At 44.4% G+C, this 72,089-nt stretch overlaps 2 protein-coding genes across 2 annotated transcripts; both read left to right on the forward strand.

Annotated features, from left to right (window-relative positions):
* Nucleotides 1-38,651: 38,651 nt before the first annotated feature.
* On the forward strand, nucleotides 38,652-45,467 carry LOC101755026 (acyltransferase-like protein At1g54570, chloroplastic). The gene is made up of 13 exons (XM_004968680.4): nucleotides 38,652-39,164; nucleotides 39,417-39,468; nucleotides 40,510-40,565; nucleotides 40,850-41,008; nucleotides 41,112-41,216; nucleotides 42,078-42,184; nucleotides 43,069-43,190; nucleotides 43,294-43,402; nucleotides 43,516-43,649; nucleotides 43,729-44,098; nucleotides 44,316-44,429; nucleotides 44,671-44,756; nucleotides 44,867-45,467. Exons 1-13 carry the CDS (start codon nucleotides 38,774-38,776, stop codon nucleotides 45,165-45,167), a joined length of 2,106 nt encoding a protein of 701 aa, XP_004968737.1. The 5' UTR covers nucleotides 38,652-38,773; the 3' UTR covers nucleotides 45,168-45,467.
* A 6,911-nt stretch (nucleotides 45,468-52,378) lies between these two features.
* LOC101755434 (acyltransferase-like protein At1g54570, chloroplastic) lies at nucleotides 52,379-56,302 on the forward strand. Its single transcript, XM_004968681.1, has 13 exons — nucleotides 52,379-52,679; nucleotides 52,784-52,835; nucleotides 52,930-52,985; nucleotides 53,163-53,321; nucleotides 53,418-53,522; nucleotides 53,800-53,903; nucleotides 54,057-54,178; nucleotides 54,297-54,405; nucleotides 54,507-54,637; nucleotides 54,754-55,123; nucleotides 55,261-55,374; nucleotides 55,657-55,739; nucleotides 55,844-56,302. Exons 1-13 carry the CDS (start codon nucleotides 52,379-52,381, stop codon nucleotides 56,127-56,129), a joined length of 1,992 nt encoding a protein of 663 aa, XP_004968738.1. The 3' UTR covers nucleotides 56,130-56,302.
* Nucleotides 56,303-72,089: the final 15,787 nt, after the last annotated feature.

Here is a 72,089-nt window from a genome sequence, read left to right on the forward strand (position 1 = left end):
AGTCATTGACGGACGCTGCCGCGAGCGTGAGTAAAAAGTCGAGTACCAAGGAGAGGATTCCGATGGTTTCCCTGCTTTCTCAAGATGAGTAAGGAAGACAAATCTACTCGATAAATTCAAACCTCCGGGCATCACCAAGTACGATGGCAAGCAAGATCCAGTCCAATGGCTGCGATGCTACTCGCTAGCGGTCCAAGCAACAGGAGGAAATGATGACACCAAGGTCATCTACTTCCCCATCTTCATGGAGGAAGGGCCACTCACTTGGCTCGAGTCTCTTAGAAGGAACTCCATCGACACATGGAGTAAACTGAAGGTGACGTTCAGAAAGAACTTTGCAGGGGCAATGCAACATCTTTGCAACAGGATCGACTTGTCACAAGTCAAACAGAAACAAGGCGAAACCCTACGTAGTTACCTACGCCGTTTCTTTGACAAGAAAGCCACAATCGTGGACATCACAGAGCGCAACGCCATAGATTGCTTCCAGAACGGTCTCTATGATCGCCGGTTATTCCAAGATTTTGGCAGGAGATGCCCCGAAGATATCAAATCCCTTAAGATCATGATACAAGCATAGGCGGACGAGAAATACAAGGAGAACGAGATGTTGAGTCTAGTCGCAACAAGGGCTAGAACAACAACAATCAGAGTAATGACCAGCGCAACAACAAGGGCCACAACGATCGCCCCAACAATGACAACCGAAATAACTACTCGGGAGGTTAGAATTAAAAGACAAAGTCAAACAATACTATCGCGGTACTGTCCCAATCATCCAAGAAAGGCGGTAGGAACCAAGACAGGACTCTGTTCAGTGAGGTCCTGAAGAAGCAGTGCTTATGGTAGCCGTATCGTAAGCACTCTGCGATGGATTGCTATAGTTTTGCGCAGTGTCATGAAAGATTTGCTGGATCCTTCTGGAACCAATGACAAGGGCAAGGCCAAAGAAGACAAAGATGATGGTGACAACAGCAAATTCTAGAACCCGTCCAACACCATCAACGTCATCTTTGGCGGCACACCAGGTACTGCTACTAAGCGACCCAGAAACTAGCCCTCCGAGAGATCATGTCCATTGAACCAGCAACACCTACGTTCCACAAGTGGTCTGAGGTAACAATCACCTTTTCCAAGAAGGATCAGTGGACTAGCTTCTCAGACCCAGGATGCTATCCTCTTATCCTGGACCCAGTAGTCGCAGGCTCCAGACTCACCAAAGTACTCATCGACGATGGTAGCGGCCTCAATGTACTCTTCGCTAAGACATTGAGGAAGATGAGCCTTGACATTACTGATATGCTCACCCCGATGAACTCTCTGTTCTACGGGATTGTCCCAGGCAACACGGTTGTACTCCTTGGTCAGGTGGTTTTGCCAGTTACCTTCGGGACCAAAGAACACTACCGGTCAGAGTACATCCGGTTCGAGGTGGCAAATTTTGAAACATTCTATCACGTTATCCTTGGAAGACCCGCTTTGGCCAAATTCATAGCCATCCTGCATTACATGTACCTAGTACTCAAGATGTTGGGACCCAAGTGAGTACTCTCCCTGCCCAGAGACTTGAAAAGATCATACGATTGCGACATGGAAGCCGTGGAGCTAGCAGTGACTACTCAAGTGCCAAATTTGATGATGCAAGTCTTCGCCACCTCCAAGCAACTGTCCCCGTAAGAACTTGAGATCCCAGAAAAGAAGTCGGGGGCAACCAAGGTCAAGCCGGCAAGTGAAGTCGACATCAAAGCCATTGACCTTGAGACTGGTGAAAGTTCCAAGACAGCCCTGATTGGCTCAAGGCTAGATCCTAAATAGGAATCCACGCTCGTCAGCTTCCTCCAGGCCAACCGAGACATCTTCGTGTGTAAGCCATTTGATATGCAGAGGTGCCTAAGGAGTTGATCGAGCACTCGTTGAGTGTGGATCCCAAAGTTATGCCAAAAAGACAATAACTACGTCAATTTACCCAAGACAGAAGAGATGCAATCAAAATGGAGTTGTCCAAACTACTCGCGGCGGGCTTCATAAAAGAAGTATATCATCCAAAGTTGCTGGCTAATCCTATCTTGGTGCGAAAGAAAAACAATGAGTAGAGGATGTATGTCGACTACACGGACCTCAACAAGCACTGTCCAAAGGATCCCTTTGTGCTCTCTAGGATTCATCAAGTCATCGACTCGACAGCTGGATGTGCCCTACTCTGCTTCCTCAATTGCTACTTGGGGTATCACCAGATAGCTCTCAAGGAAGAAGCCTAGATCAAGACCGTGTTCATCACCCCATACAGATAGCTACACAGTAATGTCCTTCGGGTTGAAGAACACAGGCGCTACCTATCAACGGGCAATCCAGGAGTGCTTCAAGAAACAAGTAACCACAATGTACAAGCACACGTGGATGACGTGGTCGTAAAGACTAGAAATCCTGATGACCTGATTGTGGATTGGAAGAAACATTTGCAAGCTTGCAAGAATTCCGGTGGAAGCTAAACCTAACAAAGTGTGTTTTTGGTGTACCCTTCAAAAAACTACTCGGGTTCAAGATCAGTAACCAAGGAATTGAAGCTAACCCTGAGAAGATCTCCACCACCACCAACTTGCATGCCCCATCGTGCATCAAGGATGTCCAGAAATGGACTAGATGCATAGCGGTCCTCAAAAGATTCATCTCAAGGCTTGGAAAACGGGGACTACCCTTCTTCAAACTACTCAAGGAGCTACCCAATGTCCTCTGAGGGCTTCGCACTTAGCCGTGCAAGCCTACAGGGTACTCACCCTATTTCCTAGTCTACAGATTAGAAGCCATCCTCCTCGCCGACGTCATGTGGTAATCTTTGGTAGTCGGGCAGTACGAGGAGGGCGCAACAGAAGAAACAAGGTGTCTAGACTTGGACAGCCTCAAAGAAGCTTGCTGTGTAACACTCATCCATTCAACAAGGTACCTTGAAGGAATCCACCGCTATTATGATCATAATGTCAAAGAACGTTCATTCAACGCAGGCGATATGGTCCACAAGCGTATCTAAGACACCAAGGGATTGCACAAGCTAAATTTGCCATGGGAAGGTCCTTTCATCATCTCCAAGGTCACTGGACTTGGGTCGTATAGGCTCCAACACCTCTTTAGCGAAGACGTTGACAACTCATGGAACATCGAGCAACTTTGTCGATTCTACCCTTAGTTTACATAATCATATAAATTGGCCACCGACCCCAGTTGTATAATTACAATTTAATAAAGCAGATTTATTTTTCATCATAACACGACTACTTTTGCCTCATTATGACTTGCAAAAGCAAAGTTCGTAGAGCTATTCAGCTCCTCGGGTACTATCGCCCAACTCACAACTTGTAAACACAAGTCTGTACAAAGCTACTCAGTTTCAAAGGCAACATTGCCTGCATGCAGCTAGTAATAACAAGTCAGCAAAAGTATTTCGTGAGTTATTAACCTCATCGGACAAGTCTATCCTCTCTACGTCTTTTAGAGAAGAAGTCATCAGCAAGTTCAGAGTTATTTAGACTACCCGAGCTTTTCTTACCTAGACAAGGCTGTCTAGCCGCAGCTTGTAATAATAAGTCTCTAGTTCAAGGCTTTCAAGAGCACAACATCTGAACAACCCAGAGAGGTTGCAAAGATAGGCTCCAGTCATAGAAATCCTGAAGAGGCTACTTGTCCAAGAAGTATGACTACTTAGATGTCTTGAGTACTCGCACTCCGTAGAAAGGAGTCGCTGCTGGGGATAAATCCCAGTACCCGCAAGTAAGGAAGAAGACGGACTCCTACTAGGATTCCTTTGTAGTCCTACTATGACTCATAACATGAAATCCTACTAGGACTCCTACCTTATAACCGACTAGTAATCTCACCCCCTGGAGTATATAAAGGAGGGTAGGGGTCCCTAGATCGGTAGGCGAGGACCTCAAAGAATCACAATAGAGGACCAAATCCTCAACACCAAACAACACCCAAGTGCAGGGCACAATATACAACACCCCAAACAGGACGTAGGATATTACACAATCTAGTGGCCTGAACCTATCTAAATCATGTGTTCGAGTTCACCTTTGACTTCTTGATCTCGGCAAGCCCCACACACTAAACACTACCTCGTGCACCCCCCTCGGTAGGTTGCCGGGTCTAAACACCAATAGCTGGCGCGCCAGGTAGGGGTGATCATCGAGATCATCAGGCGAGCTTGGGGTACTCTATAAGATAAGAATGTTGTTCTCCCATCCAATCGATGATTCAGTGTGCAACTGTGTCAGAGTCCGATGCGAATTCGCCGGACGGGCTAATTCCGAGCTAGCATTTGTTCTCATCAAATTGGAATTCAAAACGGAGATGGATCGTCAAATTGGAATTCGAAACGGAGATGGATCGTCAAATTGGAATTCGAAATGGAGATGAAGCAATTCACCTGCCGCTAATCGTCTCCAAGCATCAAGATCAAGATGGATAGAATTGGACGGCATCAAAACAGAATCCTATAGGGAATCGATTTCCTTAGTCGAGTCCAAAGTAGAGACCATTTTGTTAATCGGAGACAGAAAAGCACGCCAAGCATCAAAATAAAGAAACAGCTATTGCTGTTCCCTCTAGCGCTGGAAATCAATGGTGTATTCAGCTATGCGGACACCAAAAAAGCTACCAGAAGGACTTCAGCTTGCGTGGCAATGCCAACAAATCTCCAATGATGCGATCGACTACTTCTGCAAGAGCAAGACATCTATGCTGACTCGTTAACGACTACTTCAACTATTCATCTCGACTAGAAAACTAGTCGAGGCCGGTCGCACACCATCGACAACTAGTCGGAATCAACTCCGACTGGTCGGCTTCATCAACAAATCGTCGAGGCTTCATCAACGACTGCCATGGCTTCATCGGCAATCGCCCATGAATCAAGCTAAGTCATTTTTTAATTATTTATATTATTTTAATTTTCTAGCTTGTTTTCCACATGATGGGTAACATGCCGACTACTTATTTGTGTATGCCTCTCGATGGGAATTACCCTTCAGAGCTACACTTCGCCGACTACTCTTGGGGCATGTTGACTGATAGCCATGGGCTTGGTAAACCAAATTACAGAGGCTATAGCCACGGGTTTTGTGCACTGAGTTTTGGAAGCTCCGCCACAGGCTTGGTACAACGACATAGGAGGCTCTACCATGAAGTTTGGTGCACTGAATGCTGGAGGCCCACAACGGCTATACCCTAGTGAGGCACAAATCCTATGTGCGGCAACACACGTTCTTCTCGCCAAAAGGCAGAAAAATTCTCAAAGACTACTTTAAGCACAATTGTGCTCTCTTTTTTATTGTCGCAATGCTGACTACTTATTTTCAATGTCTCCTCTTAGTGATCGCTAATCTCCTCGAGCTGAACATGCCCTAATTCATGAAAGTCTCAGATCTTTTGTCATGCCTAAATGCTAGGACGTGAGACAAAGATCTTCGTAGCAGTAGTGCCAGTACGCGTACAAGAGACTAAGATCTCACACATAGTGGCAATGGCTAAATAGGGACTGAGAGTTTAAACGTAATAGGCTAACTACTCAGGGAAAGTATGGCCGAAACAAGAGCATGACACACAACATTTACATTATATTCATCACTAAATAAATTTTAGTAGTTCCAAATTCTAGAAATATGCTACATAATATATGGATCTCTTTTTTTAGGTCAAGCTTTGGCGACAACTCTCCAGGACGCTCAGCGTACCTATAATGGCTCAGCTAGCTCCCATGCTCGGGGGCTAAGCGCCAATTACTACTCGGAATATCTCCAGTGGCTCAGCTAGCTTCCAAGCTCAGGGGCTAAGCGCCAAATAACAACTCGACGTGGCTCCTACGGCTCACCTGGTGCATATGCTCTGGGGCTGGACACCAAATGACTAGTCGAAAGATGACTTGTGTGAAGACAAAATACTCTCGAATTGATTATTTAATTATTCCAAGGCTCGAGGGCTGATTAGCTACACTCAGCAATTGTTTTTTTCAAGACAAAGGAAGAAGATTCAAGATTTAATTGACCATTAGCCTGATTCTTCGATTCAACTTAAGACAGCTTTGAGGAACTTTGGAGATTCAGCAAGATAAAGTACTCGAAGAGCACCAAAACTACTCGGCGAGGATCCGAAAAGTACTCGAAGGCTACTACACTCGACTATGAAGCACTCGGGGGCTTGTCGGGGATAAATCCTCAGTACCCGCAAGGAAGGAAGAAGACAGACTCCTACTAGGATTCCTCTCTAACCCTACTAGGACTCATACCATGTAATCCTACTAGGACTCCTACGTTATAACTGACTAGTAATCCCTCCCCCTGGAGTATATAAAGGAGGGCAGGGGTCCCTAGATAGGTAGGTGAAGACCTCAGAGAACGATAACAGAGGACCAAATCCTCAACTTCAAACAACACCCAAGTGTAGGGCGCAATATACAATACCCCAAACAGGATGTAAGGTATTGCACTACTCTGGCGGCCCGAACCTATATAAAGTTGTGTCTTGTGTCCTCATTTTTACCTTCGAGTTCCAGGTCTAATGATCCCCCACCAACCAATCTACTACCTCGGGATACCCCTTTGTAGGTTGCCGGGTATAAAACACCGATAGTCGCATCCTAAAAGTATTCTACACCATGTATCTGAAGAGGCTCATAAGAGTAGCCTTGTGCACAAACACTCATGACTACCGTACAAGCAGCTATTAGGGTAGTTCGTGAGATGCACTAAAGAAAACAAACAAGTCGCAATAAAATTTGCTACAAGACTTAAAATAATTTACATTTGATTCATATCATGTTTATATTACAATGATCTAATGTTTACTTTTTTACACAAAATTACTAAAGGTCTAATTGACTCGCTACTTCCTTGGCAATAGGGGCCACCTCTTGCAGGTACTAGAGCTAGGTCCGCCTGTGGGTAGAAGGACTTCACAATAGCTAGCAGTTGCTTCGAGACCAACTCTGCTATCTTTTGGACGTAGCCAGTAATCTTGGCAGGCACCTCCTTGAGTAGTTCCGACAGAGGGCGGGCACCACACCTTCAGCAGGGGGCTCCACCATATCGACAATGGGCTGAGCGGCTTCAGTTAGCTCCTTCAGAGTGAGCTTTGTGGCCTCTATCTTAGCCTCACGCTCTCGGAGGGTCTTCATGGCATTCACCAAGTTGACTTCTCTGTCTGCATGCATCTTCCGCTCCTTCTCCAGGCAGTGCTCCAAGTTCTCGTACAGAGTAGATAATTTATTGTACTGTTCCATCACCCTGTAGTAGGAATTCTGCCAATCAGTGGCTTGACCTTGGAGATCTTCTTTTATCTTCTCGAGGGAATTCAGTATCATCAAAGCACAATCAGTACTCGAAGATCAATGGGAGAAGACCAATTACCTTTCAGTTGATTCTTCAAAGTTTTATTGTGCTTCCGGAGGTGATCTTTCTCCTCCTCGAACTACTGGACCATGTTGCGACACTCGGCGGCTTGGCCTTCATATTTCATTAGCAGCTGGGAGGAGTATTCCCGCTCCTTGGCAAGTTCCCGCTCGAGTGCCTTAACTCGCATAATTCTGTCCCTGTAGCCCTGGAGCATCTCGGACTTCCGACGGGAGCGCTTGATTATATCCTACAAAACAAAGCACGTACCCATGTCAAGATACGAGTACCAATTTCAAGTTGTGGATAGAGTAGAAGGAAGCTTACCGCTGCATATTTGCCTACACGACGATACATCTCCATCATCGTGACCTCCCTCTCTATGGTGAGAAGCAGGTCGACGATGAGTTGGATGTCTTCCAGGTTCACCCCTTCAACTATCCATGGTTCCTCGTGCTCTTCTGTGATTTTTGCACCAAGCGGAACCAAGGCGCGGCTGGTCGACGAACCCACCTCAAAAGGCGGGATGGAGGCCAATACTTCCAGCGCTCCGATAGCTTGAGCCTCTACCTCTGGCTCGGGGGCCATAAGGGTAGCCACAACACTAGAAGTAGTTGCCACCGCAGCTTTAGTGCCTACCTTTGGCTTGGGGGCTATAAGAGTAGCCATGACACTAGAGGTAGTCGCCGCAATGGCCTCGGCCACTGGCAACTCGGGGGCTAGACCTAACGCATCATTCAGTGAAGAAATTACATCATGCATTAAAATAGCAACAAGGGATACTGCACTTGGATTCAGTGCCAGAGTAGTTTGAGTTTCTGGTGGCAGACTTGTGGGAGCCGGGATGAGGTCTTGGACCGAGTGGCTACTGCCACCGGTCGTAGGCTTCTAGCTTGGGCCTCCAATCTCCACGCTGGAGGATTTCGTGCAAAAGATAAGTGCTAGAAGACATACTACAAGGCCATAAACAAATTACAATTAGTACTCGAATGAAGTACAAGTACTTACTTTGAAGACCTCTTCACCTTCAAAGAGGGCTCGCCTGACAAGCGCATAGGCTTGATGGTCGGTGACTGCTTCTTTCACGTGGCTTGTTGGATCGAAGTCTAATCCTCACTAGCCTTGGTCGCTGTCTCCACCTCTTGGGTAGATTGCACGCTAACGGGGTTGGCCCTAGTGATGGGAGGTTCTTCATCATCCTCAATCTTGATGACCTCCTTGATCACTGGTAGCTGCTGCTGCACAACTTCACTAGCCGTCCTCTCCACCTCAGTTACCTCCCCAACTACCTGCAATCCACTAATGCCTTATTGAGTATATATGGTTGTAAGGGATTTACTTACAAGTACTCGATCCTCAGGATCTTGTCCTTCTTCGAAAGTTATTACTAGCGGAGGCACATCCTCGGCGGTGAGAGGCTTCTTCAGCACGTGCTTTATGGTGATGGTGCGCTTCTTCTACGATGGTGGTGCTAGTCCAGCGTCCAGATCATCCTCCGCCGCATATTTGGATGACCCGGAGGAAGACTCGGCTTTATCTGACGGCCAGGCCTTGAGCACAAAATCTTCAGTGGCTTCAGAGTCGGAGCTGCCGAATGATTTCTATTTTCTCTTTCTTTTCCTTTTTATTTGTTTCGAAAAAGATTTCGAAGGATGAGAATTCCTCTGACTCCTCCTCCTCGACTTCTTCCTGTACACTTGCAACTGTGTGTACGCACGGTGCGGCATCAGATGCATTTGATCTGGGAGGAGGAGGAGCGGAGCAGAACAAGTGTACATCTTCCCGCATAAGAAGATAACTCAGAACTCCAATAGATACAAAAATTAGTACTCAGGGGCTGCGGCCATGGGTACTTACACTGCTTGGCGAGTTGGTGACACAAAACTCCCACACAATCATCAGGATCTTGCTCGCATGCTTTAAAAGGTGCCTCAATCATGCCATGACTTCATCCACACTAAGATCTTCTGGAGATAGCCGAGATGAGTCATTGGGGCTTGAGTAGTCGTAGCCCCATGTGCATGGAGTTGCAGGGGTTGAATCTGTCTCTTCATGAAACTGAAGGCCACCCCAACTCCTAGCAGCCCTTGCTGCTTCAGCTTGGCGGTTCTATCCAAGAGCTCAAGTAGCTACAAATAGTCCTCATGCAAAGGCTCGTCCAACCATTTGTTATTCCAAGTTAGGCGGTGGCCTGTCAGCTTCGGGAGCTTGGGCTTGTGGTTGCCGATGTAGCACCACCTTTCTTTCCATCCGTAGTGGGAGTCAATTAACTCATAGTCCAAATATAGGCCTTTGACTTTCTCCCTCATCTGGATCCCCGCCCCTCCGACTACTTCTGTGTGCTCCCTCTTGGGCTGGGGCTTGATGTGGAAAACTTTTTCGGAACCATTGGAAATGCGGCTGGATCCTTAGAAAGGCTTCACACAGATGAACAAATATGATAGGGTGCAAGATACTATTGGGGTTGAGGTGCACCAGTTCTATCTTATAGTAGTTGAGGAGGCCACGAAAGAAATCAGAGGCTGGCAAAGCTAATCCCCGCTCAATGAAGTGGGAGAAGATTACCGTCTCGTCGACGTATGTCCCAAATGGCCAAGGGTTGCTGAATGCACTCCATTTGATCACATCCTTGTCCTGGAGAATATTGGCCGCCACAAGTGCCTTGATGTTTCCCTCCTTAAGCATGAACTTCTTCCAGGCACACGTGGGCAATGGCGGGGCCGTCTGGTCAGTCTTGCTATATTTGGGAGCCAGCAGCTGGATCTCCTTCTTCTTCTTTATCTTCTACTTCCCACATTCCATCACCTTGCTTGAAGTCACCTTCTTTCACATCCATGCTACCATGAGAGTCTTCTTGCGCATGCGCTTGAGGGTTAAGCGGTGGGGGATGGTGGCGCTCGAGCTCGAGGATCGGGCTGCGGTGGCGCTAGGGCTACAGTGCAAAAGTTGGAAAAGTAGATGTCACAGGTGAAACAGAAGGGAAGCTTTCCTCCATTATTTATAACCATAGCGCAGCTAAAACAATAGCGATATTACTAAGAGTATTCCCTTTTTTTAAACGCCCGAGGATTTCACACCTGGCTGACAATTTCCAATATTTTTGGAAAGAGATAAGGTTACTGTTGGTGAATGGTCACGTTGACAATAGGTTGACCCTTATACCCAAACTAGTCGTGTAACAGCTCAGGGGCTATGTGCCACGTGCTCATCGGCTAAAAGTTTTTTTCTTTGGGTTTTAAGGAAAAAGAGATGCAAAATTACAGATTAACCATCAGCCTGATTCTTTGATTCAACTTAAGGCTTGGGGGCTACTCCATATAGAGTGCTACTTTCATCACACTTCCATATAAAATTCAAGATTGAAGATTCAAGACCAAGTTCAATGAGGCTTGAGCACATTCTAGCCACATGGTAGTGCTCGAGTATATTTGAAGACACAACCCGATCAAGTACTCAAAAAGAACCGAAAACTAGTCGAAGAAGCCTACAGAAGTACTCGGGACTGCTGCATTTGACTAAAAAGTACTCAGAGGCTTGTCGTACATACATCTATGGGTCCACCGGAAGGTTTAGACAGTCCTAGATATAGGGCAGGACATCGAGACGTGTTAGGCATGGAGACTACGGTGTAGGATGGCGTGGTCTACATGGCAAGATAGGAACTAGTCGAGGATTAGGAAACTACTTGTAGCAAGACAGGACGCTACGTGGATGAGCTGCTGAGGAGCTGCTGGACGTCGACGTGATCGACTACGTATGACTATGCTGATCCACTTCGCTGCATCGACACGAATCTACATCTTCCGCACTAGTAGTGCATCAAGTGGTAATCCCGTGATCCTTATACGACAGTTTTCCAGGTTTACGCGGTAGAAAATTTTGTTTTGCACTAGTGTAGCCTACCTCGTATCCCAACACCTAGTCCTTGGCAAACCCAACACAAAATCCATAGACATATCTTCTCAAGGAGCACTAGGAACAAGTAGAGGCAAATACAAACCGTGTGGATTTAATCGTGACTTAGCCTTTTGGCATGTTGTGCAACGAGCAACAAACCTCTTCACATCTCTTCTCATCTTTGGCTAAAAGAATTGACCAGCAAGGACGTCCTCCATTTTCTTCGCTCCAAAATGCCCCATCAAGCCACCTCCATGCACTTCCTGTAGCAACAACAAATGAACGAAGCTAGCTGGAATGCATAGCTTGTTAGCTCTAAATACAAACCCATCACTAACGATGAATTTGTTCCATCCTTTCCCATCTTTGCAATGCAACAACACATCTTTCAAATCAGCATCATTAACATATTGGTCTTTAATTATTTCTAATGCAAAGATTTTGTAATCAAGTTGATTCAGCAAGGTATATCTCCTAGACAAAGCATCAGCAATAACATTCTCTTTCCCTTTCTTGTACTTAATAACATAAGGAAAAGATTCAATAAATTCAACCCACTTAGCATGTCTACGGTTCAGATGTCCTTGACTACAAATATGTTTCAAAGATTCATGATCAGAACGAATAACAAATCCTTTGGGCCACAAGTAATGTTGCCATGTTTCTAATGTGCGAACAAGAGCATACAACTCCTTATCATAAGTAGAATAATTTAGTACAGGCCCGCTCAATTTTTCACTAAAATATGCAACAAGTTTGCCTTCTTGTAACAAAACACCACCCAATCTAATTCCACTAGCATCACATTCAAGCTCAAAAGTCTTATTAAAATCAAGAAGTTGGAGGAGGGGTGACACTTATCTTTCAGCATGTTGAAGGAGTTTTCTTGTACTTTGCCCCAACTAAAAGGCACTCCCTTCTTTGTAAGCTCATTCAAAGGTGCAGCAATTGTGCTGAAGTCCTTCACAAAATGATGATAGAAACCAGCAAGTCCTAGGAAACTCTGCACTTGTGTGATAGTCTTTGGTATAGGCCATCCCTATATAGCTTTTACCTTGGCTTAATCAACCTCAATTCCCTGTGGAGTCACAACATAGCCAAGAAAAGATACTAGATCGGTGCAAAAGGTGCACTTCTCAAGGTTACCAAATAAATGTGCATCTCGTAAAGCATTAAAAATAGCACGTAAGTGATCAAGGTGTTCATCCATAGATTTTCTATAAATCAATATATCATCAAAATAGACCACAACAAATTTTCCAATGAAAGCACGCAGAACCTCGTTCATTAATCTCATGAAAGTACTAGGTGCATTAGTTAACCCAAAACGCATGACTAACCACTCATATAAACCAAATTTAGTTTTAAAAGTAGTTTTACATTCATCTCCTAATTTCATACGAATTTGGTAGTACCCACTACGCAAATCAACTTTAGAAAACACAACAACACCACTAAGCTCATCAAGCATATCATCCAAACGTGGAATAGGGTGTCGATATCGAATGGTGATATTATTGATAGTTCTACAATCAACGCACATACGCCATGTTCCATCTTTCTTAGGCACTAAAATAACCGGAATAGCACAAGGACTAAGAGACTCACGCACATAACCTTTCTCGAGTAGTTCTTGCACTTATCGCTGAATTTCTTTCGTTTCTTCCGGATTTGTCCTGTATAGCGCACAGTTTGGCAAAGATGCACCAGGAATAAGATCAATTTGGTGCTCAATCCCTCATATTGGTGGCAGCCCCGCTGGTATCTCACTTGGAAACACATTAGAATACTCCTGCAAAATGTTAGCAACAGCAAGGGGCAAAGAATGCTGCATGTCGTGAACCGAAATCAAAGCATCCTTGCATACCAAAGCATAGGCAACAGAAGTGGAAGCAACCAATTCATTAATATCAGATTTAGTAGCAAGCAAGCAATGTCCTTTCAATATTATCATCTTTCTTGCTACTAATAGAGTTGACATTTTTATCGCTCTTGGTTTTAGTTTTCTTAGCTTTAGCAACATCATCACGCACAATAGCTTGAAGAGACATAGGAAGCAAAACAATTTTCTTATCGTGGTGTATGAGAGAATAATAATTTGATCTACCATGATGCATACAATCCGTATCAAATTGCCATGGTCTACCTAGCAGAATATGACAAGCTTCCATAGGCACAACATCACATTCAACAACGTCATGATATGATCCAATAGAAAAAATAATTCGCACCAATCTCGTTACCTTAACCTTACCACTATTATTGAAATCATCGAATGTGATATGGATGTGGGTGTGGTTTGGGTGTGAGTGCAAGCTTCTCCACCATATCGCTGCTAGCCAAGTTGTTGTAGCTACCTCCATCAATTATCAAACAGCACGAACGCTCTTTAATGACACACTTTGTTTGGAACAGCGTATGTCGCTGATTTTGCTCTGCCTTCTCTTTGTGTGCTAAGCACACGCTACACAATGAGGCTCTTATAATGATCTGCATCCTCTGCACGAATCTGCTCTTCTGGTTGTTCCTCACTACCTGCATGGTCAGCAGTAAGCAAAGCAAGTGTATCTTCATCAAAATCACTAGCAGAGGAATACCCACCATCTTCTTTGACCACCAAAACATGCTTGCTAGGACAGTCATGCTGCACGTATCCAAAGCCCTTGTATCAATGGCACTGAACATCTCTTGTTCTACCCAAGGATGCAACCGAAGAGGTACTAGTGGCTGGTGTCTGAGCAGTCTTGGTTGCTGAATTTATTGGAGAAGCACGTTGCTTGTCACTGGACGGAGATGGTGGTACCGACTGACTTGGAGAGGGGGCGGGTGGAGGTACACATCCGGTCAAAGAGGTAGTCGTGCGCGACTGCCATGATGTAGATTTTCCTGCAGAAATATTAGTCTTGGTGCTAGCATGTCACCCCTGCACTTCCCTTTACAAGCAAGATGAAACAAATGGGTTACATTAGTATAATATTTATAAGCAAGGATGTCTTGAATTTCACGGTTTAAACCACCCAAAAATCTAGCCACAGCAGGTTCCTCACCCTCCTCTAAGTTACAATGCAGCATACCCATTTGTAAGCACCCATACCTCGGTAATTACTGTATAGTCATCGGCGATCATGAGCGTCTGGGTCATCTTGTTCAGTATCAGCATCCCAATTGTCCTCGACATGCTCATCCTTGTTGTTATCTCCATCATGCCCATTAGTGGTTTTGGCATGCATCTCATCAAAGCGCCTCAAAATAGTAGCAAGGCTTTTGTCAATACGAGCGACTGATGTCTCCAGCCCTGTCAGCTTGGTGTTGGTGGCAAGATGTGTGGCCTCCAACTGCCCAATCTTCTCATTCATCACCTACAGATCATCATCGAGCCCCTCGACATGCCCTTTCACTAGCTTTTCAAAATGTTGTATGATGCCCTTGGTGCGCGGAGAATGTGGCATATTCTGACTATCCTCTGATCCTGTCATGGTTAGATGACTACAGAGTGCGGGCAATGGAAGAAACGTCGTCCGGCATCACTAAAGAGCTCATAAACTTGAACCACCACCTTTTCACCATGCCGGCAAGTAGGCCAATAGTCACATGGTAGTGGATTATGGGTTCCATAATAATCCTTAGTGCTGACATCTAGATTTGTATGGGGAGGACATGCATTGATTTTGGTTGTTTGAATTAAAATTTGTATTTGAATTCATTTGTTTGATCCCTTTTAAACAATAGGAGAACCATTCTTTTTTTTCTTTCTCTTTTGTCCTTCTCCTTTTTGCCCGCTCCTTTTGGACCAGCCCGCAGTAGTTTCTCCTTCTCCTTTTTGCCCGCTCCTTTTGGCCCAGCCCGCAGTAGTAACAGGCCAGCGCCAGCACTAGCGTTGGGCCACCGGTCCAGCTCGCTCATCAGCCCAGCAGGCTAGCCCAGCAGCGCTTCCAGCGTTAGCCCTATCCCACACCCGCCTCACACAATAACAGGAAGAGGCTGCCTGTCATCCCTTCCACCGCGCTGCACCCTCACTGATAGGAACCCGCTAGGGTTGATTCCCAATCTTCCGATGAGAGGTGTGTGATAACTCAATTAGTTAATGGAGATGATGTTCATGGCCCGACTACAGCCTTCAAAGCTGCGCCTTAGCAACTGATACACCACCTCCAACAGCTGTCGCGATCTTGTGGAGCGCGTCACCCAACCACTAGGGCACTCATCCTGCAAGCAATCGAAGAAATAGAAAGAACAAGTATAACAAGTACTGAATTTACTACATGAAGATGAAGGTGTCAAACTCAATCTCAAATATGGTGGGGTTCCAAAGACAAGAAGACAGGTGGCTGATCCAGCGCGCGCGCTTACAAGCAAGTAGCGAGAGCTAAACTTGATCTAAACAAAACCCAACTATTCTTGGTGATGGCTAAAAGGTATATGAAGGTGGGAGCATTACCACCAGGGTATTGGGGTCGTGCTCCAACCCTAGGACGCGTCCCTAATAAACCTGACTTGATACACAACCCATTGGGCCAAATTAAAGTGACGCAACACCTTTGGACAGAAAACCTATCGGTAGTAATTCGGTCATTGCAGCTGCCTCAGAGTAGATATGGACTTGATTCTAGATCCATATGAAAATAGACTTCATAAAAAATCCGTGAAGTACTTGAACGCCCCAATCCGAGTCCGTATGCGACCGTGGTGGTCATCACAAGGTTGTACTGTCATGGAGTCCGAATCCAGTCTGCGAGAGTCCTTTTCCCTTTCGGTCTTCTCCTTGGTTCCTAACCAAAACAAGAGTGCACACTTATCCATGGTCTAAATAGGATGGATAGGAACTCAAGAGTGAACTTACTTGATGAGTAAGTTGACGAGCACGGGCACGAGTAATAGGACCAGAAACTTGTACTTGTGTAGGTGTGGATGTATCGTTGGTGTTGATGTCCTCATCACTCACCGGACTCGAACTCGAGTCCTAGCCGGACCGCGTTGCCCCCTCGTTGTGGTGCGCACACCAAGGCTGCCTCCTGGCCTATAAAACCCAAGCCGCTGTACCCCGAAGCCTCTCACCAAACCCTAGACTCCATGCCTTGAGCTCCTACGCCGCCGCTTGAGCTCGAACCCTAGCCGCAAGGCCGCCGCGCTTGATTTCTGCTGCCACCTTCCCATCGATGAGTTCATCGCCTGGAGCTTCACGTTGTGGAAAGCAAACTGCCTGTGAAGATCCCATGCACTCCTGTACCTTCTTTCGCGTGCAAGAGCTCACTGGAGTAGCCGCTGCGCCGTCGAGCCGCACCTCACCCTCACCGTGCAATCGAGATCTTTAACACCCCAGATGTGTTTGCAAGCTCCTTAGAACCCTCCAGGGTCTCACCGCGTTGCAATCCTCCACGGATTCGGCTTAATTTGGTTTTTCCCCAAAAACCACTCCTTTCTTGTGTTTGAAGGGGAAGTCTTAATCTTTTTTAGGAGATATTTTGGGAATAGCTTTGGTATGTTGTTGTAGAGCTATGGTTAAAATTTTATGAACTTTGGAGGTCATTTGATCGAATTTTGAAGTGTTGACCTAAAATTTTCGGGCTGTTTTTCTGAGCTGTCGGAAGTTCCGACATTGTATAGGAAGTTCCGACGCGATGGAAGTTCCAACACAAGACCGGAAGTTCCAATGAGTTAATTTTTGAAAACCCAAAAGTCCATGTCGGCAGTTTTTCAATATTTCTGATAGGTATCGGAAGTTTCGATATAGGGTTGGAAGTTCTGATCTCACTCTCGGAAGTTCTGATAAAAGGTCGAAAGTTCCGATACCTGGAAGGTGTTTTGAGCTTGATTTTTCATAAATCTTTTTTGTTTGCATCCGTGTTGTTTCTGAGCCTTCCTAGCATTGTTCCTAAGGTCAGTAGGTCCACTGTGACTACGTGATCTTGATAGTTGCTAGAACAAAGGTTTGTGGAATCAGTTGGGTCTATAGCTGAGGTTCTTTGAGAAAATTTGAGTCAGCTCCCATTCACCCCCCCTCTGGTCGCCTGTTTCAGTCCTCCAATTGGTATTAGAGCTGGTTAACATTTCTCCATACCCTAATCAGTTTCAAAACCAATTATGGTGACCTTTGAGAGTTCTTCCTCGACTGTTGCACCTTACTTTGATGGCTTCGATTATCAGTACTGGAAAACTCTCATGAGAGCCCATCTTAATAGTAAGGGAGCAGGGGTCTAGGAGATCACTCAGGATGTAGCATATACAATTCCCACTATTCGCTTGACTCAGGATGATAGGGATAAGTATCACGCCAACAAGGCGGTTGATATCTTGTTTGCGAGTTTGTGTCGTGCTGAGTTTGACCGTGTCGAGGATCTATCTTTGGCTCATGAGATTTGATCCCGACTTCGGAGTTTCCATGAGGGAAACAGTCAGGTTAAGGCAAGGCTCTTTGAGGCTTACTGGCGTGAGTATGAAAATTTTGTCCATTTGACCGGTGAGTCTGCTGATGCTTTGTTCTAGCGTTTTCTTGCTATTGTGAACAAGATGAAAGCAAACACTTCCAACTTGCCCTACACCGATCATGATAGAGCTTTGAAGCTCCTGCATGCTTTGGATCACAAGGTGTGGGGTACGAAGGTTGATTCTATCATTGAGTCCACAAACTATGAGGCTCTTACTACCGATGAGGTCTTTGCTAAGATGAAGTCGACAGAGGTTGACAAGAGGCTCTGAGCAAAACAAGGGAGCCCTACTGATTGGCATAGTATGGCTCTTGTGTCAGGCTCTGGATAGTCTACGTCTTTGGCTAACCCTTCTACCATGTCCTTTGCCTTGTCCTCTTTGGTGTTTGTTTCAGAGGAGCAGGTGGAGGTTCTTGATGACAAGGAGCTCGCCTTGATTACGAGGCAGTTCATGCGCTTCAACGACAACCGCAAGAACTGGCAAAGGAACAACAACAACTGCTTTGAGTGGGGCAAGCCAGCTCACTTCGCCACTGACTGCCCCGACAAGAACAAGTCCAAGAGTGGGTACAACTACAACAAGTACAAGTACAAGGATGGCAAGAAGAAGAAGAAGAAGAAGAAGTACACCGATCGTGAGAAGAAGGAGTACCGCAAGAAGGCCAAAGCACGCGCCTTCATCGCCTCTCTCAGGGATGTCGACTCCAACACCAACGACCACACCGACTCAAGCTCAAGTGAGGAAGATAACCGCAAGGCGAAGAAGAAGGATGCCAAGAACTTCAACAACCTCTATTTCTAATCCGGCAAGAACCGTGACAAGTACTGCATCATGGCCCTCAACACTGAGAACAAAAAGGATGGCAAGGAAAGCGACTCCAACACAGAAATACAGGTAAAGCCTACTCCTGAACAACCTGCCTTAGAAGTAGAGGAACTTAATGATTGCTTGCTAAATCAAGATAATTTGCTTAAAAAGGCTGCTCGTGAACGAATTGAGCTTAAGGCTAAGTTGGAGAGTGCTTTGTTTGAAATAGATATGCTAAAATCTACTTGTATTGTTTCTGATGTTGTTGAGTATGATGAATGTGCTATTCACAAGGCTAGTATAGCTTCTTTGCAATCTAAGCATACATTGATTGTAGATGAACTTGATTTGACTAGGGCTGCTTTTGATAAAGTTAAGACTAAACCTATTTTACTTGGTGCTTGCAAATCTTGCCCTGCTTTACAGATTCAACTTGATGATGCATGTGCTAAGATTAAGGCTTTTGAGAAATCTGATTTAATTACTAAATCTAAAGTTCTAGAATGTACAAAATATCCTGAACTTAAACATTCTTTGCAAAATACTAAGGACAAAAATTACTACTTGCGCACAATTCTCAGTTGGGTGTACAGTAGGGAACCTCAGTTGGGTATTATGATTAAGGAGTTTAAAAGAGTTGATGGTTTTGGGATTGGCAATGTGATGAAGTAGTGCAGATTTGATGGGTTGTATGAGAAGGTTGCTCAGTGTAGTGGTGAGAGAGAAAAACAAGCAACTTCCACCCCTTGTGAGCCGCCCAAGCCGAGTCGAGAGCAACCTAACCCAGAATTGTGAGGGAAACCCTATAGAGTGTGCTAAAGATGGAGTGTTCATTGAGATACCACCAAAAGTTCCAAAGAAAGCCATATAGATGGAAAAACCCAGTCACCTCAAAAACAAGCTTGACACACTTCTTGATATGGCTTTGAAGCAACCTCCACCAAAATCCCAAGCCAAACCACAACCAAGAATGAACACTCAACCCAAAGCTAACCAACAGCTAAAAATTAATCCTCAACCCAAAGCTAACCCACAGCCAAAACAACCTGTTTCGGTTCCATTGTGAGTATTGTAAAAGGGAGGGTCACCTTGAGGAGTTTTGTTTTCAAAAGAAGAAAGCTTTGAGGCGTGAGCGTGCATGGGGCAACAAGGACATGTACCACCCCTCTCATGTTGTACATGCGCCTAGAACAGCTCCTCCACCTTGTCATGTGGATAGTGTGCATTCAGCTCCTTCTCACAGGTTTGCCAGGCATGCTCCTCGTCATGATCAATATGACTTAGGACAACATGGCCATGGCCTCTCAGAGGCACAACGGGCCACGTTTTCCCCCTTGTGGTGGCTGTAGTTTTCCAGTGAGATGAGAGATGGTTGATTTTGCTAACCCCATTCTTGAGCAAATTGTTCGATACTGGTATTCTACTTGCTTCACAAACCCTAGTGTTGAAACATTTGCTCATCCTTGGTCTCCTTTTCGTTGAGCAAGTTGGAGGCCTAGAGAACATGTAGCTTATTGATTCTAGTTGCTCTCAACACATGACCGGTGATCACAGATGGTTCTCCAGCCTCACCCCGATCATGACCAGGGAGTACATCATTTTTGGGGACAATAGCAAAGGTAAGGTATTGTCCGAGGGTGCCATCAAGGTGAGTGAAAATTTCATGCTCAAGCGAGTTGTTCTTGTTGACTCTCTTGGGTTCAATTTACTCTCAGTTTCACAACTCCTTGATGATGGTTTTGAGGTTGGCTCAAGCATGGGGCTTCACAGATTTTAGACTCTCGAGGTGATCTTGTGTGTATGATCATTCCAAAGGGTCAAGTGTTTTGAGTCGATTTCTCCAAGTCATTTGGTCTCTCTCAGTGTTTAGTGGCTGGCTCATCTTCTTAGCTTTGGAAATGGCATAGAATATTGGGTCATTTGAGCTTTGATTTGCTTTCCCGGTTGAGTGCTCTTGATCTTATTTGAGGTTTGACCAAGCTAAAATTTGAGAAAGATCTTGTTTGTGCTCTTTGTCATCATGGCAAAATGGTTGCCGCTTCTCACCCACCTGTGAATCAGGTGATGACTGAGCATCTAGGGGAGATGTTGCACATGGATATAGTTGGTCCAGCTCGCATTTGCTCAGTTGGCGGGAAGTGGTATGTGCTTGTGATTGTTGATGATTTTTTGAGGTATTCATGGGTTTTCTTCACGGATGAAAAATGAGCGACCTACAGATGCCATGAGAGCTATTCATAGTGACAATGGCACAAAATTCAAGAATGCTCATTTTAAAGCCTTCTGCAATGATCTTGGTCTTGAACACCAATTTTCATCACCTTATGTACCTCCTCAGAATGGTGTTGTTGAACGGAAAAATTGGACGCTTTGTGAAATGGCTAGGATGATGCTTAATGAGCATGGGACTCCTATAAAATATTGGGCCAAAGCCGTCAACACTGCTTGCTATGTTTCCAATCGAATCTTTTTGCGAGCTTTCCTAAAGAAAACCTCATATGAGCTAATGCATCGATGCACCCCCAAAAGTAAGTCACCTGAGAGTGTTTGGCTGCAAGTGTTTTATTCTCAAGCAAGGTAATTTGGACAAATTTGAGTCTCGTTCTACTGATGGTATTTTTCTTGGTTATGCTTTTCATAGTCGTGCTTATCATGTGCTTAACCTAGAAACTAACCAGGTTGTAGAAACTTGTAAAATTACCTTCGATGAAACTATGCCTTGCACAATCCCTGTCTTTCAAGTTTCAGGTGAACATGAAATGGGGCAAAGCATTTTTGAGGAAGAGGAAGAGCGTGTTAGTGGTGGTGATGAAGAAGATGATGAGACTGGTCATGCTCCAGCTGCTGCTGTTGATGCCGATTTTTGACACGTGTCAGGTTAGGAGTCAAGAAGAGAAGAAAGTGCCCAACACGGTTAAACAAGAGGCTGTGGCTAGGGAAATCGGCCGATAAAGCTACAGTGTTTCGGCTGATTAGCCGATGAGGTCGATGGAGGCCGGCCGATTGGAAGCCACAATAGCTCGACCGATATGGGCCTCAATGGGCTAAGGCGGTGACAAGATGCAGACAGAGTTGGCCCATAGAGGATTGATTGGTGTTCGACTCCGATGTGAGTTGTATCCGTATGTAAATATTTGTTATTTGAATAAGAGATAAAATCGTAGTTGGTTAGGAAATTAGTTGTAACAGGGTATAAATAGGTGCCTCATGAGGCTTGTAAAACAACGAACAATTATCAATACAAATCTACTTTTTCCACGCAACCTTATTTTCAAGTCGGAGACTTTGCCAATCCTTTTTCTTTTCACGAGTTCGTACGAGTTGGCAGGGCTGCATCAACACGACCTCCGGCCAATTTGTAAGTTCCGTGTATCGAGTAATATGTAAGGTTTAACTTTAGGCGCATCGCTATTGTTTCTTTTAGATTTATTCAGTAGTTATCGATGTTTACTAGAATTATAGGTTTTACTTGTTATTTTAGTTCTTATCATCAGTAGGCATGAACTGTCGGCTATATCTATACACTATTTATCACCACACAGCCAATTAGATCTATTTCAGGTGTTGTTTCCTTAGCATTGTTTAAGTTACTCTAGTAGTTTCTTTTACACTTGCCACGTGATTATCGGCTGTTTCATAGCCGGTCATATTTACATTAAATCGGCCAATCCGCTGATACATCTTTTGGAGTAGATCGAAACCTCAGCCGATCGAATCTCTGGAATTTGAAATCTTTTCTTCCTTGTCAATCAACAGGTCAGATTGACTGGCACGCCGCGCGAACCGCACCAGGGTGATAACCCGAACAGGTGTTAAGCAGATTCTCCCGGGTCGTGTGTCCGACGTAGGAGTCGGGGCCACTATCCAATTTTTTGCGTCAACAGCTGCACCTGTACCTTCTGCTTCGACTACGATGGTTGATGAACCTACTCCTACACCCACTATGACAAGCCATCAACAAGTACTACTACATGATGATGAAGAAGAAGATCAGAGTGATCCAGCTACTGTTGAGGGGGAGGCGATTTCAGAGCGAGGGGCTCCACGACACATTCAGTGTAACCATCCTCCACAACAGATGATCGGTAACTTGCATGAGCACACCACTAGGCACAGCTCTAGGCAGACTTCACATATTGCACATTCTACATTTGTTTCCTTTTTTGAACCTCAAGATATTGGACATGTTTTATCTGATTCAAACTGGGTCAATGCCATGCATGAAGAGTTAGAAAACTTTGAGAGAAACTAGGTTTGGGTTTTAGTTGAACCACCTCCAAATTGCTACCCTATAGGAACAAAATGGGTATTCAAAAAAAAATAGGGTGATAATAGGTTGGTTGTGAGAAATAAAGCGAGGTTGGTTGCTCAAGGTTTTAGCCAAAAAGAGGGAATTGATTATGAGGAAATCTTTGCCCCTGTTTCTAGTTTGGAAGCGATTAGAATCCTTCGAGCCTTCTCTATGGCTAATGGTTTCATGCTCTTCCAAATGGATGTGAAAAGTGCCTTCCTAAATGGTTTATTGAAGAGGAAGTGTATGTGAAACAACCCCCTGGTTTTAAGAATCCTAAGCATCTTGATCGTGTTTTCAAACTCCAGAAAGCTCTCTATGGCCTAAAACAAGCACCCTGAGCATGGTATGCTACGTTGAAATCCTTTCTGCTTGGGAATGGGTTTGAAATGGGGTTAGTGGATAAAACTCTCTTTCTCCTCAGGCAAGGCAATGACTTGTTGATTATTTAGATTTACATGGATGATATTATCTTTGGTGGTTCATCTAATGCTTTGGTTGCCAAGTTTGCAGATGACATGAGCAGGGAATTCGAGATGTCAATGATGGGTGAGCTAACCTTCTTCCTTGGGCTACAAATCAAGCAAAGCAAGGATGGAACCTTTGTGCACCAAGGAAAGTACACGAAGGATGTGCTGAGGAAGTTTGACATGGCTGATGCCAAGCCACTGTCGACACCCATGGCAATGACGACGGCACTGGATGTGGATGAAGATGGAGAACCGGTAGTCCAGAAGGAGTACCGGAGCATGATTGGCTCCATTCTCTACTTGACAGTGATGAGGCCGGACATACACTTCGCTGTATGTCTGTGCACCCGTTTTCATGTTTCATCGAGGACATCTCACCGTTAGGCAGTGAAGAGAATCATGAGGTACCTCCACTTCACACCTAAATTCGGATTGTGGTACTCTACCTCCTCGACACTCACGCTCCGCGGATACTCCAATGCGGACTTTGCTGGGTGTCGATTGGATCGCAAGTCCACTTCTGACACTTGCTAATTTCTCGGTTCATCTTTGGTCTCTTGGTCTTCCTGCAAATAGTCTAGTGTTGCTCAGTCTACCATCGAAGCTGAGTACGTTGCTGCTGCTAGCTATTGTTCCCATGGCAATGATTTTGGTTTGGATTTTTCTTGTGTACCTCTTCTTTGTGACAACACGAGTGCCATTAGTGTAGCCAAGAACCCCGTTCTCCACTCAAAAACCAAACACATAGATGTGAGATATCATTTTCTGAGAGATCATGCTGAGAGAGGGGACATTGACTTTAGCTATGTTGCTACCCAAAACCAACTCACTGACATCTTCACCAAACCCCTGGATCAAGCCATTTTTGCTCGTTTGCGGGGGGAGTTGGGTGTGTGCTTTCCTTTCTTAGTTGAGTTTTGGAAATTCTCTTGTATTATACCTGTATAGCCATTTTTCTTGTTAGCATCTTTGTAGTATGTTAGTTTGGCTTTCATTGCATCTGTATCATATTGCACTAGATGAGCTTTTCTTGTATGCCTTGACTACTATCTTATGCTACTTTTGTGCTAGTACTTTGGTTGATAATTTTTGATGCAATGTGCAGTTATACTCTTGATGATATTGTATACATGATGAGTTAACTGTTTTTGAAATCCAATGCTAAATTCTACTATATTAACTTGCTTATCACCCATGAATAGATCCTTGGTTATGATTTGCCCTTGTTTGAATGCTAGTTCCATATTTAGCTTGTGGTTGGAATTCATGTTCTTTTCAATTGGGTCAAAGATCTAGGTATCAATACAAATGTTTATCCCATGATGCATCCCTTAGGGAAGCATGGCTTCTTTGTGCTGCAAAGGCACTTTATGTACTTTGCATTGTGTGAATAATGAAAAGAACAATGATGAAAAGAAAAATTCACAAATTCACCAAGTGTTTATGCTTAATGTTCATATTCTTGATTGCTTAGTTGTTACATGATGTTTGCCAAAAAGAAGTAGGCACATGGTTTCAACAAGCCCAGACATGACTTGTGGTGCATATGTGGGTGTTTGCAATGATCTCTTGTTAAGAATGTATGTTCCTTGTATGAGCTCTTGATGGTCTTGCTCCTGGTTGTAGCATAATATCCTCTTGATGGTGATGCTCTTGCTCTTTCTGATCCACCAAGCATTTTCTCTCTTGTAGCCTTTGAGAGTATTTTGTGGTATATTTGAGAAGCTTGGTAGATTATGCATTTCATGACATGCATTTTGTGTTCTCATGCTCATCTTGATGTTTGCATTGTCAACAAGGGGGAGAGAAATTCACACAAATTCACTTATTTGTCAAGGAGGAGAGATTGCATGTATGCATGTTTTTAGGAGGAGTGCATATGTTCAGGGGGAGTTTTGTGTTCTCTTATGCTCTTTTGCCGGCCGCGTTGAGCTTTATACCTTTTCTTGAGGAGCCTACGGTTGATTTGAGCTTGTGATCTTCACATGATTGGTGTTGAGCCCTTTATGCCTCTTCTTGAGGGATCATGTGTTGTGATCTTCACATGATTGGTGTTGAGCCCTCTTTTGCCTCTTCTTGAGGGATCATGTGATTTTATCTTAGTTGTGTAGAGCCATTGCCCTTGTCTTAGGGGACTGAGATTTTCTATTTTGAGTTTCTTGTTTTCTTTTTCAAACTATGAATTTGTGTTGGGTGTTGTCAATGCACTCATCAAGGGGGATATTGAGGACCAATGGTGATTACCCATGGATGATGAGTGATTGACAACGTTGTGTTGGAATGATGTTGCTCTTGCCTTATGATGTGCAGGTGTAGGATGTGGTGTGACGCCTGACGGCGTGCGGTGAAGGTCAAGCGAAAAGTTCATGCCAATGGACCAAGGGCGGTGAAGGCTGAACGAGAGTAGGTTTGGACCGATGGACCCGAGGAGTCCGGGCGTAGTCATGGGCAGTCCACATGGTGCACAGAGAGCAAGAGAACATGATAGGATGGAAACAGCATCAGTCGAGTCAAGTGGGACGGAGGCGAGTCAAGTAGGTGGCCCGGGAGCCGGGAACGAAAGACTTGGAGGCGTCAAAGTCTTAGCGGAGACCAAACACGACTCGACATAGAGGAGGTCGCGTGGCGGCCAAGTGGACATGGACGGTTTGGGTGGTTTGGACCTCAAAACCACCACGCAGGCAGGTTTGCCAGTTTGGGCCTCAAAATCGGGGGCGAGCTCGGTGCGGCTGGAGCTTCGAGAAGGAGGGCATGTGGCATCATCGTGAAGCTTGCGTCGAGGCAAAGCAAAGTCGTGAAGGTGGTGTATCTGTCCAATAAGCATAGAAAAGCTTGGATCAAAATGCCCTTGCGTGGGTAATTATCCTAGTTGTAGTTGTATGGGTAGTTTGGTCATCCGTCCTGAACTATAAATATGGATGGATGGCTGTTCATTTCAGGACCTCTTGAAAAAACCCTAAATCATTTGCTTACAGGCTAGCCAAGTGCTTAGTGAGAGAGGGAGATTAGAGGGTGATTTACTCCTTTTCTCTTCATTTATTCATCTTTAGTGGGTGGATGAAGGGAGGATGCTAGTTCTCATCTTGTAAAGATGATTTCCTTGTGATTTGGCTTTAATAGATGTTTTGATTTGTGCCAAATCTTTGATTCCCGAGCATTTTTCTTTTTTTGGTATTTTCAGAGCATTTTTCGTGGGATTTTCGTTCTTCGCGTTTGAGTCCATATCCTTTGAGGTTTGTTGGGGGAATATATTACTGGGTTCCTTGTGAACATCTTTGAAGTGATCTCCCTCAAATCCAAGTGCTTAGTGAGAGAGGAGAGAGGGAGATTAGAGGGTGATACTCCTTTTCTCTTGATTTCTTCATCTTTAGTGGATGGATGAAGGGAGGAGGCTAGTTCTCATCTTGTAAAGATGATTTCCTTGTGATTTGGCTTTAATAGATGTCTTGATTTGTGCCAAAGCTTTGATTCCTGAGCATTTTTCTTTTTCGGTATTTTCAAAGCATTTTTTGTGGGATTTTTGTTGTTCGCGTATGAGTCCAAATCCTTCAAGGTTTGTTGGGGGAATATGTTGCTAGGTTCCTTATGAACATCTTTCTTGTGCTCTTCGCGTATAAGTCCAAATCCTCCACGGATTCGGCTTAACTTGGTTTTTCCCCGAAAACCACTTCTCTCTTGTGTTTGACCGAAATCATGAATTCGAAGGGGAAGTCTTGATCTTTTTGAGATCTTTTAGGAATAGCTTTGGTATGTTGTTGCAGAGCTATGGTTAAAATTTCATGAATTTTGGAGGTCATTTGATCGAATTTTGAAGTGTTGACCTAAAATTTTCGGGTAGTTTTTCTGAGCTGTAGGAAGTTCCAACACTGTATAGGAAGTTCCGATGCGATGGAAGTTCCGACACAGGACCGGAAGTTCCGATGAGTTAATTTTTGAAAACCTGAAAGTTCCTGTCGGCAGTTTCTCAATACTTCCGATAGGTACCGGAAGTTTCAACATAGGGTCGGAAGTTCCGATAAAAGGTCAAAAGTTTCGATACCTGGAAGGTGTTTTGAGCTTGATTTTGTGTAAATCTTTTGTGTTTGCTTCCGTATTGCTTCTAAGCCTTCCTAGCATTGTTCCTAAGGTCAATAGGTCCGCTGTGACTACGTGATCTTGATAGTTGCTAGAAGAAAGGTTTGTGGATTGGGTTGCGACTATAGCTGAGGTTCTTTGAGAAAATTTGAATCGGTTCCCATTCACCCCCCCCCTCTGGTCACCTTTTTCGGTCCTTCAAAAAAAATCGGGGAACGTACTTAAAAACACCATTGTCAGGTTGCATCATGCCGGACGTGTGAGGGAATCATTTTATCCCGGGATTGTAGTAGGCTATAGCGGTAAGGACCCTAGGAACCATGCCATACGACTCCTTCCAGTCTCCCCAAAGCAGTGCAACAGCGTGTTGTTTCGCCTACCATACCTTTGAATACTTGATACGGTATCCACTAAAGGAGAATATGGACTGCACGAGAGATGGCACTGATGTCTCGCTGTTGGCATGGACAATGCCTAGGATGTCTGGGCGTGCACTCGCTTTGGCTCAGAAGAACGGAAAGTATGAAGTTGCACAACTTTTGAAATCCTCCATTGTCCCATGCTTCTAATTAGGCGCGACCATACATGCCACATGCATCTTTGCATGCACATGCCATCATACCTTATGTTCTTATCAGAGTGAACTACACTGAAAGGCCTATGTAACCTCACTGCGTAGTTAGCCAAGAAAAACTTGAGCTCCTCAAGACTGTTGAACTTCATTTCCTTCTTAATCATTGTATTCTCACTATAGGGTATCCCTTCCGAATTCACAATAGTAGTGTTGGCGCTAAAAATTAGCCGATGATCTTCAGCGTCGGACACACGACCCAGGAGAATCTGCTTAGCTCCTGTTCGGGTTATTGCCCTAGTGCGGATTGCGCAGCGTGCCAGTCAATCTGACCTGTTGATTGACAAGGAAAGAAACCTATTAAATTTTAGAGGTTTCGATCGGCTAAAGTTCCGATCTATCTCAAAAAGCGTAACAGCGAATCGGCCGATTTGCTGTAGAGATGACCAGCTATAGAACAACCGATAATCACGTAGCGATTATGAAGAAACTACTAGAATAAGCCAAAAATGCTACAAATACAACACTTGAAATAGATCTAATCGGCTATGCGATGATAAACAAAAATAACAATAATAAAACTGACAGTTCAAATCTCAAGCTGGATAATTGGTGATAAAACTAGAACAATAGATAAAACCTATAATTCTAGCAAATATCGATAATTGGTGAATAAATCTAAACGAAACGATAGCAATGCGCCCGAAGTTAAAGCTTAAATACTACTCGATAAACGGAATTTACAGAATCGGCCGAAGATCGTGTCGATGCAGCCCTGCCAACCCATACGAACTCGTGAAAGAAAAAGAAGTATTGGCGAAGTCGCCGACTTGAAAGTAAAGTACAATGAAAAAGTAGATTGTTTGTATTGATTGATGTATTGTTCACAAATCTCTAGAGATGGCTAGTTATAGCCTGTTACAACTGATTTCCTAACCGATAGGATCTATCTCTAATTTTAAACGAAAACAAATATTTACAAACACAACTTGTATCGGAGTTGGTTATCATATTCCCACGGGCCAATCTTTCTCTATCTTCCTTTCTGGCCCACCTTAAGCCCATACTAGCCCAGCTGCTCCAACCTTCCAATTGGCTGACTTCTGTCAACTCCATTCGCCAATCGGCCAATACACTGTAGCACCAATCGGCCGATTCCCAACTATGGCTTTTAATCCGCCGCATCGGCCAATCTTTTCCTTCCCTGACGCCAATTCAAAATACGTGTCAAAATCTGGCGTCAACACATGCCCCCCCAGTTTCGAAGTAAAACATAGCTTTTACTTCGAAATTCTTTTTTAACTCTCTCTCCGAAACAAACGCGGCAAAAATCCCCTTCTGTTTCGTGGTCTTCTACCTAATGATTGCAATCTTTTCGAACTGGGCGCCTGAGACAACTGCTCCTCCGAAATTCGTGTAGACGGCGCGATAAAAATCCTGCCTTTACCCCTTCTCTCGGACCGTCTTTAAATACCGACGTCCTCTACCGCTTCTTCTCCACGAGCTCAGTAACTTCCTCCCCGGCGAATCACTTTCCATCTTCTTCCTGCGCCCTTTTGTCTTCCAATCGCATTCTCTGGCGATTCTTCTTTCGTCTGCATCCCACTTCACTTTCCCTCAATGGCGGCGCCATCGGCAAGTCCACCAACAACGGAGGCTCCGCCGGCAGCTCCATCAACAACGGCAGTTCCATCGGCAACCCTATCAGCAACGATGAGCTTCATTCCAGAGGTAAACATCCAGAACCTTTTCTCTTTAGTTTTTACCACCCATGCATTTTTTAGATCTATTCTTAGTTCTTCCTTTTTATCTTTCTTAGGCGGTCGAACAGCAAATCACCATCCGTCTTTTCGATGCACCTGGCCTTATTTGCCTAGGCCCTATGGGGAACCCAGACCCAACTGATCTGATCAATTTAGAAACCCATAGGATCTCCTTTAAGCAATCACCTATGGATTTGAGCCAGTGGTCAGGCACTTTTAGATCTTGGCCGAATGAAACTCCCGGCTGGAAAGAATGGTACCAAAGAATGGCCAACTCCAAGAGAGTTCAATGGGATGAATTGAAAATCGGCCAATGTATAAATCTATCTTTGTCCCATATGGAGAAAAATGAACCCCTGGTGATAGCAGCCTCTTATTTCTGGTCTGACGCGCTCAATGTGTTTCTCTTTGGGCACGGACCCATGACCCTGACTCTGGCAGATGTTTTGATGCTGACTAATCTCGACATTTCTTCCCCCGATACCCCTTTTAATTATCTGATCAAGCCAGCCCATCGGCTAGAGACGAAAGGAATCGGTGGGTGGAAGGGGTATATCAATAAAAACATGAGGACCGGGACGATTTTAGAGAGAGAATACGCAGCCTTCTTGATGATGTGGCTAGAGAAGCACCTCTTCTGCGGCAGAGCAGTCGGCCCTTCTTCCAACACACAAGCTCTGGCCGAAGCCCTGGCAAGAGGATCCACTATTCCTCTAGGGAAACATCTGTTAGGATCGGCCTACCACATGATGCACCAGATTGCCATTAAACTGTCAAACAGAGAGCCGAATATTTCAGATGCTTCTATAACAGCTTTAGTGAAGAAACCACAAGTTGGTACCCATACCAAAGAACAGAGCTACTTTTCGCGCTGCCCTTCTGCTATGACTCGACGTCCAACTCTTTTGACAATGATCTCACAGACACCTTGATCAAACCAGGGATGTTATCGGCGAACTTCTTTTCCGGGAAAGATTCCCCAACTTATGAGTTTTATAACCCATTAGTTGCAGCACGGCAGTTCAGTCTTGGTCAGTTGCCGATTCAGGTTTACTTTGCTGGCTTCGCAAAAATTCCGGGACGAGCTCACCAAGGGTCTTGATTACAATCAGCTGTGCAATCTAGTGCTAGACTCCAGCACCATCGATCTAAACAACTGGGTGGTAGCTCCTTTTGCTGTCAAGCAATTTATACTATGGTGGGGAGAATGAAACTAACATCTCTTCTGTGTATCCCCCACAACATACTATAATGACTTGGACCCTGACAACATCGACCCAAATGCAGCGGTACTACCTTCTTCTCAGTCGATTTCATCGTCATCTCTTTTATGCTACAAATTTACCGCTAACTCTTATTTCCTTTTGCAGTCCGAAAGTCGACTTCCCGCAATGCACAGCCGAAGTGGTAGGCCGATAGAAAATCGCTATCCATATACATCATTCCCACTTATCGGCTATCATGCTCCAACCATTGAAGACAATACCACCGGCCGATCGAAACAGGCGCTGAACAAAACCTCTTCAAAGAAGACGAGTCGCCGAGTGCACGCCCGTATAGAACTGGCCGATCAGTCGGCGGTGGCATCAGCTGAATCTTTAGCTACGCCGATCCTACTGATTGTCGAAGAAGTCGACCCCCAGGCCGCTACAGAAGCTGGAGCAGCTGCTGCATCATTGTTGATAGAAGCTGTTCAGGTAACTTCGTACACCTCGCACTCTTCTAAGTATTTTGTCGATATTAACTTCTTCCTTCTGTTAGACTACGCAAATCGCTCCAGTGCAATCCCCGCAACGATCGGCCACAATCCAAGTAGAGGCAGGGACGCTAGCAATCCCTCCTACTGAGGTAGAGAAAATCCATTCAAATCAAATCTCTCAATCCTTAATCAAAATCTAACCGATTTCTGATGCAGACTACCCTGGGCACGTCAATCGCGCCCTTTCAACAGCCATCGGCCGGACGACTTGCGGAGGTATAGCAGTTATTATCTGTCACCAGACTTTATCACTTGCCTCATACTCATTGTGATTCGTTTCTTGATCCTTTCCAGGAGGCTGGCTCGAGCACGGCGACGATAATCATCGAATCCTCCTCCTCCGATGAACCAGCCGTGCCAGTTCCCGAGATGAGGGTAGCGCTCCCTCCGGTGCAAGTAGAAGAAATCCGCTTTAAAGAGGTAAGAAACTTAACATCCAAATTGGCCGATTTCCTATTACCATCGGCTAATCTATATTTTTATCATTTCTTCTTTCTCACGGGCAGGACACGCCCAACAACAGCCTCTTCTCCTTTGCGGTTGCACTTTCTGACGATGAAGAGGTAGCCTCATGCCAAGTCGCATTGAGCTCGATCCCCGATGACGTCCGTGCCAAGCTCGAGAGCATACGGACCCTCCTCCAAGACGACATCGGCCGACTAGTGGAAGACGCTTCGCCGATTCGGCAGCTTCTCGGCGAAGTCAGAGGCCGAGTTCCAAAAGAGGCAGAAGAGGCTCTGGCACCCACTGCATACATCGAGTCAATGCGAATTCCAGTGTTCAGGGCCTTACGCCATATGGCCGATCGTGCCAAATTAGCAAAGGCACGTGAACAGGACAACTCCTATAAACACCGAGCTCAAGAAGTGCATCAACGAATCAGCTTCCTCGAGAACTCCTGCCCAGATATCGTCAGCACCATAGACCGCCTCAAACGGCGAAGGGCAGAACTTGCCAAGGAGATGGAGTAGGTGACCAAGGCCATAGCCGCCGAAGAGAAGAAACTTCAAGACCTCCCATTTGTCATTGCTGATTTGAAGCAGGAGCGGCAGAACTTGGCCCATGAAGCAATCCGACTCCATCATCACATGCCAGAAGTCCCTGGATCGGCTGATGACGACTAGAGGACTTTAGATTCGGCCGATCAAGTTAGGCAGCGAGCAATTGCGGCTATTAATGCCCTCCTCGGGTGAATTGTAAAAGTACTAAATGCTCTGTAAACATGTAATGTCCTCTTGCCGTTGACGTGCGGGTTCAAACTTGGACTGTTCCCTGTGGCAGCCTTTTCATTTAATGATCCTTTTTTCCGATGGGACGCGCCTTACCAACCCCTCAGCCTTTTCCATGAGACCCCGTATCGTTTCTAAAGGCATTCACATCACACGTCCTCTTTTCCTCTAGTGGTTTGATCTCCATACCCTCAGACTAGGTGCCGAGATGTCTTCTTCCTCTTCTTCCTTCTCCATCTATCAGGTACGAAATCTTCCTTCGTTCCTCCATCTGACATTTCAATCAATCTGACGATGAGTGGTTGTTTGCTGCTTTTCAGCCAAGACGCCTTAGTCCTGACCTGGAACGAGCGATCGAGGTCATGCATTTCGACGAACTGCTGTCGCAGGCGGACAGAGATCTGATCAGGGCTCATTACGAAGAACTCAAAGATCATATCCCCGCTGACGTTCAGAAGATCCTGGACCATATGGACGCCAACTGCTCCAGGTGGCCGCCAACTGAAAGGAGTCATCCGCTTCCTCGTCAAGTCACCCTTGAGGATACCGCGATGGGGACATCCCAACCACCTCTTGACAGAAGCCACCCACTTCCTCGTCCAGTTGAGGTCGAAGCCGCCATGCAGGATCTGGAGGAAAAGAGCACCCACCTCTTGATAGAATTAGGCCGGATTGAGAGGGAGATTAAGAAAAAGCATGGTCAATAAATGTGTTGGTACTTTTGTTCTAAGGGAAACTTGTACCGTGTTGGCCATGTACCCTGTTACTGTACCGAATAATAAACCGGCCAGACTTAATCAAATGTTTCGTCCTCAAGGCGACGTTATCTTTGCATCAGCTATATAAACAAGAGCCAATAGGAGTTGGCCACGTCGTTCTGATGTGCCCTATCGTCAGTTATGCATCCACCCATATATTGGGATAGTATCTCTTCAGATATCTTCCGTTCAAGGCTCTTGTGAATTCTTCTCCTTCGATAGTTTCCAGTATATATGCGTTTCCCAGAGTGCATCGGCCGATTTTATACAACCCTTCCCAAGTGGGTGACCATTTACTGAATTTGAGATCCTTAGACCCTATCGGCAGCACCAACTTCCATACCAAATCTCCTTGGGAGAATTATTTGACCTTGACCTTCTTGTCATACCACCTGGCCACCCTTTTCTTGTTTTCTTCAATGCTGATCAGGGCCCTTAACCGCTGACCTACCAAATCGTCGAGCTCCCCCTTCATGAGGAGGGAATAGTCATCGGCTGTCAACTAATCTTGAAGCGATGTGCGCCTTGACCCGTCCTTAATTCCCAAGGCAATACTGCCTCGTGACCATATACCACCTGATAAGGAGATATTTTAGTGGCCCCGTGGTAGGCCATCCTGTAAGACCATAAAGATTCAGTTAAAGACAGGTGCCACTTCTTGGGTTGTTCTTCTATCTTCCTGTTGATCAATTTGATTATCCCCTTATTGGACGATTCAGCCTGACCGTTAGCTTGAGCATAATATGGAGAAGAATTCAACAATTTAATTCCCATATCGGTGGTGAACTCTTTGAACTCTGCTGAAGTGAACATCGTCCCCTGATCAGTTGTGATGGTTTGAGGGATACCGAACTGATAAACAATATGGTCTCTCACGAAATCGACCATAGCGGCCGATGTTACAGCCTTCAACGGAACTGCCTCCACCCACTTGGTAAAATAGTCAGTGGCTACTAATATGAACTTGTGTCCCTTGCTTGATGGAGGGTAAATCTATCCGATGAGGTCTATTCCCCAACCTCTAAACGGCCATGGCTTGATTATCAGATTCATAGCCGAGGCTGGTGCACGCTGCACGTTGCCAAACTTCTGACAATCTTGACACCCTTTATAATATTTGAAGCAATCTTCGAGTATCGTTGGCCAATAATACCCATTGTTTCTGATCATCCACTTCATTTTGTGAGCCGACTGATGAGCCCCCCACACGCCCTCATGAATTTCTCCCATCAGGACCTTTGCTTCTTCTGTTCCAAGGCATTTAAGCAGAACCCCATCAATCGTCCGGTAGAATAAATCAACTTCGAGCAGCACATATTTCGTGGCCTAAAAATGTATTCGCCGATCCACTTTCGTGGACGGATCTTTCAAGTAATCGGCGATCTCCTTTCACCAATCATCGGCCACGAGGTCCAAAGTCATGGCACCTTGGATCAGCCGATACCCGGACGCGTGTTTGGCAAGCCTATTGGCCTCTTCATTGTAATTTCTGGGAATATGCTCAATAACCGCAGACTTGAATTCCTTTAAAAGTTGGAGGCAATCTTCGTAGTAAATCTTCAAGACGTCATCTTTGCATTCAGATCTCCCCATTAATTGATCCACAATCAGCATGGAACCCCTAAAAATTTCCACCACATCGGCTTTGATCTCTCTCAACAATTGAATACCTTTTAGGACAGCTCGGTATTCCGCCTGATTATTTGTCGCGAATGCTTCTATTGGTAGAGAGAAATCATAACTTGCCCCCTAAGGCGATATGAGGACGATGTCGATTCCTGATCAAGCCCCACATGAAAAACCGTCGAAGTAAAGAGTCCATGGAACTGGTTCAACGACAGCGATTTCTGGTCCACAATGCTGAACCACGAAATCGGCCATTGCTTGACCTTTGACAGCTTTGGCCGATTCGTACCTTAGGTCAAATTCTGACAGAGCTAGGATCCACTTTTCAATTCTCCCTTTCAAAATTGGTAATGGTAGCATGTACTTTACTACATCATCCTTGCATACGACTATGCATTCTGCCGATAACAGATAGTGCCTGAGCTTGGTGCACGAGAAATACAGACACAGGCACAACCATTCTACTGGGGAATATCTTGTTTCGGCGTCCAGGAGTCTTCTGCTAACATAATATATTACTCGTTCCTTTCCTTCGAACTCCTGTACCAGTGCCGATCCGATAGCCCGTTCATCGGTCGATAGATATAGTCTGAACGGCTTGTCAGCCTGTGGCGGGACTAACACGGGTGGCGAAATTAGATATTGCTTGATGTCTTCCAATGCTTTTCGTTGTTCTTCTCCCCACACGAATTCCTAATCGGATTTCAATTTTAACAAAGGAGTGAAAGCTTGAATACGCCCGGACAAGTTGGATATGAATCTTCTGATAAAGTTGACCTTGCTGATTAGGGACTGCAGCTCAATTTTATTCTACGGGGCCACAACCTTGTTGATGGAAGCTATGATCTTCCAGTTGAGTTCTATCCCACGCTCATGGACCATGAATCCTAGAAATTGTCCGGCCGACACACCGAATGCACATTTGTTCGGGTTCATTTTCAACCCATGCTTCCTTGTGCACTCCAACACTTCTCGCAAATCGGCCAGATGTTCCTGATATCCTTTTGACTTGACCACGACATCATCGATGTAGATTTCCACCAGTACACCAATAAGCTTGTGAAAAATATAATTCATAGCCCGTTGATATGTAGCGCCGACTTGAAAGTAAAGTACAATGAAAAAGTAGATTGTTTGTATTGATTGATGTGTTGTTTACAAATCTCTAGAGATGGCTATTTATAGCCTGTTACAACTGATTTCCTAACCAACTATGATCTATCACTAATTTTAAACGAAAACAAATATTTACAAACACAACTCGTATCGGAGTTGGTTATCATATTCCCACGGGCCAATCTTTCTCCATCTTCCTTTCTGGCCCACCTTAAGCCCATATTGGCCCAGCTGCTCCAACCTTCCAATCGGCCGACTTCTGTGAACTCCATTCGCCAATCGGCCGATACATTGTAGCACCAATCGGCCGATTCCTAACTGTGGCTTTTAATCCACCGCATCGGCCAATCTTTTCCTTCCCTGATGCCGATTCAAAATACGTGTCAAAATCTGGCGTCAACAAGTAGATTGACATATGGCTTTGTGAACCATGCTTATGTCCTTAGAACTGGGAATGGATGGGAGTTTGACATAACATTCCTTCAATAACTGCAACACATTAAGGGTGTAATCAACACATTTGTCGACACAACCAATATCCTCTACATCATGCACAGTTGTAGTGTTGACCTGCGGCCCATCCTCCTCAGATTGTGATTCTTCCTCCTCAGATTCAGGCCCATCCTCCTCAGATTGTGACTCCTCTTCCTCACATTCGAGCCCATCTCCGACTACTATATCTTCATGTGCATTGGCTTGAACATCTTGTGCCCCATCCTCCTCCTGAAAGTCATCATCTTTGAAACCTAAAGATATTTCATCATCATCTATCTTTGCTTCTTCCCACTCAAATGTATCATTGGGAAAATCATCATTCGCAGTGGCCAGCCAAAATCAGATTGACTTTCACCTAAACCATGCTATGAAATTGTTGACTCTTGGGTACCATTCTCAATCACTAACTGAACTTTATCTTTCAAGGCAACATTTGTGCTAGGCCTAGGACAAATATCAACTACCACCTCCAAACATACAACATTTGCATGCTCAATTACCTCCTCATATTGCTTCCAATTAGACTCGGATGCCAAGTTCATAAGAACATAATGAGGTCTAGCTTTCCCACAATCAAAACGGCCTCTCAATGTCATCTCATCCACTCCACATCCATACTTTCTCATTGCACGGTCAACTAAATCTTTAAAACTTGGACGAGCATCGAACAATTCCACTACCTCATTCATATTCTCAAACTCCCCATTCTCTTTCACAATCCCACCATGAAACATATGAACTAAACGATCCATCTACAAAGTACAAAATATAGCTCATTTACTATGAACAACAACAACAAACTACAGGTATTTTAGACAAATAAACCTACACATGCCATGTACACTACACTAATACATCAACAACTATATAAATCAATGCATGCAACTACTTCTACATGTTAAAATCGTCGGCAGAGAGTTGGCTGCGTATGAACTAAGCATCCATTACTACGTAACAAACTTGTAAATCATGAAAATTTCAAAACAAAATCCTAAATCTAATTCATCTAAACACCCTCCAATCTACTAAATGGAATGGTAAAGGAGGAAAAAAGTGGGGGATACCTTCCCAGCAACGTGGGGATCGATTCCCCCCACTTTTCCCACCTAGATCGCCGGACCTGGGGGGTTAGGCTGGAGGAGGAGGAAGAGAGGAGGGAGAGAGGAGGAAAAGCCGGTGCGCCTCTCAAGAATTGGCATTGCCGCGCCAGTCAGCATTGCGCTAGCGTGGCTTGCCTCGCCGCGCCAGCGTCGTAGGGCTGTCGTGCCAGTGCATGTGGCGCGGTAGCGGCTAATTACCGCGCCACAGCTCGCGGCGCGATCAAAAGGGTCACCCATGCAAATAAAATTGGAGAGAGAGGTTATTTTTAAAAATATCTTTAAAAAAGAGGTTATAATAAAAAAATCGTAGGAGGCAGATCCAATTAACAAAGCATCTCACATTCTTTTAGTTCGTGAGATCCAAACGGCCTGTTTAGGTTCATGTTCAATCCAAGTTAATCGAGTCAACGGCTGATACTTCCATCGTTTCTAAATATATAACGGTCAGAAGTTCATTTTAAACTAATTATGAAATAGTTTGTTCTAAGCGACATGTATTTGTATTGAAAATGGAGATAGTACTGGCTTTGAGCAATTTTTATCTGGTGTAAAAATATAGCGCGGCGACTCTTTACCTGCTCACCAGAAAGAATTCATGGTCACGTCAGATTCAAATCGCTCAAAAAAAGATAAAACTAACGGCTACGCGAGTGACACGTGCTACCCAACAATGTAAAAGGCATCCTACCCAATAGTAGCAGAAAATAAAAAACACAAAAGACCTTTTTTTTCTGCCCAATCGGCGTGTGCAGCTGCGGGCCTGCCGCACACTGCAACCAGCTGTTCCCTCCCCCTTGTCTCTTTCCCCGCGCCGACTTGCCAACCTACGTGCCCCACGCCACTGCCACCCCAACCATTCACACTCGCGGCTTCCCTCGCTTAGAAAACCAATAGCAGTCGTCCACTGCCCACCCCATCCGCTCCAGTCGATCCCTCTCTACTTCTCTAGCTCCCCTGTTTCACCTTCAGCTCCTCTGTTTTCTCCTCCTGTCTTCCCGCCCAGCCGTGCCCCATGCCCGTCGCCGCGCTCCACCCCCTCCCGGCCGTCGTCGGGGCCGGCCGCCGAGGGTTCCGACGCCAGGCGCGGTTCGGCCTCCGCGCGAGCTCCCTGGAGTCGCCGTCGGCGGCCGTGACGGTGCTGAATGGCGTGGCAGGGGCGCCCGTGGAGAGGATGGAGAAGGTGAAGGAGGATAAGGCCGATGTGCCAGTGGTGAAGGACGAGGATGAGAAGAAGGGGCTAGACGTCCTCTACGACGACGGCTTCGGCAGCGTCACCGTCAAGGACTACTTCGCGGCGGCCAAGGCCGTGTCCAGGGACGACGGCGGCCCGCCGCGCTGGTTCTGCCCCGTCGAGTGCGGCCGCCCGGCGGTGGACGACGCGCCGCTGCTGCTCTTCTTGCCAGGTGCGTTCCTTTAGCTGGCCAAATCAATCACTGCCGCGTTTGCCTAGCTAGACTTCGTTTGAGCACCGTTAATTTTAGCACTCGATAAAGATGGCAGTTTATTACCAAAAAAAGTTAAGCACATGATTGACATATATAGAAACATCTCCCAGAAGGGCAGTACGTAAATGCCCCAGTGGAGAAATCATTCTGGGCTCCCATCTGTTTCTGTGAACTGTGATAATGCTGAGCCGCGAATTGACAACACTGCAGGAACGGATGGCGTCGGGATGGGGCTCATCCTGCACCACAAGTCGTTGGGCAAGTGAGTCTTTTCCTTTCTTTCCTACTTTTGGTTTTACCATTTTCCACTTATAGGTGCAGCCAGTTTGGAGCAAACTTATTCGCAATCATGTATGCCTGCTTTGTCAACCTTATCAGTTTCCCCCCTTTCTTAAACAAATTTTTTCATCAGTTTTCTTCGTGACGACTTCAAAGAAATTACTAACGACTATTATTCTCCTAACGAATGTTCAGATACTAATTAGGAGTATTAAATATAATCTAATTACAAAACCAATGCACATGGAGACTAATTTGCGAGACGAATCTATTGAGCCTAATTAGTCCATGATTTGACAATGTGATGCTACAGTACATATGTGCTAATGATGGATTAATTAGGCTTAATAGATTCGTTTCGTGAATTAGCCTCCATCTGTATAATTAATTTTATAATTAGCTCATGTTTAGTCCTCCTAATTAATCTCCGAATATTTGATGTGACATGAATTTTAGTCTGAACTAAAGATCCAAACATCCCCTAAAGATAGATTTCTTTTCCTCTACTGTTACATTACATTTGATACACATGTTTATGCTAGTGCCCTTTGTCCATGTCACTGACTCACTGGTAGAGGAGTATCCAAGACTGTTCCTAGTCAACCACAAAAGACTGCCCTCTGTTTCTGATTACTTCAGCTCCGTGCCGTCATTGTCTACGAAGTTATGAAAGACACGATGAGTAATTAGTCCACTAGTGATTGATCCGCTAGATGTTGATGCCTTTTTCTTTTTTCATCTTTTCTAACGCTAAACCTGCCCGGCTGCCCATGTGACAAAAGTCGTCTGCCTCTGTTTCCTTCTCGTTTTGTCTTTGACTCTTGTGTTTATCCAACCACTCCATCTTGGAGCTAGCCGCTACTCAACAGAACAGACTAAATATTATGATCTTAAATCTGAAGTAACGTTTTACTCATATTACAATTTTCACCAACTTTATTTTGTATTGTAAAGTTTACTGTTCCAGCACATAGTGGATGTTGAGTTAACCTTAACTCCTTTGCCTCCTTTTTCAATTCTGCAGAGTATTCGAGGTTCGTTGCTTGCATATACCAATCAATGATCGTACGCCATTTGAAGGTACGATGTTGCTGCACTTGGTTCACAGTCCGCATCACTATTCTAATTATCTAGAGAACAACTCTAAAGCAAAGTAGTATTAGTTTGGCACGCCCGTTCTAGAGATATTTAGTTATCCTATAGATAAGTATATCTTATAAGATTTATGTACCATCCAACTCTGAGTGTAGAAATTACAAAATTATGAGTATGAATTTTTGAATTGTTCGTTAGTTCAAGAGACTGAGGTATGAGTAATCCATTAGGCTCTCTTTTCTGATACATGTGACTATAAATTCATACAGGGTTGCTACAAACCGTCGAAAATACTATCGAGCATGAGCATGATTTATCACCAAACAGACCAATATACCTTGTTGGAGATTCATTTGGTGGATGCCTTGCAGTGGCAGTGGCAGCTCGTAATCCACAAATTGATTTGGTTCTGATACTAGTAAATCCAGGCAGGTGATCATTTTTAGTTTCAGATTTGATTTGAATAGACTCTTTTCACAGTACTGTTTTTTTCCCGCTTTTGTTTCCAACTAACCTGTTTCTCTTTTTCAGCTACATCATTTGCAAGGACTCCATTGCAGCCAATATTGCCTCTTCTGGAATCAATGCCAAGCGAGTTTCATGTTACAGTTCCATATCTTCTCAGTTTTGTCATGGGTATGCCTCCTATTAGCTCTTATTTGAATTTTGAATATTCTTGAACCAGATCAGACTTTTTCCAATTTGCATCGACTGAACACATTATTCAGACCTTTTCACCGTTACCTAAGAAAGTTAGTCTTGATTGTTCATAAAGAAATTCTTCCTTGGTATATTAAATGTTAAAATGTAATTCTTGTTCTACATTTTTCTAGACAAATTTGTCTTTTGCAACTGATTTGAGCTATAATACACAGTTGTGCTACCATGGTTTGGTCTCTAATTTCCTTTTCTACGACCACGGAATCTCTCTTTGTTCTTTTCCAGCATTTTGTAGCTTCCATTTCCTTTTTTGCCACCCCTTCTAGGTCAGCACTATTTGATCATCAAGAAAAAGAAGCAGGGGTATTCAGAATAATTGAAAAGACTAAAAGATGTAGAAATGCAAATAGTAAAGAAAAACAGAGGGAAGAGAGGAAAATTTTTTATCATTTTTTTAAAATATATATTTTTATTTTTGATAAATCACACCATAGTAAGGACTGTACTAGGGAAGATATGTTCATTGTACTTAACTTTGGTGTAACATTGCCAAAAATGTCTGATAGTAAGATTTACTTGAAATTTTGAAGACTTATTCAAAATTAATTGTTAGATTTTTGGGGGCTATGTGCCTTTTTTATTTTCCCCAAAAGTTCTTACAATTTAAAAGCATTTATATTTATCTTTTTTTTACATTTTCTTTTTTTGTGATGTTTAAATGGCAAAGGCCACATGCATTTTTTGGTGGCAGAAAATATATTAGAGTTGTAATCAATGTAGAAAGAAAAAATACATCTTTTCCTCTTTGGTCTTGCTTCTAAGGATGTGTTTCAACAGGTGACCCTCTAAAGATGGCTTCGGTTAGCATTGAAAACAACCTATCTCCTCCAGAAACTCTACAGAAGTTGTCAGACAGTCTCACTTCAATGCTGCCTTTGCTTTCGGTTAGTATTCCATCCCATCATTAAAACATATGGAATGCTCTATACTTCAACATTAGGGAAGTCTTAAGTGTCTAACTTGATTAAACCTCAACCACGTGGTCAATATTTGATTATTGAGAGTTGTATTCTGGTTGTTGTTAATAAGTCCGTGGCACTTAGTGTTCATTGATCCAGGGGCAATGTAGTTCTTGTTTGTTTTTCCGGAACGAACCGGGCATGAGAGCTGCCGATTATATTAAAAAGAAGAGGGTCCAACAAGTACAAAAACACCGAGCGGTGCAAAGAGCAAAGAAAAAAGGCTTGAAAAACCTATACAAACGTCCAGAAGTAAAGTATTAACACCGGGCTAGTAAAACGGAAAGGTGCTTTGCTCCAGCCGCGATCCACATGGCAGACTCGTCTCTAATCCTGTCGACCATGTAGTTCTTGTTTGTTTGTTTCTCAATTGAAACTAGATCTTTTATTTCTCCTTAATATAACGACAGTCAGATCTAATGCTGGTTGAGGCAAAAAAAATGTCTTAACTCACCCAGATTAGCTCTACGCCCGCTAAGCACCTAACTTGTATCAGATCAGTCCTCACTCTTACAACCAATGTGCTGAATATTTTGAACACAATTGTATTCTTCTATAATTGAAGTCTCGCTTCACGAAATGTGTGACAAACATTACTTTTAGCAATGCATTATATTATTATTGTGTGTTTCTAAAAGATGGAACAAGCATGCATTTCTTTTAAGTTACTTTCTTGGAAGCTTGTGTTCCTTGTTTTCTTTCATCATGAGATCAGATACAAATCTAACTACATAATGGTATTACACAATCTTTTGGGGGAGCACTTCATATTATTCATTTTGACTCATGCTTTTTTCTTTTAACCTCAGGAGTTGGCAGATATTATACCAAGAGATACTCTTTTGTGGAAGTTAAAACTTCTCAAGACCGGAGCAGCCTATGCAAATTCTCGTCTTCATGCTGTACAAGCAGAAGTTCTACTTCTTGCCAGGTCCTTGTTTTAATATTTTCTGTATAACCCGTAGTTTTGTAGTCTGTCGACCTTTAGCCTCCATATCCTTGCTCTCATAGTGTATATATATACCTGTAATCAGCGGTAACGACAATCTTCTACCAAGCGGAGATGAAGCAGATCGACTCTTCAAGGCACTGAAGAACTGCAGAGTTCGATACTTCAAGGACAATGGTCATACACTACTCTTGGTACATCCCATCACACTCACAATTCTTCTGTTCTTTCCATCCGATTATAATGTTTGGACCAAGCCGTGCATTCCTCTTCCTCCAATTCTGAAAGCCATAATGTGCTTGCACAGGAGGATGGTGTCAATCTGTTATCTGTCATAAAGGGAGTAAACATGTATCGCCGCAGAAGGCAAAGGGATTTTGTAACTGATTATCTCCCTCCTACTTTAAGTGAGTTCAAGAAAACATTTGATGAGGATCACAAGTATGTATTAAAATGCTGAAAGTTCTATTCTACCTTTTTTTTGCTATTTTTTGTAAACGGCAAACTGAATCTTCTGCAGACTTTTTCACCTTGCACTGAGCCCAGTCATGATGTCTACGCTGAAGAATGGAAAAATTGTCCGTGGTCTTTCTGGCATTCCTGATCAGGGTCCTGTCTTGTTCGTGGGCTATCATGCGCTCATGGGTATCGAATTGAGTCCACTGTATGAAGAGTTCTTGAGGGAGAAGAAAACAATTGTTCGTGGCTTGGCTCATCCATTTTTGTTTGGAACAAAATTTGAGTCTTCGCGCCAGGAGTTATCTCGGTTGGATACAGTTTCTATGTATGGTGGACTACCGGTCACCCCAATTAATATGTACAGGTTATTTGAGAGGAATGAATTTGTTCTGCTTTATCCTGGTGGTGTTCGTGAAGCCCTTCATAGGAAGGTTTGCATAATTTGACCAGTTTACCCACTACTAGCCTCTCGATTGAATCATTAGTGGTACATAAAATTATTCTCAGAAAGATTTTCAGTTATGATGTGCTAAAGTTTACTAAAAATGAGCTACCCGGTATCACTATGAAAAAGAATAACTACTACTTGAACTCCAATTTGCGGACGACCTTTTGCTTACTCCTTACTATATCTACTGAATTTTGCAGGGTGAAGAATACAAGTTGTTTTGGCCAGATCAACCAGAATTTGTAAGAATGGCGGCACGGTTTGGGGTGACTGTCATACCCTTTGGGTGTGTAGGAGAAGATGATGTTCTAGAGGTAGATATCTGTTGATCCATGTCTTTGCTCTATCATATGAATCTGAAAATACCATTCTCTATGCCTTAAATACCATAGAAAAATGCCTAGCTTTAGATATACTGTTTTGCTTCAGTACTCCTTTGTCTGCAAAAGTGCATGATGGCTATAGGCTATAAGTCATGCTATTGCACATTTGTATTATGTTTCTCTACTGCATGCTGATGAAACTAATCACTTACTCTGTGCACTCATTCTGCAGTTGGTTCTGGATTACAATGATCAGAAGAACATCCCTGGCCTTCGGGAATGGATAGAGTCAGTCAACAAAGAAGCTGACAGAGTGAGGTCAGTTTTAAGCTATTTTCTCCTAGACTAAAACACAATGATCAGACATTACCTTTGTGCTTGCTCAACTGAACTCTTGTTTCATTCATGGAATGCATTATTCGTTTCAGGGATAGTGTCAAAGGGGAGGATGGGAATCAAGACATGTACTTGCCTGCTCTTCTCCCAAAAGTACCTGGTCGATTCTACTATCTATTCGGCAAACCGATTGAAATGAAAGGGATGAACAGCCTTGTCAGAGACAGAAAGAGTGCAAATGATGTGTATCTACGCATAAAATCAGAAGTGGAGGAGATAATGTCGTATCTAAAGAGGAAGAGGGAGGAAGACCCTTACAGGAGTATTGCGCAGCGTGCGCTATACCAGGCAACATGGGGCACCTCTGGTCAAGTCCCAACTTTTGAACCATGAAGATCAGGTGCAGAGAAATGTTAGTGTGATTGGATATTTGAAAGCTCACACAAACAGAATAGGAGAAAGAATTGGTGAACGTAGGGCAGGACATCTGCAACTGCAAGCGATTGCGATTCTTTGATCAGATGCAATGCATTCGGAGGAAATTTCCTCCCTTACACATTGTACAGAAGTAGATTACATGTACTATACAGAAAAAAATATTGCATGTGTATATTTTTCTGACAGTTTTCCGACTGGGGTGTAAGTGGTTTATCAATATGATTAGCACGATATATTCATGTTTGTTCAAACAAAGGATCACCATTCCTTTTTTGGTAAAACACCTGTAATTTTCATGCTTTAAATCTCAATGGATAAACCATTTTTTTAGAAATAAAAAGGCAGGAGCCCTGCTCATTCATTGAGGGAACATACAGAGCAATTAAAGAGTTAATCAAGAAGGGAGATTACATATGGATGAAGGAGAAAACACAAAAATCACAACCAAGTACAGAAAGAAAGAAGCAAGAAAAGATTACATAACAAGTTCGTAGGCTAGCTTGCTACTTGTTCTTGTGAGTGACCATCTGTGCTGCTATCTTGTCCTTCCAAATTGAGCTCTTTTACGGTGCACAATACTACCACGTGGTAATATAGAGTATAGGCTGTTTTTGTATAGTTAAAATTGTAATTAGCACGACATATATTATTCGGGGATTTTTTTTCTGCACGCTATTTTCGCTCACGATCTCTCAGCGCACGCTACACCACCACCGCCCGCACGCCGCCCCACCCCCCATAGCGCCGCCACCGCCCGCACGCCGCCGCCCCACCCGTCGTGCCGTGCCGCTACCGCCCACATGCCGCCCCGCCCGTCGTGCCGCGCCGCCACCTCCGGCTTCTCCAGGACGTTGCTACCGGCTCCTCCTCCCTTTCCAGTCCGCCGCCGCTACCGCCTCCTCCTCCCTTTCCTGGACCCATCCTCATCCTAGTGAAGATAGGAGCCCTTCCATTGCAGCTGTAAGTTGAGCTATCAAATGCATGTTTTGTGACTGATTATTTGAATATTAACATGCAATTACAGATGTGGTAAGCTTTGTTAGTTAGGTTGGGATGAAGAACTTCAGTACCGTCCTATGTTGATACAAAGGTATTCTTTGAAATGGTTGGGATACATTTTTTTTTCTTGTAGGTTACCATAATGGAGGCATTAGCATGGAGGAAATTAAGAAATATAAGAGTGTTGTAGATTAGACTTTTATGAGGGAGGAAGATTTCTATAAGTTTTACAATGATTATGCATACTATAAAGGGTTCAGTATCAGAAAGGACAGAGTTAGGTACAAGATAGGTACCAAAGAGGTGCTATGGAGAAGATTCATGTGCTCAAGGATATAGATCTGTTAAGTACTTCGAAAGGATGGATCAAAAAAGACAGCCGTATGCTCTCACCCGTTGTGGATGTACGGCTAAGCTTGATGTGGAGTGGAGTGAAAGTAATGGCATCTGGTATGTGAAGCACTTTGTGGATGTCCACACACATGCCCTTGCAAAACCAGAGCATGCTTTTGTTTTGCGATCTCATCGAGGGCTTAATGATCCTCAGAAAGCGGAGGCAATCGAGCTGGGGCTAGGTGGACTGTGTCCATTTCAGATCATGGACGTAATGGAGACCAGACACGGTGGTCCAGGAGAGACTGGATTTCTTTAGAAGGACTTGTACAATTTCTTTTCAAGGTACAAGAAGGGAAAGGTTGAAGAAAGCAATGCAAAATTTGTGTTGAATCATATGCGTCAGATGCAAGAGAAAGATCCAGAGTTCTTTCTCACATATAGTGTGGATGCACAAGGCAAGGTTGAAGAACCTATTTTGGTTGGATGCACAGTCGCAGATAGACTATGGTGTTTTTGGAGACGTCATTGTATTCGACAGCACTTACCGTGTGAACCGGTACAATCTTCAGTTTGTCCCTTTTATAGGAGTTAACCATCATCGAAGCACAGTTGTCTTTGGTTTTGGTATATTATCGGATGAAACTATCTTGTCATATGTATGGCCACTCGAGGCTTTATTGGAGGCGATGCACCAGAAGCATCCAAAATCCTTAATCACTGATGGGGACGCAGCGATGGTAAGAGCTATTGAGATTGTCATGCCTGATGCAGATTACAGATTACAGATTGTGCAGTTGGCACATAGAGCAAAATATGCTGAAACGATTCCGTGGTTCGAAGCTCAAGGATTTCAGAAAGTTCATATACCATGCAATGGAGGAGGGTGAATTTGATAGGCTTTGGAGAGTGTTTAAAGGTACCCATAATATCAAACAAGATAACCTATGGGTAAATAGGATGTACAAACTTAGAAGGAAGTGGGCCGCGACATTCACAAGAGGGAGACATTTCTTGGGCATGCAAAGAAATCAGAGGAGCGAGAGTCTAAACTCAAGGCTTCACAGCCATTTAGACCGAAAGATGTCCCTGGTTGATTTAATGGAGCATTACGAGTTTTGCTATCATGCATTCATCGGAATGAGATTGAGCTTGATGCAAAGGTGTTGTGTTCTATCCCGTTCACTAAGATTTCTGCTAATGTTCTTGAGAAAAGTGCTGCGCAAATCTTCACACCAAATATTTTCCAGAAAGTGAGCTTGTAGATTAAAAAATCAAGTAATTGGTCGGTGACAGAGGTGACATTGCAGAATGGGTGTTTGAGGTATGAGGTTTCATTGCAAGGCAACAACAAGCGTTGTTTTCATGTGACTTGTACCTTTGGGTCATCGTTGGTTGATGCTAGATGCCATTGCTGGAAGCTGGAGCGGGAAGGAATTCCATGCGCGCATACTTTCTACATCGTATAGAGAGCATCCCTCCTTGTTGTGTTTACGTGAGGTGGACTATAAATGCCAAGAGTGCTTTCCGAACGGAGATGCATACCAACACGCATGTTTGGATAGAACAAATGGATAGTTACCATTCCCTTCGCTCAAAGGGCAATCATGCTTTATTCAAAGTTTCTAGGAGCCAAGGTGAGATGGAGAGGGTAATGAAGTTACTTGATGATATTTTGAAAGAAGACACACAGGAGCACGGGATGGAAGAGGAGACATCATTTGGGCCGCTACCGGCTCATTTCTCAGCAGCCAACTAGCCTTGTGGCACCAAAGTACTTGATCAGGTGAAGATTGTTTCGAAAGGTGCTCCACGATCCAACAAGAGGTGGAAGGCAAGCCATGAATTCTGAGGAAATGTTTGAAAATTTACGGGTCGGATAGTTAAATTTTGTATTTATGCCATGAATATACTTTTTATGTCATAAATTTTGTATTCTGGTGAATTGTTTCATTTGTTTTATTTTGGCATCAATAGATTCTTTGTTCCATTTTTTTTCACAAGCTCCACACAATTCACCAAATGTTTGAAAACATCATTACTATATGGTCCTAAAATGTTGTTATTAGCTTGTTAACTCTACGATGAGAATATACTCAAATTGTTGTTTGTCTCTGAATGCATGATTCTTATGTATAATGTTATGTTGTGCACTTCTGTGCTATATAACCCTGAACAGTACCTGCATTCAGACATGATTATTGTGTATACTGTTATGTTGTGCACTTCTATGCTATATAGCCCTAAATAGTACTTGCGTTGACTCAATACAATCCATTGCAACATTCATCATGTGCTACAATGGTGTGGACTGAAGGCTTGTGTTCAGCTTTTAACTGGTGCTTCATGCCTCTAGATTTTTGAATGCTAGTTTTTTGTTCCATTGCAATAATTGATTCGATCCATGCTTGTGCTGTGTGCACTGTTTCCCCCATTTGAGTCTGCTCAACCTGCATGAGTAGATAGAATAGCACTAGCACCAAATCTGAACAGCTTGTCTTTTACACCAAATCTCATGTTCTTGTTTTTCGGCAGCTCAGTACTAGAATAGCACTAGCTATTATGCGTTATATTTTTATTCTTGTGCTGTTACTATAGGATTTGGTATGTTACTTTGCATTTTGTCAGCGTAAATATGCAGACTGTAATTAAGTTGAGGAATTGGTCCAGCATCTTCAGCCTTAAAAATATTTTCTTAAACTGACTTAGATGATCAAATACAGATGATGTCTTTACCCAAATTAAAGGGCATAATTCTTTTGTTGTTTGTTATTTGGGCTTGTCTTTTACATGGAATAGATGCATACCAGACCTTATCTGGTACAAAAATGTGTGATAATGTCATGGTGAATGTAACAGTGATGCTAGAGCATGAATTATCTGAGTGAATATAATACTAACAAATTGTCAGGATCTGAGTGATATATTAATTTATTTTTCAATGGTACCCCAAATAGCATTTGAAAATATTAGTGACAGGGGAAGGGAGGTGTAAGCCTAGTTATTGGTAGGTACTGATATGTAGCTTAAGATGTTGGCCTCCATTAACTTAAACAAGCAGAGTCAGCACACCTTATAATTGCAACAGCTATCATGTTAACAAAGTAGCACCTATCGTCGTATGGGTTTCATTCCTTCCAGGATGTTATATTTATTCTCAAGTCACGTCGTGTAAATGAACAGAGTATGATCCATAATAAGTTGTTCAAATTGATGCAGGTTACAGTTTCACCCTCACATGGTTAGAGAAACTAGGTGAATAGTCATATAAAAGCTCTCTTCATTGCGCACCCTGGAAAGGATAGCCGTCATTTGGATGAAGCAAGACATAAGATTCAGCAAGATTCATTATGAACATGTGCCGTGTGTTCTTTTGAGTGGATATCAAACATCATCACTCAAGGGCGACAGCTTGCTCTTCGTTTGAGGCAGCTTGCATTGTCTACTGAACTTGTAATAGTAATCCTCTGGATGTAATAAAAAAGGATTGAATCGGTATATCGTGATAGAACTGATAAAAAAGATTGAATCGGTATATCGTGGTAGAACTGATATTATACTGTCTGTATTCTTGCGTGGAGCTTGCAAATGGTTCAAGGGTAACAGTTGTTGCCATGGTATAGCCCTTCATAGGGTCACCTAATGCGACTGTCGCTTCATTTTTTTTTGTTGAGATAGACTGTCACTTCATTGGTTCAAGATGTTAATCACTTAATGCAAAAACTTGGCAGGAAACGAGAGTTGTCTCGTAAGAGTTTTCACTCTGGGTCTCCATGTATATAGATGTTCCTTTTTGCATGGTCAATTTGCACAACTCCTGTTCAAATGTGTCGTGATGTGGAAATGAAATTGTAGAATGATGTGAAATAATAGTATATAAAAAACAGAAAAAAAATAGGCCCGGAGTACTTGCTTTACGCATCTGTTAGATGATCGATGAGGCATTCATGTCACGATCTTTAGGGATGAGTGTTCAGTTTGGCTATTTTACCTTTTATGAAATACAATAATATATCACATACAAACCGCTAATATTTGGAATTCTATAAAGTGAGCAATTTTCAGGTCTGTCAGACTTGCATCACCACTCAAAGTTCGTCAACCTGTCAGGCAAACTCCTGAAGATTTCCAAATACTCTGCCAAACATCATTGCAGCAGGAATGCAGTAGAAGAAACACATTGTGCGTGATATTATTCGTTCGCGTTTGGCAATAATTTTTGCTTGAAGCATTGCATTGGTCGAAATAGATGTGCCATCATGAGTACGAAACCTGAAATTATTCTACCTGAAACTAACTATGCTACCAGTTCAGATAGAAATTGTGACAACACTCAACATGAAGTTCCGCTGCTTGCATCGCATCGGCATTGTAGGCATTCAACATTCGATGGAGCAGAGAGAAATCAGGAGCAGCCGACATTGTTGCCAGCTTTGCCATCAGGAGCAGGGAGATAACGCGGCAATGCTGGTCGTGCGTGCCACCCCGTGGACGGCCCTTCCTTGGTCTACTCCAGCACGGTGCCCTTCGCCGCTGCCTGGTACGAAACAAGGAGGACAAGAAGGACCTCGCGCAATGAGTCGCCATTGCAGGCTAACGCGGTGAATTTGCCCCGTCGCATTTCCGACGGGGACGGTGTACGCTGGATGGATGACGACGGCGCCGACCGCGTCCGCTGCGGCACGGTATGACTGATAGAAGTTTGCATATTGATTATTGATTATTAATCATGATCCGCAGGCACCGACGACGGCCGTGCACCTCCCGCCGCCATCCTCTAGCGAGTAGAGTGGCAGGCGGAGTCTCCAGCAGCTCAGATGGATCTTGCGATGGTGTAGATGCCGCTGCCGCCGCCCCAGTGCACGTGCGAGTGATTGGAAATGAAGAGACAAGGAGTAAAAGGAAAGAAGATAAGGATAATTAAGAAAGATTTGATATATTTCAACAATATCATTTTACACATTCTCCAATCATACCTTTATACTATCTATACTACTCATGCATACTACCTATACTACAACTTAAGGTTTTAGCAGTATACAATTAATCTCAACCGTCGGACCCTTACATATGAGTCATTTTCGAATAGTAGTATAAGGTAGTATTGTGTACCGTAAAATACCTCTCCAAATTTCCCACCAGAAGAGCAGCAGGATGTTCCTCATCCTTTTTAAATCTGTTATTTCTGTGTCCAAAACCCATTCTTGAGTTTATTCCAATTGCATTGTGCCAAATATCATGTTAATGTTTTTTTAAGTAGCAAAAGAGGGAGGCATATCATGATATCAATATATCTTAATGAGGCATATTGAATACCAAAGCATCCACAAATTGCAGACCTAAATCTTGTGCTACCAATTCCAGTTCATTGATGGAGCATGATCGAGTAATCTTTTCAGCTCAGTTTAGGAGAAAGCTAAGCACAACTCCTTGTATGGTTTAAAATAGTTACACTTTTTTACTTTTCATGGTTTTCCTATATTCAATATTTAAAAACCTCACAAACCACCTCTTTGTTGCAGTTCGTCAAAATGGCAATGTTTAGTTTCTACAGGATGGTTTCAATTGGCATAATTAAAGATGCTAGAGTCTGAGTGTCTGACCATCGAAACGTCATGTGGTTGATTTCCAAATGACCAGATCACACAAATTTTAGACAGTGGAGTGCAAGTCTACAACACTCCAATCTCCAAACTCACACCCTTTGTGCCTCATTCCGTTTCAGTTATTCTCGCAGCGCACCTTGAAGCTTCCCTAACGCATGACTCCGTTCTCTCCCAGGCCTCCCTAAAACCATGCCAAGAACTCCCGAAAAGGCTTTCTAGTTCACAGAAATGGCGACTCTGTCTCGTCCTCTACACACGCAGGCGGCTGCTCTTTGGCGACCACGGCGACAGTGGAATCGCTCACATGAGAGGACCAGCTGCCAGCTGAAGCATGCCGGAAGATTGCAGGCGAGGTATAGGGGGCTTGAACCACTGTATGACGATGGGTACCAGACGGTGAAGAACCTAGATTACTACTATGAATCGCTTGGGGAGCTGGTAGAGCATGACAGTGGGCCGCCACGCTGGTTTTGTCCGGTCGATGCCGGTTCGCCTATCGAAGATGCTCCGCTAATGCTGTATTTGCCAGGTTAACATACATCTAAATGTTGCTCGATCAAATGTGTTATATGAATTCTGTATTTTGTATTGTGTAATGCATGAAAGCGTTTTGGATGTCAATTAAACATTCAGGAGTTGATGGAATGGGGATGGGGCTGTTCATGCATCACAAGGCACTTGGAAGGTAAGAAACAAAGAAAAGCTTATTCAAATTGTGGATAATTTCAGCTGGTTATTATTAATTAAATAATAACGGATACTACTGTTCCCGTCTGCAGGATTTTTGAACTTAGATGCATGCACGTTCCTTTCCATGACCGCACTCCATTTGAAGGTGCACATACGTTTGTAAATTAGTTCACTGAAGGATTTTTAGATCTAAGCAAGTTTATTTCTTTCCCATCTTCATTGAGGTCCATTTTGTAAACTTCAATTATGATTCAGAATGAAGACTGGTTAGCCAGCTTCGAAGTTCTCAAGGTTGTATAATTTAGCTGCTTTTCTTTTTCAGATCTTGTTACAATTGTAGAAGATGTTGTAAGAAGGGAGCATGCCACATCTCCCAATAAGCCTATCTATCTATTGGGGAACTCTTTTGGAGGATGCCTCGCCCTTGCAGTAGCTGCTCGTAACCCACATATTGATTTGATACTGGTGCTAGTAAATCCAGGTATTTGCTAGAGTACGTCTTCTATTATATGAATCTTTCTAATTATTTATTGGAATATTTGACCTATAAGTTTTTCTTCCTTTCGCAATGCTAAAGCGACATCATATGAGAAGTCAAGCATACAGCAGCTTCTATCGTTTTTCAGCCTATTCTCCGATCAAGCCTGTATGGCAATTACAGCTCTATTGAACTACAACATTGGTAAGTGCCTGGTAGGTTGCATCACAGAAGTGATAAATAAAAGCATAAGAATAGTTAAGAAAATTGAAATGCATGGAAATAATTTAACTAACTGAAAGTTACTTTTCTACTTGCTTGCGAATTATTTATAGCATTTGATATAAATCCTTACTGCTGAACTAATGTATAATTGTTTTTGTATTGCACATTTTTTTGTGCTTGTCTTACGTTTGTCCATGACTCCATGTCTAAGTTTACTGCGTGTTGGTACTTCTGTTCTTCCTGATCATGACACCAGACAATGAAGCGCACATGGCAGTAAGTAGCATGATAAATGGGAAGCATCCCTTAGAAGAACTGAACAGATTGACAAGTAACATGTCATCTTTCCTGAAGCATTCGGTATTTACTGTTCCTTCACATGTTATTACTGGGTCCATTTCAATAAATTATAGATGGAGATGTAGAAATAATTCAAGAAATAAAACAATTTCATTGCACTTGGCTTATAATCTTATATAAAGGTGTGATCAAAATATTATCCTTCCATTGTAGAACATACTTGACAAAATACCAAAGGATACGATGAAATGGAAAATGAAGCTGATCAAACGGGCTGCCTCTTATGCTAATTATCGTCTACAATCAGTTCAAGCTGAAGTTCTACTTCTTGCCAGGTTTATCTGCTTCTTTAAGCGATCTAGCTATCTGCTCCTATTACACTGAAGTTTGCCACTTGAGAAATTCCATTACATCGTTGGACAATAGTTCTTAATTTGGTATGCTTTCTGTCAGCTGTGCTGACAAGTTACTTCCAAGCAAAGCTGAAGCTGACAGGCTACAGAAGTTGTTACCAAAATGCACAATCTATTTTTTTGACAAGCATGGGCACAGCTTACTGTTGGTGAGGTTTATCTGACAAGAAGTCAGATTAAAGTTTTGTACTGAAAGAAGAGAAGATACTCTTCAACAGACCTGGGTGATGTAATTCAGCATGCATTTCAGGAGTACGGTGTCCATGTCGCGTCCATCATCAAGTGCACCGATCTCTACCGCCATTCGAGGCGGTACCACCGGGTTTTCGACTACATCCCTCCATCTGCAACAGAGCTGAAGGAAGTAGACAAAGCTACCCGGTAACCAGAATGAACGTCTGTTAATTAAACTCTTCACGTCAGGCTGAACCCTGAACGCATTGTACTGCTTCCAAAGGAATGACACGATAATTCTTTTCTTTCACGATAAATTGCAGTGATCTCAGATTCAGGACCTGCCCGGCCATGTACTCCACTTTGCAAGACGGCACAGTGGTGAGGGGTCTTGCCGGAGTACCCCAGGACGGCCCGGTGCTGCTCGTCGGCAACCACATGCTTCTGGGGATCGAGCTGATCTCGCTTGCGGCGGAGTTCCTGCGCCTCAAGGGGGTGGTCGTGCGCGGCATCGCGCACCCGCAGCTGTTCCCAGATAAGAAGAGGGCGTGGTCGGAGGGCCATGACTTCTTCGACTTCCTCAACCTGTGGGGCGGCGTGCCCATGATGTACAAGTCCATCTACGAGCTGCTGGCCGCCGGCGAGTTCGTGCTCCTCTACCCCGGCGGCCACCGGGAGGCGCTCCATTGCAAGGTCCTTCTGCGTATGCATTAGTAGAGTAGAGTGCAGAGATCATGTCTGCAACATTGCAATATTTCAAAGATTAAATTTTGAGGACTTGATTGATTACTGAAACGTGTCCACCTGATTCGTATGAAATACTTGTACAGGGCGAAGAGCACAGGCTGTTCTGGCCATCTCAGGCCGAATTTGTTAGGTTGGCAGCACAGTTCAATGCCACAATTGTGCCTTTTGGAGTCGTCGGAGAGGATGATCTGCTAGAAGTATGCTCCGGGATATTTCCTGCTGTTTTTCAACTAATTAAGCGTTCTTCGGTTTCTTAGTGTTTCTTGGCATTTTTTTCATGTTTCAAAAGTTTGATTTCGTCAAAACTTAAAACAACAACGAACATTATTGGCATTTCGTGGGATGCAGTTTTTTCTTTTGCAAATAAGAAGTTAGGCACAAAAAAGGAAGGAATGAGCATTCTTGACAATATTGAAACGTTCAGAATAATTTCTAAGATCCATAGCTAATATGCATACCTGAAAAACAATGTTCTGCAGCTGCTTTGTACCTTCGACGATATCAGGAATGCACCCTTTGGCAAGGAAATGATGCAAGCATATAGCGACCATCTGAAACTAAGGTACCCACGCAAATAGCTTCTTCTTTGAGGTTTGAGACCTGATTATCTGACTACTTCTTACACTGATGGCTCCTGAATGTTCCATGAAATGCTGATCTTTGCAGGGACGACGTTGATCATGAGGTGTTCTTCCCGGGTCTGTATATGAAAATACCGGGCCGGTTTTATTACCAGTTCGGGAAGCCGATTCCTACCAAGGACAAGCAAGACATCCTGACTGATAAGCAGGCTGCGAATGATCTCTACATGCACGTAAAATCGGAGGTCGAGCGTATCATCTCAAACTTGTTGGAGAAGAGGGTGGAGGACAAGTACAGGAGCCTCATCCCAAGAATGTTGTACCAAGCTGCTCGGGGACCAACTTGTGAGGTCCCGGCGTTTGATCCCTGAATGTTTGATTACGCAATTGTTCCTATTTATTAACTGGGACATGCTTGTGTTTGCGTGTGTTTAAATTTAAAACGACAGAAGTTGTGATATTTTACAAAGGATCCTTTTAAGGTACTCCCACAAGGAGGCCACAACCCCAATCAAGAAACTGTACCACTATTAGTTGAAGATTATAACTCTTGCTCCCTCGGTTTCAAATTGTAAATCATTTTAACTTTTTTAGGTTCATGACATACACTATATCTGGAAGGAGTAGCACCTAAGCGTGTATGTTGAAAGTGAAGAAAAAAGTCAAAGTAGCCCAATAATCCAGGTTCTTAATTTATTTGATGCAAGAGTTTACATACAAACACCTATGCGTCAGAGGCTCAAACTCAGGCGGATAGATTTCACCACAAGAATCTTAATCAATTGAGCATGCATCTCAAATATTATTTTAATTGCTATACAGTGAGAAACTATTCCTTATTGATCAAACATTCTTTGAATATTCACGTGCTGTAAGTGTGTGATGAAGTATATAATAGTGTATGCAATTCCGCGCTAAACGCAAAATTTGTAAAAAGAAAAGAACCAAGTGCCAATCAGGATACACGGGAGCTTCAACCGCACAACATGATCTTTTAATCAACAACTTTTAAGAAGAAAAAACCACTTAGGAATACAGTTTTGGAATTGCAAAAGCATGAAAACTGATTGAAGTGGTAGTAGGTCCAAAATTTCTTTTTTTTTTGACTAGGAGGGAACGTATTGTTGGAGGTATGCCCTAGAGGCAATCATAGAGATGATGATATTCCATTTGTATCCATGATTTGTATATTGTGTTCATTGAATATCCATTAAAGGCTACTTGAATTGATTTGCAAATTATGTGAATTGTATGTGAAACTCTTTACTTGTATGGTTATTCTAAAGTTGTCCCTAGTCGGAGTTCATGTGAGGACACACATGAATATTAGACTAGCACATGTATTAGTTGATGACTATGTTTCACAAGTCATGGACATGGAGATGTTGAACTAATAATGTGGACACATGTGGAGACATGTGTTAGGACTGACCCAACACGAGAAGTAGTTCTCTCTTTAAACAACATATACGCTTTGTCCTTAGACCTGAGATTGTCGCATGTATTCTAGATGTGGATTGACCTACTTAGGGGCTATCAAACGCTACGCCGTAACAGGGTAGTTATAAAGGTAGCTTTCGGGTTTGTCAAGAAGCATGCTATGAGACATGGTCAATCAAGATGGGATTTGCCCCTCTCTGATTGAGAGTGATATCTCTGGGCCCCTCGAGTGATCGGATCAGAAAATGCATGGCCATGCTACGTACGGTTAAGAGTTAACCTACAAAGGGATTCCGAATCACAGGATCGAGAAAGAGCGGTCGGCTTGAAGCTAGACCAAATATCGTGAGGCAAAGGGAATAGCATGTATATTATGTTGTGATGGTTCGTCTGATATGATCTTCGTGCGCGTATAGGAGTTGGCACGTCTTGCTAGAGGCCGCTACCGACTATTGGGCCGAGTAGGAGTACTCGGGCCATGTCTATACGTATCCGAACCCATAGGGTCACACACTTAAGGGGCTGGAAGCCCAATTCGGATCTGATCCGAGTTGGATTAGGTTTAGGAGTACTAATGGGCCTCGGATCCAGAGGCCCATCAGGAACCTCTATAAATAGAGGGGTGGGACGCCCTAGGGTTTCACACCTTTTGGCGAAACACTTCTGCCGCGCCTCCCACGCCCTCGCCTGTTGCAACTCGCGGATCTAGCAATCCGGCTTGCGACGCTTCCTCCCTGCACGTGTGGATACCTTGGAGGTGTTGCGCCTGCAGCACTTGGACGAGCCATCGACGAGCCGCCGACGAGCCACGACGAGCCGACGACGAGCCGCGGCACCGGAGGCGATCTTGCTGTGCACGTGGACGAGCTGCTGAGGAGCTGCTGGACGTGATCGACTACGTACGACTACGTTGAACGACTACGTACGACTACGTGATCGTCTTCACTGCACCGACGCATATCTACATCTTCCGCACCAGTAGTGCGTCGAGTGGTAATCCCGTGATCCTTATACGGCAGTTCTTCCTGGTTATACGCGGTAGAAATTTTGATTTGCGCTAGCGTAGCCTACCTCGTATCCCAACAGTGGTATCAGAGCCGTAGCTGCTTAGTTTTGGATTCGGGATGTGTGCATATGGAGATATGCGAGTTCTCTGTTTGATCTATGTCCTGATTTCGTGCCCTTGCTACAATGGTAGTGTAACGACATACTCCTACCGGTCGGTTTCCGCCATCGGAGTTAAGTGATACACGTAAATCCAGTTGCAGTGAGGGAAGATCAATATGATTGGTCAAATCGAGATCCAGGGTCATACGCCAGGCGCATTAGATGTGCAATGGTAGATGGGATTTACTGCCGGGGTCGGGATTTCGCCGTATGCGCATGCTTCGGTAAATCAGCCGTAACTTTTCGGTACGATCTCGGATCGAGGCGATTTCTATACGAAAATTGATCTACAGAAAAAGTTACACGTGAATTTCAACCGCTTCGCCGTTTTCGGCGAAATTAGATTTGCCAAATTCGGCTTGGAAGATGGAGTTTCGGGCCTCCGAAGTTTGGAACGTTAGGACGCCTAACTCTCTTTTGCAGGATGTATGTATATATCTTGTGATCAGTATGGCCCCCTTGTGTATGTGATGCATGTGTGTAACTAATTCGTGACCTGCGTGTCGCGCGTACGGCAACACGGCAGGAGCCATATGTGTTGTCACTTTATTGTAATTAATGGTTTGCGTACCAATCTGTGATGATCCAAGCAACTATGTAATCTTCATTACTAGATTCTTTACTAGCTATTAGGCGTAATAGCATGCTCTAGTTCTTGGAGGACTCATCACCAGGAGGATGGCGCACATGGAACATGGAGATGGAGATCACCATGGTGAACAGGTTCTATGGAGATGGAGATCACCATAAGAAAAACGGGCCATACTGTGTCACAACTGTGTGAATGCTATTCTGTTTTATGTTTTACTTTCTGCATGCTGTGATGTTAGAAGTAGAACGATCCCTCACAAAGTTTAAGTTAGTATGCCCTCCCAACTAAAACTTGCGCCATCCCATGTCTTGTACAATTAGTGGTGGGTCTATGAAATTAGGGTGCCACTAGTTTTCCTTGACTAGACGGGTTTGTGTCGGACACTTACACGCATAAGGGTTGGTTAACTTAACGAGGTCATCTTAACGGTTAAGGACCTTGGGGCATAAAGGTTGGGCGCCGAGACATAGAGATGTCACCCAACAACAGGAGTCATATGTGATATGATTAGCAAAAGTTGCTTACCGACCTACCTCGTTTGCTAGCGGTGATGCTAAAGCTCACTAGTAGACTTGTTAGTTGTGGATCCTGAATCACTAAGTTTCAATAGAGGGATATTGATTTTAGTGGGAGTAGATTCTGTTAAAATAGTTTAATGTAATTTGCTCTATCATGGATACGTTTGTCTTAGTGTATTTTGCATTACTTTTGTTGTAGATTAAATGGCACCTAGCAACACCACCACATCTTTTGCTTTGCGTTCGGTCCTTGAGAAGGACAAGTTGAATGGAACAAACTACTCGGATTGGATCCGTAACCTGAGAATTGTTCTCAGGGCTGAGAAAAAGGAAGATGTTCTAGACAACCCACTACCAGAAGAACCTGCTGAGGATGCACCCGCTGCTGCTAAGAATGCTTACAAGAAGGCATGTGATGCTAACCTTGAAGTAAGCTGCCTTATGCTTGCTTGCATGGAACCCGAGCTGCAGATGCAGTTCGAAACAAACCATGAGGCGCACGATATGATCGTGGCGCTTAGAGACATGTTCCAAACACAGGCCAGGACTGAAAGGTTCAATGTGTCTAAGGCCTTTGTTGAGAGCAAGCTAGCAGAAGGCGCAGCAGTAGGACCACACGTAATCAAGATGGTTGGTTACACTCAACGGTTGGAGAAGCTAGGCTTCCCACTGGGCCAAGAGTTGGCCACTGATTTCATTCTTTCATCTCTTCCGGCTAGCTATGGGAACTTCATCTCGAACTACCATATGCATGGGACGGAGAAGGGTTTGAATGAGCTATGTGGTATGCTCAAGACAGCAGAGGTAGACATTAAGAAAAGCGCTAGTACCAGCCATGTGATGGCTGTACAGAACAAGCCTACTTTTAAGAAGAAGGGCAATTCTTGGAAGAAGAAGGGCAAGGCTGGAACGTCCAAGCCAAACCCACCGCCCAAGGCTAAAGCTGGACCTGGACCTGCTCCAGATAAAGAGTGCTTTTACTGTCATGAACTTGGTCACTGGAAGAGGAACTGCAAGCAGTACCTAGCTTCGTTGAAGAACGGCGGAAGTAAGAGTACTTCTACCTCAGGTACGCTTGTTGTTTATGTTATAGACAACATATTTCTCGCTGATACAGTTATTAATTCTTGGGTATTTGATACCGGATCGGTTGCTCATATTTGCAATTCGATGCAGGGAATGATAAGAAGTAGAAGCGTGGAAAGAGGAGAAGTTGATTTCCGCGTGGGCAATAATGCAAGAGTTGCTGCTTTGACCGTCGGGACGATGCAACTCCACCTCCCGTCAGGATTTATTATGGAGTTGAATAATTGTTATTTTGTTCCTAGTTTAAGTCGAAACATTTTATCTCCTTCATGTTTGATGAAGGATGGTTATTCATTTGCGAGTGAAAACAATGGTTGTGTGATCTCTAAGAATAATATGTTTATGGCTTTTGCACCCATTGTGAATGGATTATTTGTTTTAAATCTTGATGGTTCACCTGTCTGTAATGTAAGTGCTAAAAGGCCTCGGCCTAATGATTTGAGTCCTACCTACTTGTGGTATTGTCGTTTGGGTCATATAAGTGAAAAGCGCATGAAGAAGCTCCATTCTGATGGACTTCTAACTTCGTTTGATTTTGAATCATACGAGACATGTGAGGCTTGCTTGCTAGGCAAGATGACCAAGACGCCTTTCACAGGATTTCCTGAGAGAGCAGTAGACTTGTTGGAACTCGTACATAGTGATGTATGCGGACCAATGAGCACGACGGCTAGAGGAGGATTCCAATACTTCATAACTTTTACTGATGATTTTAGTAGATATGGCTATGTCTACTTAATGAGGCACAAGTCTGAAACCTTTGAAAAGTTCAAGGAATTTCAGAATGAAGTTGAAAATCAGCGTGGCAAGAAAATTAAGGCCTTACGATCTGATCGTGGAGGCGAGTATTTGAGCCACGAGTTTAGCAATCATCTAAAGAGTTGCGGAATTGTTCCACAACTTACGCCGCCTGGAACACCTCAGAGAAACGGTGTGTCCGAGCGACGTAATCGAACTTTGTTAGACATGGTTCGATCAATGATGAGCCAGTCGGACCTACCGTTGTCATTTTGGGGATACGCTCTAGAAACAGCAGCTTTCACACTAAATAGGGTACCATCTAAATCCGTAGTTAAGACACCATATGAGATATGGACTGGAAAGGTTCCTAGTCTGTCTTTTCTAAAGATTTGGGGATGTGAAGTGTTTGTCAAGCGACTTCAGTCGGATAAGATCACACCCAAGTCGGATAAGTGCATTTTCGTGGGATATCCAAAGGAAACTTTGGGATATTATTTCTACAACCGATCAGAAGGCAAAGTGTTTGTCGCTCGGAACGGGGTTTTCCTAGAGAAAGAGTTTCTCAAAGGAGAAAAGAGTGGAAAGACAGTGCATCTTGAAGAAGTTCAAGATGAGCCAATCGGGCAAGAATCAATGAGTGATGCTATTGTAGCAGAACAAGTTGAGATACCCATGGCAAGAGAAGCACCGCCACAACCACGAAGGTCGGCAAGGCTCCGCGAAATGCGGGAAATATTATTGTTGGACAATGATGAGCCTGCGACATATGCAGAAGCAATGATGGACCCAGACTCCGAAAAATGACAGAGTGCCATGCAATCCGAAATAGAGTCCATGGGAGACAATCAAGTTTGGAACTTGGTTGACCCGCCTGATGGTGTTAAGGCCATAGAGTGCAAGTGGATCTATAAGAAGAAAAAGGACATGGATGGAAATGTTCACATCTATAAAGCACGACTTGTCGCAAAAGGTTTTCGACAAGTTCAAGGAGTTGACTACGACGAGACCTTCTCGCCCGTAGTGATGCTTAAGTCCATTCGGATTATTCTAGCTATAGCTGCATATTTCGATTATGAGATATGGCAGATGGATGTCAAGACAGCTTTCCTGAATGGAAACCTAGCTGAGGACGTGTATATGATACAGCCCGAGGGTTTTGTCGATCCGAAAAATGCTGGAAAGGTATGCAAGCTTCAGAGATCCATTTATGGATTGAAGCAAGCATCTAGGAGTTGGAACATTCGTTTTGATGAAGTGGTCAAAGGGTTTGACTTCACCAAGAACGAAGAAGAGTCTTGTGTTTACAAGAAGGTTAGTGGGAGCTCTGTAGTATTTCTAATCTTATATGTGGATGACATATTACTGATTGGAAATAACATTCCTATGCTTGAGTCCGTAAAGACTTCACTGAAAAATAGTTTTTCAATGAAGGACTTAGGGGAAGCGGCATATATTCTGGGTATTAAGATCTATAGAGATAGATCGAGAAGGCTTATAGGTTTAAGCCAAGATACTTACATTGACAAAGTGTTGAAGCGGTTCAGCATGGAAGAGGCAAAGAAAGGGTTCTTGCCTATGTCACATGGCATACATCTCAGCAAGACTCAGTGTCCTTCGACTGCTGATGAGCGGGATCGCATGAGTAGAGTGCCATATGCCTCGGCTATTGGATCTATCATGTATGCAATGATAAGTACTCGCCCAGACGTTTCATATGCGCTAAGTATGACAAGTAGACACCAATCTGATCCAGGTGAGAGTCACTGGACAGCGGTAAAAAACATTCTTAAGTACTTGAGAAGGACTAAAGATATGTTCCTCGTCTATGGAGGTCAGGAGGAGCTCGTTGTAACAGGTTACACCGATGCTAGTTTCCAAACCGACAGAGATGATTCAAAGTCACAATCAGGATTTGTGTTCACGCTAAATGGTGGTGCTGTTAGTTGGAAGAGTTCCAAGCAGGAGACGGTGGCCGATTCTACGACAGAAGCCGAGTACATCGCGGCTTCGGAAGCCGCGAAGGAAGGTGTTTGGATAAGGAATTTCCTCATTGAGCTTGGTGTGTTCCCGAATGCGTCCAGCCCATTGAATCTCTACTGTGATAACAATGGGGCAATTGCGCAAGCAAAGGAGCCAAGGAACCACCAAAAGAACAAACACGTAATGCGGCGATTTCATCTCATTCGAGACTTCGTTAACCGGGGTGAGATCAAGATATGCAAAATACACACGGATCTGAACATTTCTGATCCGTTGACAAAACCACTCCCGCAGGCTAAGCATGATGCGCATGTAAGAGCTATGGGTATTAGGTACCTTCTAGATTGACTCTAGTGCAAGTGGGAGACTGTTGGAGGTATGCCCTAGAGGCAATCATAGAGATGATGATATTCCATTTGTATCCATGATTTGTATATTGTGTTCATTGAATATCCATTAAAGGCTACTTGAATTGATTTGCAAATTATGTGAATTGTATGTGAAACTCTTTACTTGTATGGTTATTCTAAAGTTGTCCCTAGTCGGAGTTCATGTGAGGACACACATGAATATTAGACTAGCACATGTATTAGTTGATGACTATGTTTCACAAGTCATGGACATGGAGATGTTGAACTAATAATGTGGACACATGTGGAGACATGTGTTAGGACTGACCCAACACGAGAAGTAGTTCTCTCTTTAAACAACATATACGCTTTGTCCTTAGACCTGAGATTGTCGCATGTTTTCTAGATGTGGATTGACCTACTTAGGGGCTATCAAACGCTACGCCGTAATAGGGTAGTTATAAAGGTAGCTTTCGGGTTTGTCAAGAAGCATGCTATGAGACATGGTCAATCAAGATGGGATTTGCCCCTCTCTGATTGAGAGTGATATCTCTGGGCCCCTCGAGTGATCGGATCAGAAAATGCATGGCCATGCTACGTACGGTTAAGAGTTAACCTACAAAGGGATTCCGAATCACAGGATCGAGAAAGAGCGGTCGGCTTGAAGCTAGACCAAATATCGTGAGGCAAAGGGAATAGCATGTATATTATGTTGTGATGGTTCGTCTGATATGATCTTCGTATGCGTATAGGAGTTGGCACGTCTTGCTAGAGGCCGCTACCGACTATTGGGCCGAGTAGGAGTACTCGGGCCATGTCTATACGTATCCGAACCCATAGGGTCACACACTTAAGGGGCTGGAAGCCCAATTCGGATCTGATCCGAGTTGGATTAGGTTTAGGAGTACTAATGGGCCTCGGATCTAGAGGCCCATCAGGAACCCCTATAAATAGAGGGGTGGGACGCCCTAGGGTTTCACACCTTTTGGCGAAACACTTCTGCCGCGCCTCCCACGCCCTCGCCTGTTGCAACTCGCGGATCTAGCAATCCGGCTTGCGACGCTTCCTCCCTGCACGTGTGGATACCTTGGAGGTGTTGCGCCTGCAGCACTTGGACGAGCCATCGACGAGCCGCCGACGAGCCACGACGAGCCGACGACGAGCCGCGGCACCGGAGGCGATCTTGCTGTGCACGTGGACGAGCTGCTGAGGAGCTGCTGGACGTGATCGACTACGTACGACTACGTTGATCGACTACGTACGACTACGTGATCGTCTTCACTGCACCGACGCATATCTACATCTTCCGCACCAGTAGTGCGTCGAGTGGTAATCCCGTGATCCTTATACGGCAGTTCTTCCTGGTTATACGCGGTAGAAATTTTGATTTGCGCTAGCGTAGCCTACCTCGTATCCCAACACGTATCTGGTGTAAACCATCTACTCCGTGCAACCTTGGAAACTATGAATATACATGGCCAACCGGGCCGCATGGCACGGCACTGGCATGGGCACGGCGCGGCACGACACTATGCGGCACGGTGGCTTAGCCGTGCCGTGCCGTGTGGTGCCGCCGTGCCGACATCTCAGCCCTGGCACGGCCCTATGGGCGGTTAGCCGTGCCGTGCCATGCTGTCGAGCACGGTAGCCCGGCGTGCCCGCGCCGGCCTGAGGTCGCGCCACCCGCTCCGTCATTGCCGCAACCGCATGCGCGCGCCCGCAGGGGGCTGCGCCGCCACCGCCGCCTACGCGCGCCTTGGGGGGCCGCGCCGCCGCTGCCGCCTGCGCTCTTCCACGGGGGGGCCGCGCCGCTGCCACCGCCTGCGCTCGCCCGCGGGGGGCCGCGCCGCCGCCGCCTGTGCTCGCGTGGGAGACGGGGAAGAGAATAGGGAGTGAGGAACTAGGGTTTCCACGATTATATATGACTCGATGTGAATCTAACGGCTCTGGTTTAGTTAGGAGATCCAACGACTAATATTTATCGGACCAGCATAGTGTCGGCCCATTAAGCGTGCCGTGCCCGTGCCGGCACTGTGGGTTGAATAGGTGGCCCAGGCCCGGCACTAACGTCGTGCCGTGCCTGGTACTAGCACGATGGCTCACGGGCCGGGCCGTTACCGGGCTGTGCTTCTTCGTGTCGTGCTCAGGGCGGCCCATCGTGGTAGTGCCAAATGGAAATCTATAACTATGAATCAAGGTCATAAGATGCTAATCCAATGGATAGGGTTAGTTGTAGGATTATTTTGGTGGGTGGGGGGGGGCTTAACTGCAAAATAATCCTACCACTAATCGTATCCATTGGATTAGCATCTTGTGACCTTGATTCATAGTTTCCAAAATTCCACGGGATAAATGATTTGCACCGGATATGTTTCCGAACTAGAAAGACCCACACGTTGAGAGCACACACATGGATGGACTGGGCCCCAACTTTCGTGGGCCTTAGGCCGTCGAGGCGGCCCTAGCAGCAAACTCTACCTCCGGTTGTTTCCCGAAGATCCTATATGGCTTCCGAAAGCCCGTATCTTACAGGATTCCCGGTATATGAGATCCGTGCGTGCACCTCTTCACCATTGGATGCTGACCTCCCTCAACCCTAACCGCGCACCGTCTCCTCCTACCCCGCCGTCGTTGTGCCCCGCCCCACTTGTCTCGTGCTGGTGCTCCTCCTCCCACTGCCGCCTGCGCCTGCATCCATGCCACGCCACCGCCGCATGCGCCTGCGACCGTGCCGTCGTGCTCTTCCCCTGTGCTCGCACCGCTACTGGTCGTCCTGCTCGCAAGTGCTACTCCTTCCGCGCACCGCTGATGATTGCTTCCTCCTAGGCGCACACCGCTGCTCCTCCCCACTGCTGTTGCCTACGCACGCGCCACCGGTGCTTCTCCCGCTGCTGCTGGTGCCCCTCTCGTTGCCACGTTCTCACCCTGCCGCCGCCGGCAACAAAGAAGAAATGGTTAAAAATAGTGATTTTTGAAATGTTGAATTGGATTTAGAAAAATGTCGTGAAGTAGGTTGTAGAAAATATTTCTCAATTACTTTTTTCTAAAATATTGATCTATGTTTTAAAAAAAGTTGAATATACTATTTTAGGATGTTGACTTAACTTTAAAAAATATGTTGAACCCAGTAGTTCCTAACTGGATTTTAATAGGCTTTAAAGTTATCTTGGGAGCCCCCTTTGTTTCCTCCCCTTTCTCCGGCCTTCACCGGTTCGCCCTCTCCGACGTCGTTATGAACCTCACCGAGCCTACCGCCCGTTTGGGCGCTCGAGAACGACCAGAGCCCCCTCCACTAGAGATGGGAGCGGGGTGTCGCATGCTCGAGGCGGTACTCTAATTCCTCCACGCAGGCTGCCTGGAGGAGCACCTGCCGAAATCTGCGTCCACCTTTCGCTCCTATCCACCACACATACAGGGACACGGGACCATCCTCTGCATCAATGTTAGATCAATTTCCTTCCTTTCTAATCCAAGTATATGCACTACGGGAAACAGTAAGTTTGCCGAGTGTCCCAGGCACTCAGCGAAGCCCCAAAAACACTCGACAAAGGGTTTGCCGAGTGTAACACTCGGCGAAGAGGACTCGGCGAATGTTCCATCAGCAAACAGTATCTTTGCTGAGTGTCAAATATCGGGCACTCGGCAAAGCCTTTGCCGAGTGTCGCAAAACACTCAGCAAAACTAAACACTCGGCAAAAAGGTGTTGACGGACTATCACGGTAACGGAGTTGTTGCCGAGTGTCAGACGGAAGAACACTCATCAAAAATTTATATGTTGCCGAGTGTTGTCTTCTCGACACTTAGCAAAAATTTATATGTTGTTGAGTGTCGTACTCTTGACACTCGGCAAAAATTTATATGTTGCCGAGTGCCATCTACTCGACACTCGGCGAAAATTTACATGTTGCCGAGTGCCGTACTCTCGACACTCGGCGAAGATTTATATGTTGCCGAGTGTTATGGGCGTGGCACTCGGCAAAGAAGCCGCTACTGCCAGCATTTTATGGCACCTTTACCGAGTGTCGTGACAAAAACACTCGACAAAGTAGTCCCAGAATAACAAAAATTGGCCTCTTTGCCGAGTGTTAACACTCGACAAAGTGTCCTTCCCCACCTTATTTTACAAATTCGTTACGTATAAAGGACCCCTCTCAAATAACAATCACGGAAGCATCACAGGCATATAAATTGCATCACAGACATATAAATTGCATCACAAGTATCACAGCACACAAATAATATTCACAAGTATATATAGGTTCCAATCTAAACAAGTAATTCACAAGTATGCTTAACACACTAGCCATTCAAACAAGTCACCGAGAAGGATGTGTAGGTGGCCACTGCGACCAAAATGATGGCTCCGAGAAAGCATTGGATCCCACCTATTGATTCTGCACAAAGTTAAAGAGATTGCATTAGTCACTTTTCTATTGTAAGTTTCTAGTGCCTGTAGTTTCTAGTTTAATTCTAGATTAATTATAAGGTTGACAAGTGACTCACAGGAGTAGCTGCAGGAGGCGGAGGTGGAGGGAATAGGTTCAGTGGCATAGGTGGTGGAGTTTGACCTAAACTCTGAAAAACACTCTGCATGTACTGGAACATTGACTCCGTCCTCTACCTTTCTATCTGTCGATCCGCCTCGATCCTCGCCTCTAGGTCCTCCCGTTGCGCTTCCGTTCTACTTCCACCTGGGTCTACAATATTTCATCCCAATATCTTATTGCAAAGCAAAAGGTACGTAAAAATCAACGAAAGATGAAACAAACAGAAATAACCTACAGAGCCTCCATCTGTAACTGTGAAGTGGTCGGCCGTGCCCGTATCGCGGGGCTCGAGTCCATGCTCCTTGCTCAGATCTGGGAGAGAGTGGGAGTACTGGCAGTGTCGATCACGCTATCGCCAATCCAATACCGGTCATGCTTCTTGCCTCCTCCCACCCTCATCACAATTTCTGCATCAATATCTTAGGAGCTCGGATCGAACTCTGGCCCATGAACCTCCCTTGCCATTGATGTGTACTCGGTGACACGGCTGTGGATGCTTGAATGGCTGTACGCCTCGGGTGGGTCCTCTGGGTTGAAGTCGATGTCCACCGTCGCCTTGCCCTTTTTGGACATAACCCATGCCTTGAACCGGGAGCACTCCTGGCCATCATGTGACGACGTCTGCGGTAAAAATGCAAAATGATTAGAAATTATGCATAATTGAGCGTTAGAATAAATAATTGAATCCGCGTACCCATTTTTCCTTGTATTCATCAAAACTTAGGTTGCCTTGATGGTGTGATGCATATAGCATCTGCAGATGCCACTCCCGGCAAGCAAGGTGGTGCTCCAACGACCCGGGCTGCAACCACACGTCCACCATTTGTTCCCAGCACCGGGTATGCTCTCGGCACCACCACGGAGGCACCTACATCATCAAGTATGTGACATATAACAAAAGAAATTAAGCGTAATTAATCTTTGAAAAAGTAAGTATTAACGTTCTGTATTTTCCGCTAAGAATTCTTCCATGGTCAGGTTCATTGTGCTTGCCTCTTCTTTTTTGACCTTCATCCTTCTAAATTTAGCATAGAAGTCGATGATGGTCTGAACCTGCGCCTCATAGTGCATGTCCTTGATGAGCTTCTTGGTGGCTTGTTCAGTGATGGAGGCTGCCCTGGCCTCGAATCCCTCCTGACATCTATAGAAGTCCTACATATAGACGCGATGGATACAGTTATTATTTCAAGAATGTCCAGTGAAGGTGATGTATTAAGCAATGTAGTGCTAGGAATACTTATCCACAGCTCGGCCTTCACCCGCTCCGCCTTGTTGGCGAATGTCCTGTGGTCACGATCAATGACGTCAGCGGCGGCGACGTAGTGGTCCCACGTGTAGGCCAGCTCCTCCTGTCCGGCGAAGACCACCGGGCTAGGGAAGTGTAGCCTGCACAAAAGACCAAGGATGCCGTTGACCTTGGGGTTGTGGCCACCCCCACTGAGCTTAATCGAACTCCTGCACAAGTGATTAATATAAATTATTAGTTTCTATTGTAATTTTCAACATATCAAAATTATTGAGAATATCTAAAGTAACTTACTTTGCCCTAGTGGGTTGAATCAGTGGGCGTCTATGAAGAGGTATCGGTCGTCTTGGGAGGGACGAGGGACCTCACAACCAGATCTTGGACTGCGAATCCCCTGCCTCCTCCCCCTCCTCCCTCTCCTGCTCCTGCTCCTTCTCCTCCTCTACCTCCGCCTTGTCACTAGAGGCGTGCGCGGAAGGTACCTCCTCCTCCTCAGACAACCGGGCCGAAGGTACAGGCGACGGGGGCCTCACCCTTTTACCCTTTCCTCGACCCCTGCCTCTACCCTAGACCTGTGCCTCCTCTGTTTCCTCGACTAGTGCCTCACCCCTGCCTCCACCCCTGCCTCGACGCCTCCTCCCTCGACCCCTCGATGCGTCTGACCCTGAAGCTGATCCTAAAGCTGCAGCTTTGAATTTTTCGTAAAGCGCTACGATCTTCCTCGTACCGCCCACCATTGTTCAATCACCTGCAATTAAAAATAGTAAACTAATCGGCACAGACTAAACATACTTCAAAAATAACATGGTATGACAAATAATAAATAAATTAGTACGGCTCATACGTGTATTAGAAATAATCATCATGATCGGGATTAGTTGGATCATAAGTCTCATCATCACTATCACGCGTGTCGATAAAATCATGCCCGTGCTCCGAAGGAGGAATGTCATCATCAATGTCCTGTCCTAACTATAATCGCTGAAGTAATTCTAACTCCTTCATATTATGAACCTCGTCTCCAACGTCCTCGTCAGCAACCCTTTCATTGTCTACTTCCATTCCGATCGCTTCAGTTAAGTCTATCTCAAAAATCCCTTCGAGCCCATCTTCTTGGAAGAACTCTCCATCATATGTGTTGGGGTCAATGTTGTAATCTTCATTGTTTGGTACATGTAGTTTACCATGTGGCGATACCTTGCACACAACATCCCAACCCTTAAGACGGTCGTTGGTTTGGCACGAGTATGACAAATAATAAACTTGCATGGCCTATTGAGCCACAATATAGACATCGTCTCCTAGTAAGACGGTTGATTGCCGAATTTCGACTAGCCTAAGATTAGGGGCCCGTCTCACGAGTGATGGATCAAACCAATGGCATTTGAATATGACTGGATTAAGAACATTGCAACCATGAAAAGTTAGTTCGTATATTTCTTCAATTCTTCTGTAGTACTCGACCCCATCAAAGCCTGGCGTAAAAACTCTGGTATTTGTGGTTCTTCAATTGGGCCGACTCTGCTCGTGGCTTGTTGTGTGAAAGTGATATCCATTGACATCATAACCGGTAAACGATCTGACCCTATAGGAACAGCCATCAGCAACCTGTCTCAACTCGACATTCATAGACGCATCGGTTTGGCCCTGCAAGTTCAATCAGGGTGGTTCGTTATATTATTCGCATGTACGAGCAACTTGTAATATCAAACTAAGTACGAGCTAAATTGGACTGTACCTTATGTTTGAACCAAGAAATGAAATCGGGCATTCCATTTCCCGCACCCTCTCTGACAAGAGTCTCCGCTTCGTGCGGGGTAGGTTCCCTTGATTTACGCTAGAAGTGACTATGGAATTCCCTATACCAATGAGAAACATGTGAGTTGGATGCAAAATAGTGACTACTTGAGAACAAGTTTGTTGAGAACTTATAGCATGTACGGCTCCACCTCGGATAGGTTGGTCAACACATACATCATGATAGTGCACCACTCTTCATGTTTCAAGGTCTTCTGTGTCGCACCACTTGCACTTCTGAGTTGTCCTCGGAAAATGCTAAGGCTCAATTCAGCTTCGCTGTCATTGTAACAACGGGGTGGATTATGCACGCTAGGAAGGTTGTCAGCATAGTATTTTGTTGTGAAGTTTGACACCTCCTCCAGAATGTATGCCTCTGCAATGGATGCTTCAATTTTGCATTTATTTTTACATTTAGTTTGAAGAACCGTTTAACATCTCTCAATTGAATAGCACCAACGGCCCTGCACAGGCCCCCCATTTGTGCTTCATACTGGAGGTGCAGAATCATATGCTATATCGGGTTGAAGAAGCCAGGTGGAAAGATCTTCTCCAACTTACAGAGCAACATAGGCGCCATTCTTTTCATTTCTGCAACCACGGTACGAGATAACTCCTTGGCACAAAGCTGGCAGAAGAAATTGCTCAACTCCGCTAGCACATGCCAGACATGCTTAGGGACATAGCCTCGAACCATCACCGAAAGTAGGCGCTCAAGCCATATGTGGTAATCATGACTTTTGAGCCCGTTGATTCGCATAGTAGCTAAGTTCACTAACCTCTTCAGATTTGCTGCATACCCATCAGGGAACATTAATGTTTGGAACCATTCTAGTACCTCCCTCCTTTGGGCCCTTGTCAGGATGA

The sequence above is a fragment of the Setaria italica genome, chromosome V (genome assembly GCF_000263155.2).
Source record: "Setaria italica strain Yugu1 chromosome V, Setaria_italica_v2.0, whole genome shotgun sequence".
In the NCBI taxonomy this organism is placed as follows: Eukaryota; Viridiplantae; Streptophyta; class Magnoliopsida; order Poales; family Poaceae; genus Setaria; species Setaria italica.

Excerpts from the sequence above, each read along its gene's own strand:
- LOC101755026 (XM_004968680.4), top strand. The coding sequence starts at position 38,774 with ATGCCCGTCGCCGCGCTCCACCCCCTCCCGGCCGTCGTCGGGGCCGGC. Across the intron at positions 43,403-43,515 it reads ATGGTCATACACTACTCTTG|GAGGATGGTGTCAATCTGTT; the intron begins GTACATCCCATC and ends GTGCTTGCACAG. Across the intron at positions 44,430-44,670 it reads GAGAAGATGATGTTCTAGAG|TTGGTTCTGGATTACAATGA; the intron begins GTAGATATCTGT and ends CTCATTCTGCAG.
- LOC101755434 (XM_004968681.1), top strand. The coding sequence starts at position 52,379 with ATGGCGACTCTGTCTCGTCCTCTACACACGCAGGCGGCTGCTCTTTGG. Across the intron at positions 52,680-52,783 it reads GCTAATGCTGTATTTGCCAG|GAGTTGATGGAATGGGGATG; the intron begins GTTAACATACAT and ends TTAAACATTCAG. Across the intron at positions 55,375-55,656 it reads GAGAGGATGATCTGCTAGAA|CTGCTTTGTACCTTCGACGA; the intron begins GTATGCTCCGGG and ends AATGTTCTGCAG.